Source organism: Schistocerca serialis, chromosome 1 (genome assembly GCF_023864345.2).
Source record: "Schistocerca serialis cubense isolate TAMUIC-IGC-003099 chromosome 1, iqSchSeri2.2, whole genome shotgun sequence".
Classification (NCBI taxonomy): Eukaryota; Metazoa; Arthropoda; class Insecta; order Orthoptera; family Acrididae; genus Schistocerca; species Schistocerca serialis.
Genome location: NC_064638.1, coordinates 1,219,588,746 through 1,219,660,834, shown reverse-complemented (window position 1 = coordinate 1,219,660,834; position 72,089 = coordinate 1,219,588,746). Strand labels below are relative to the sequence as shown.

The 72,089-nt window shown below is 41.5% G+C and overlaps 1 non-coding gene across 1 annotated transcript; it reads left to right on the top strand.

Annotated features, from left to right (window-relative positions):
- Positions 1-34,827: 34,827 nt before the first annotated feature.
- On the top strand, positions 34,828-34,900 carry Trnaa-cgc (transfer RNA alanine (anticodon CGC)). Its single transcript has one exon. It is a non-coding gene; the product is annotated as a tRNA-Ala (tRNA).
- Positions 34,901-72,089: the final 37,189 nt, after the last annotated feature.

Below are 72,089 nucleotides of genomic sequence, written 5' to 3'. Positions count from 1 at the left end.
ACTCATATTCTGACAGCCCCTCATAGCTCATAGACTGCCGTGCTAAGAGGCCCGGTTTCGATTCCCGGCTGGGTTCGGGATTTTCTCCGCTCAAGGACTGGGTGTTGTGTTGCATTTATCATCATTTCATTCCCATCCGGTGCTCAGGTCGCCCACTGTGGCGTCGAATGGAATAAGACCTGCACCAAAGTGGCTGGATCTGTCCCGTAAGGGGACTCCTGGCCAATGACGCCAAATGCCCATTTCCACTCTCACTCTGAATCTATACTAGTCTCACTAGGTCTCAGCGTTTTTTTATGTATGTAAAGAAGCTACCACCACAAGCGTTCACCTTATCTTTCACAGATTTGAGAAGGCTAATGAGCACTCTCCTAAACAGCTCGGTAAGACGGCAGTGAAAATCGCACGCTAATATTGGAAAAGATATGGTGTTTGGAAATTATCGCTACAGAGTTCTAGAAATTGTAGAGGGGAGTGAGAACGTTACGGCCTTGTGGTTCTAGGCTCTTTAGCCTGGAACCGAGTGACCGCTACGGTCGCACGTTGGAATCCTGCCTCGGGCATGGATGTATGTGATGTCCTTAGGTTACTTAGGTTTAAGTAGTTCTAAGTTCTAGGGGACCGATGACCACAGAAGTTAAGTTCCATAGTGCTCAGAGCCATTTCTGAGAACATAACACTTTGCCTAGCTACCGATGTCTGGAAATGTAGCATTTCCTTGCTCCAGCCCCTTTAAGACATATTGGTAGGTAGGTCTGCAAACAAGGTAGTCATGGTACGGGGGTGATTACGTCGGATCGGCTGATCTCATCTGGAGTCTGTCCTACATCTCTCACCTAGTTAGAGCTTTAATCATGTGTCTTTAAGTGTTATTGGTGGTATGGAGACTTGGAGGTGGTGTGGGTGAAGTTGTAGGTCATCGAAAACATACCAGACGGTGCTGGGAGCAACATCCATTGCACGTGCAACTGCACGTGTACTCGTTGACGGTTTTCTTGAACATGATGCAGTACGGCCACTGCCACTTAGGGCGTGTGGCGTGTTTTTGCGGCAACACCGTCACGTCTGCTGCTGGCCGTGAACGTAGCCCTTTCTCAAAGCCGTCACGCAATTGTGATGAAGTGGATATGCGATGGAGTCGGATCTTGATAAAGGGGACGAGCATTTCTTCCATTACCGTGAGCTTCGCCATACAGAGGGATGATGACGGTGTATTCTGCAAACAAGTACTCAACCATACGCACAGATACGTGAATGATGCTCGAACCTAGTCGAGAGATAGGATAGAAGCCAAATGACACCGACGTAAGCCCCATATACCAGCCCCCCCCCCCCCCCCCACCGGTCACCGAATGACCGCCATATTGAAAACCACACGTTTTCAAACGTCTGTAGCACAGAAACGCTACGTTTCCGGAAATTGTTTCCTATTCAAAGTATTATGTACGCACTGCCCTCTACAGGTCCCTGAAATGTGTAGCATGAATGTTTCGAACACCTTGTATAACAGATTATCTAAACTATCTCAAGTTAATTCCGCACGAGCTTCAGTATAATTGAGCCTTGAAGAAAATATTCTCGATTTCGAAACCACACAATTTAGAATAAATTACTCTAGCTTCCGTTTGATAACATTGGGGGAGACTGCTTCCAAAAGCTCGGAAATTTGATTCGAAATGCGGTGGATTGAAAACTGAGTTTTGTTCAGATATGCAGCTGCAAAAAACTCCAAGCAGTGAAAGGTAAAGCAGCAAACATCCCGACGTGTGTTACTAGACACTGACCAATTGGAGGTGGTATGAAATTGCTTTACTCTTACGTTTATGCTGATTTATCCAGCCACACATAGGATTACCTACAGTTAATGATGAGGGCTCCTGACCACGGTGCACTCAGTATCCTTTATACTGACAAACAATATCAGAGGCAAAAGGAGTAATAAGTCATCATCATCATTTAAGACTGGTTATGCCTTTCAGCGTTCAGTCTGGAGCATAGCCCCCCTTGTAAAATTCCTCCATGACCCCCTATTCACTGCTAACATTGGTGCCTCTTCTGATGTTAAGCCTATTACTTCAAAATCATTCTTAACCGAATCCAGGTACCTTCTCCTTGGTCTGCCCCGACTCCTCCTACCCTCTACTGGTGAAACCATGAGTCTCTTGGGTAACCTTGCTTCTCCCATGCGTGTAACATGACCCTACCATCTAAGCCTGTTCGCCCTGACTGCTACATCTATAGAGTTCATTCCCAGTTTTTCTTTGATTTCCTCATTGTGGACACCCTCCTGCCATAGCTCCCATCTACTAGTACCTGCAATCATCCTAGCTACTTTCATATCCGCAACCTTAACCTTGTTGATAAGATAACCTGAATCCACCCAGCTTTCGCTCCCATACAACAAAGTTGGTCGAAAGATTGAACGGTGCACAGATAACTTAGTCTTGGAACTGACTTCCTTCTTGCAGAAGAGAGTAGATCGTAGCTGAGCGCTCACTGCATTAGCTTTGCTACACCTCGCTTCCAGTTCTTTCACTATGTTGCCATCCTGTGAGGATATGCATCCTAAGAACTTGAAACCGTCCACCTGTTCTAACTTTGTTCCTCCTATTTGACACTCAACCGGTTTATATTTCTTTCCCACTGACATTACTTTCGTTTTGGAGATGCTAATCTTCATACCATAGTCCTTACATTTCTGATCTAGCTCTGAAATATTACTTTGCAAGCTTTCAATCGAATCTGCCATCACAAATAAGTCATCCGCATATGCAAGACTGCTTATTTTGTGTTCCAATATCTTAATCTCACCCAGCAAGTCTATTGTTTTCAACATATGACCCACAAATAATATGAACAACAGTGGAGACAGGTTGCAGCCTTGTCTTACCATGAACTCAATTTACCGTCAACTCTAACTGCTGCCTGACTATCCATGTAAAGACCTTTAATTGCTTGCAAAAGTTTGCCTCCTATTCCATAATCTCTTAGAACAGACAATAACTTCCTCCTAGGAACCCGGTCATATGCCCTTTCTAGATCTATAAAGCATAGATACAATTCCCTGTTCCGAAGGTTCAATCCTGCGTCCGGCCATCCTGATATAGGTTTTCCGTGATTTCCCTAAATCACTCCAGGCAAATGCCGGGATGGTTCCTCTGAAAGGGCACGGCCGACTTCCTTCCCCATCCTTCCCTAATCCGATGCGACCGATGACCTCGCTGTCAGGTCTCCTTCCCCAAAAACCACCACCACCACCAATTCCCTGTTCCACTCATAACACTTCTCCATTATTTGCCGTAAGCTAAAGATCTGGTCCTGACAACCTCTAAGAGGCCTAAACCCACACTGACTTTCATCCAATTGGTCCTCAACTAATACTCACTCTTTCTTTTCAACAATACCTGAGAAGATTATACCCACAACGCTGATTAAAGAGATACCTCTGTAGTTGTTACAATCTTTTCTGTTTTCATGTTTAAAGACTGATGTGTTTACTGCTTTTGACCCAACTCCCAGGCCATTTCAGTTATCCTGTGTAGCCATTTAAGACCTGACGTTCCACTGTATTTGATGAGTTCCGACTTAATTTCATCCACCCCAGCTGCTTTATTGCACTGCAATCTATTGACCATTTTATCCACTTCCTCAAATGTGATCCTATTTCCATCATCATTCCTATCCCATTCCACCTCGAAATCTGGAACATTACTGATTGCATTTTCACCTACATTGAGCAACTCTTCAAAATATTCCCTCCATCTGCCCAAGGCTTCCACAGGATTCACCAGCAGTTTTCCTGACCTGTCCAAAATACTTGTCATTTCCTTCTTACCTCCCTTTCGAAGACTGCTAATTACACTCCAGAATGGTTTTCCAGCAGCTTGACCCATAGTCTCCAACCTGTTTCCAAAGTCTTCCCAAGATTTCTTCTTGGACGCTGCAATTATCTGTTAGGATTTGTTTCTTTCTTCAACATAACTTTCTCTGTCTACCTGTGTTCTAGTACGTAGCCAATTTTGATACGCCTTCTTTTTCCTTTTACAGGCTGCCTTGATTGTGTCATTCCACCAAGCTGTTTGCTTCATCCTACTTTTACACACTACTGTTCCAAGACATTATTTAGCCACTTCTAGTACTGTGCCCCTGTACCTTGTCCATTCCTTTTCCAATGACTGTAATTGGCTACATTCAACTAACTGGTACCTTTCTGAGATCGTTGTTATGTACTTGTGCCTGATTTCCTTATCCTGAAGTTTCTCCACTCTTGTCCTCCTACAGATGGACCTGACCTCCTGCACTTTCGTCCTCACAATCCCAATTTCACTGCGGATTAAATAATGATCAGTGTCATCAAAGAATCCCCTGAATACACGTGTGTCCCTCACAGCCTTCCTGAATTCCTGATCTGTTATTATATAGTCAATTACAGATCTGGTTCCCCTGCCTTCCCAAGTATACCGGTGAATGTTCTTATGTTTAAAAAAGGAGTTTGTGATTACTAAGCCCACACTGGCACAGAAATCCAAGAGTTGTTTCCCGTTCCTATTGGCCTCCATATCCTCTCCAAATTTACCCATAACCTTTTCATACCCTTCTGTTCGATTTCCAATCCTGGCGTTAAAATCACCCATGAGCAGAACACTGTCCTTGTCCTTTACTCTAACAACTACATCACTGAGTGCCTCATAAAAACTATCCATCTTATATTGATCTGTCCCTTCACAATGAGAATATACTGTCACAATCCTAATTTTCTTGCTAGACACTGTCAAATCTATCCACATCAGTCGTTCGTTTACATACCTTATTGCAACTACGCTGGGTTCCATTTCTTTCCTGATGTAAGTAGACCTTGTATTCTCCCACTTCCTCTTCTTTCTCACCCCTTACCCAAATGTCACTAACAGCTAAAACGTCCAGTCCCATCTTACTTCCAGCCTCTGCCAGCTCTACCTTCTTCCCAGAGTAGCCCCCATTGATATTAATAGCTCCCCATCTCATTACCATTTGTTTGCCAAGTCGTATCTTAGGAGTCCCTGGTTTGTCAGTTAGAGATGGGACTCCGTCACCTCCAAAGGTCCAAGGCATTTTGCTCTGATTGTTGCCAGCATCATATTTGAAGTACCAGGGAAGCAGGTAGCTAGCCTTACTTGCCCCGAGTCCCATTGGGTTTTACCCCTAACGGCTGAGGGACTAACCGGTGGATTTGGTAGTCTTTGCCGTATGAGCACAAAGGTGACCATGACTCAGAATATGTCCGAGATGCCTTATTCCAAAGTAACTGGTATCCCAACTGTCGGGACCACTTACTTGGCCAGGAAGTGGTAAGTAATACATAAAAATCATATGACTGAAAGAGGGTCCAACCCAAGACAGATGGCTCCATTAGCTCACCAATCAGCACAGAGAGACCCAAACGCAGCCCAGGTCATTGGTTATTACAATTTTCTTTTCTCAATTTAGAGCCAGTCTGCATAATTACTCTGCAATTCACATTCATGTGGGGATCCATAGTTCAATTTTAGATTTCTCTATCGTTCTCGAAAGCACATGGGAAAAATGAAGACCTAAATCTTTTTGAGTGAGCCCTGATTTTTTTTTCAACAAGATGGTTATTTCTTCCACTAGAGGTAGGAGCCTTTTGGGATTCAGAGGACCAAGTTTGAGTTTGTTAAATATATCTCACCATAACTAAAAGTACTTTTGGTGTAATGATTGAGACAGAACACGCTTAGAATATCCGTGTTGCTTTATCCCTTATTTCGTGATAAATAGGACATCAACGGCTCTTCTCTGCACATTTTCGATGTCCTCCGTCAGTTGTACCAGGTAAATATCCGTATGACACCGGAGTACTGCAGAGGAAACAGCTAATGTGAGCATTCTTTATAGTCAAAATGGTTCAAATGGCTCTGAGCACTATGGGACGTAACATCTGAGGTCATCAGTCCCCAAGAACTTAGAACTACTTAAACCTAACTAAACTAAGGACATCACACACATCCATACCGGAGGCAGGATTCGAACCTGCGACCATAGTGGTCGCGCGGTTCCAAGCAAGCGCCTAGAACCGCTCGGCCTCACTGCCGGCTCTTTATAGTCGATTCATCGGATCTTCTAAGTGTTCTGCCAATAAAACGCAGCCTTTTGTTCGGCTTCTTCACAATACTTTCTATGGAATGGCTCCAATTTAAGTTTTTCGTAGTTGTAATCCCTATAAGTAAAGTCTAGATCAGCTGCTATGTAGGGGGTCAGTAAATAATGATTAATTCGAAATAAAGGCCTGAGAAGTGTGGACCGAAACGAACGCATGTAATCCACAAAGGATTTGAAATTAAATTTCCTTGCGGTTCGCCAGTGCAAACGTGAGCAACGAGCAGCGAACATCTAATGAAAACCATTCATCAGGGCCTTGGGGAACTATGACAAGTGATACTGCCGTTTGGCCGTCGCCGGTGATATAAGTCGCGCGCTACAGGACAGAACGAATTCCAGCCCGTGCGGTGTCCAGGGGGCCGAGGAACGCGGCGCACTGACAAACGACCATCCAGCGGGCCGGCGTGACGGATGCGCGGCCGCCGCCCAGACGCCGCTGCTGACGACGGCGCGCCAGGTGACGGTCGAAACGCGCGGACGGGACGCGCCCATTTGTAACGCTGCATTCCTGCCGCCACGCGGCGCCAGAGTTGGCGCGAATTGCGGCAAACTCTCACGGTGCGCCTGCACATTAATCAGGGCGTTGCCCCGTTGCTCGACTGCTGTTTCTGCCACTGAGCTAAACTATTCGTGAAGAGCCGGTTGTGGTAGCGGTGCGACATAGTTTAGTCGCCGTGTTGATGCGAGGGTGTTACCTGCATGTCCATCAAGGATGTGCTCAATCCGTATGACAATATATTAGTACACTACTCTTCAGGTTTTCTGATACGACACTCTGTGATAAGGATGTCAAATCAAGCATCATTCAGGCGTCAAATTTTCAGAACTTATTTTATTAGGCTACCAGTTTCAGCGATGTACTATGCCATCTTCAGGCCCTTACGAGTCGGCAGTTGATAAATGAAGTGATCGCTATAGCAAGCAGAAATCTACGGATACCAGTATTTGAATGCTGTCCCCTGTTTTGATCAGAACTGAGGTGGCATCTTCCTACACGTCAATCAGGAGCTGAAGATGGCGTAGTTAATTGCCGAAAGTAGTAGCCAAATAAAATAAGTTTGGGAAATTAGACGGCTGAAAGGTGTTTGATTTGACATCCTGCAGCAAATAGCCGAGTCCCGCAACCATCTCTGAATAGATGGACATACAGAGACGCCGAGATAAGTACACTCAACAAGGGAACATTTAGAAGTGTAATAATCCGGTCCACAACCTACTTCTGTCCAAGTGAGAGTATTCTTCATTGGACCTGAAACTACTTCTGTCAGTGTAACATCATCGTTCATCGTCAACATTCATGGATTAGATTCCAGGAACCTGATTCGGCTTCATCTGGTTAACTTCACTGCGTTGAGGGCCGATTTACGTCCCTTACTTATATGGGTATTTGTACTGCAAAACCATTTTAGGAAATCTGCGTAAGTACGTTCTGTTTATGTATTCCTTTCATTTGCGCTTAAATGTGCAAATTATTTTTGCTACGGGAAATATTCGGCTTCACTTCAAAAATCTGTGCTTCTTAATTGACTTTCTGGCTCACAGTCTTCAACTGGTTTCAGCAGTTTATTTCTGACTTATTATTTAGTATTGTTCAAACTTATTTGCTATCCTTGCGGCAACTCCGTAAAGTAGCAAAGTAACAGCTAGCGTTTTATAGAATTTAAGCTGAGTTTCTTAACCTGTCTTTTTGTTGATTGTTCTTTTGATAGTTCCAGGGTTATTCCGAAATTTTTCCGCTTTACTCTTTATTCCTTTACCATGATCAAAACGTACGTGCATTCCTTTGATACTTATTTCGTTCCCTGTTTTATTACAAATTTATTTTCATTGTATACGCCTTTCTGTGGCCCAGGTAAAGGGTCGCGGAATTCCTTTTTCTCGTAATACAAACCAGAGTCGTATCCTGTTCATAGTATCAAACACCTTGACGTAGTCTTACTACTGAATTCTGTTCTTCCGTTTACCAGAGTCTTCAAAGTGAAAATATTAACTTATCATGTTCGTCCACATCGAAATTGCATTTTACATCCAGCTATTAAAAAACCTGTTCACCCACCCATATATATTAATGTCTTCTCGATCTGAGTACACAATAGATCTTACCCATTTTTTCGTTTTTCTTGCTTTCTGCCAGCATCATATATTTGGGGAATGTATAAGTCTTAAGTAAAACAGAATTCTGTCATGTTTTAGTAACTCACTGTTAATACCATCTATAATAAGCGCCTTTCAATTTTGATTGTCTTTAAATCTTCTTCAATTTCCGCTAATATGTAGTACACTTTTACCTTTTCCGACATTCATACGTTAATGCTTTTTCCATTACGTTTTGTTTGTACAGAACTTGGTCAGCGTACCAGCAACTGTTAAATGGGTCGACTCTCCTTCCTGTTACATACTGAGTGACTCTTATTAACGTATAGAAATACCAGAAGCGACGTAGATGACAGTGAGATAAGTAAGTTAATATTAGATACTACTGCCGCAGATGGCCCGATATACCCCAAATGTGGATGAAAAAGTTTAACCTGTGACGTCACTACATGACGTACCTGGCAGCATGTGCGGCTGTTGATCCTGTCGATCTGTCGTACGTGTTCCTCCCAAACCAAGTCAAATATTAACGACAGAGTGGCTGTGGGCCTACGTGCGAGGCTTCAGCGCGTGGGGCTCAGGGTTCGAGTTTTGCGTCTGGCAGGCCCATTTTTTCTTAGAGTTAGAACATTATTAGTTTGCATCGAGGTAAGATTTATTATTTTATTTAACGGTCTCGTGCTCTCCGCTCGTTTATTGCAAAGTGTAGTACGACAAGAACCTGCAGTATTGCGTCACAGGCCGGCCGGAGTGGCCGAGCGGTTGTAGGCGCTTCACTCTGGAACCGCGGGACCGCTACGGTCGTAGGTTCGAATCCTGCCTCTTGCATGGGTGTGTGTGATGTCCTTAGGTTAGTTACGTTTAAGTAGTTCTGAGTTCTAGGGGACTGATGACCTCAGATGTTAAGTCCCATAGTGCTCAGAGCCATTTGAACCACTGCGTCACACGTAAATGAGTATAAGCTTCCGAATTGCGTCTTTATCAGTATATGACCTATGTTTTCTTTACTAAATCAAGTCAGTGAACAAAGAAAGAAAGACGAAAGGAAATAAAGTCAAAATAAGCAGCGTTTTTGATTGATTACATCTGGTGACGTCATACGTTCAAAATTAATTGTCTTCCTCTTTTGGATTATTTCCCGAAATTTGCTGCACCTTCTGTCTTACATTAAATTACTTGTCTCAGCGTCATCAACGGATGACCATTCCATTACAAATAAAGAATGATAGGAAATCAGTAAACGAAAGTTTGCCCCCGGTAGCTGAGTGGTTAGCGCGACAGATTGTCTATTTTAAGGGCTCGGGTTCGATGCCCCCCTGGGTCGGAGATTTTCGCAGCTCAAGAACTGGGTGTTGTGTTGTCATAATCATTATCATTTCATCCCCATCGACGCGCAAGTCGCCGAAGTGGCGTTAAATCGAAAGACTAGCACCATGCGAACGGTCTACCCGACGGGAGTCCCTAGTCACACGACATTATTATTATAGTAAACGAAATAAAATATTCTAAATCCTTAAGTGACTACAATGAGGTGAGAAAAGTCATGAGATGTCGACTAATATCGTGCTGAGCCTCCTTTTGCCCGGTGTAGTGAGGTAACTCGTCGTAGCACGGGCTCAGCAAGTCGTTGGAAGTTCCCTGCAGAAATATTGAGCCATGCTGCCTCTAAAGCCGTCCATAACTGTGAAATTGTTGCGGTGCAGGATTTTGGGCACCAACTGCCTCTTGATAATGCCCCATAAATGTTAGAAGAGAATCATGTCGGGTGATATAAGTGGGCAAACCATTTCTTCAAACTGCCCAGAAAGTTATTAGACCATTCGCGGACAACGGTAACCCGCTGACATGGCGCATTGTCGTCCATAAGAATTTCATCGTTATGTGGGAACACGAAATCAATGAATGGCTGCAGTTGGTCTCCAAGTGACGGAACGAAATCCTATCCAGTCAGTAACTGGATGTTGCACCTTCTACATTTCCCCTTGTGCCCTACTATTCGCGTTTCGACCATTCTTTTTGTAGCACCCACGGATACCTAGCGACAACCACATGAAAACCTACAAATTCCTGCTTTTCCAGCGGTTTGCGAGCACCCTTCGACAATCGTAGATGTTCCTATGTCTTCCGGGTACGTTCCGCTTTTCCAAGATTTTTTCTATGTGGTCAGTAACGTCCTAAATGAAAGACAGGAAAACTTTAGAGTTCACAGTCGATTGTCCACCGCTGTGATTTTTGCGCGTTGGTCTTAACGCTCTATTTACGTCTGCGTGCGAGTAAGCATTCTTGGTCAATTTATTGGTGAGCTGTTTTAATTCCGCATCAACCACCTCTGGTTTGCAGATGTTCCTTGCTCTATCCTCCAACGTTTTTATGATGTGTGGCTTTTGTTGTGGGTGGTGGTTCGAATCCCGGTGTCAGTAACGGTCTGTGTGTGTAGTTTTCTCGAAAACTACCACATCAAACCTGCCTCCTCCTCCTTGGTTAACTGAATCATCAGCTTAAAATCACTGAGATGTTTATGAAAATAACGTCATTTCACTCTGCATACTTCCACAAAACAAATGTATTATCCACGTAGCGCAATCAAATATTCTGTTTAATGTTGACATTTCCCAATGTCCGCTCCTGGAACTTTTCCACAATCAGACTTAATGCGCTCTCCATAGCCATATCATTGATCTGTTCATAGAACTCAGCGTTCCATTTGTAATACATGGGAGCGGTGCAATATTTAAACAATTCTGTAATATCGGGAGGAAAAATTGAGTGGAACCATAGTAAATAGCGATACCAAATAAAAACAAACTAATATGTCCTCTGGATGGACCATTAGGTCAATTAATTTACTGATAAGAAGTGCCGAATTCCTGATATAGGAGCCCGATCGGCCGAAGTAGGCAGCAGGGAGTCGAATGTGAATCGGCCACTCAAAGAAACTACGAGCACCATTGAAAATGGCCTCAGATGGGGGCGAAACGTTTGGTTTTAATGTGAGATCCATTAGACCACAGCATAATAGCCCGGAATATTATATTAATTGTTACATTTCCGGCAGTGAAAGTTTACATTTTGTATACATTTTTTTATCTATTTGCAATTCTTGCAGTGTAGTGCATTTTAATTGAAGGAGTTATGCAGGTAGCTGACACAAGAGGAATGTTTGACCTCTGATATTGGGAGGTGTACACACCAGGCAAAAGCTGGAATCGATGCAGATTTGGGAGCTATTTGTTGCGATAAGCGGGTGGAGGTCTTAGAGTGTTCACTGGCTGTGGCCTACGCCTGCCACATGGGCCCTACCGTGTTCGCAGCTGACCGAACCGGTGTCTGCTTTGCTACACTCGTCGATAAACATTACCATGATTTACAAGTACAGCGCAAGTGCATTTGCAAATTACTACGCACACGCCTGCACAGGTAGCGACGCGGTGTTTTAACGTTGATTAAACTTAAATATTTAGGTTAACTACCGTTGAGCTGTTCAATCTAGCTTTAGAACGAGGCGGTAACAGGTAGCCGTAAATTTTCTCGACACGAAACAGTAAAACGTTTCTGCGAGTTGAAATGTGAAGCCTCCTACATTGCTCACTTGAGTAATTGTTCGGCTAAAACCGCTACATTTTAATAAATTGACTTTCATGTTCATTATGCAGTCAAAATTAGTCGTTTCCACGCTTTACACAGCAGTTTTATTTGGTTTCAGAAGGACTTTCACCATCAGTGGTATAATTTTGATAACTCATAGATCAATGCATTAAATAATCGATTAACATTGTATTAACAGTAATTGACGGTAACAGACATACTATAAAAGTACATCCAAGTTAAACGCAGATTTGTAGAAAAAGTATTTTAGTCCTCCTTGTTAAATGAGTACCAAATATCACGAGAATGGTTGTCCCAATCTAAGATGTACCTGTGTGATAACCGAATACTGCAGAGAGATCCGGTTTACGGAGCGAATATAGACACGACTTGTGAGCACTTTGTTACAGACACATGTGAAGTGAATATGACAGTGCGTCGTGAGGTAATCCAATTTGTACATTTCATTTTTCTCGATACCACAATGTGTCTTTATCGTGCCGAGAATAACGTCCTGAAGTAGACTGTGAAACGACTGAGAAATTAATTGTAACAACAAAAATAAAGACAGGATCGAATGCACTCCTGAAACTGCACACATGGAAAAGAAACGCTAGTGGGCCTGGGTTTCGTGGCATGCGGCAACGTCCTCTCCAGGCCAGCCAAGGACAAAGACGAGCAGCGTAGCCGGATGTGGGAAAATCCCAAATGAGGGGAGGTGGACAACAGCCGCTCGTTTAGCAGAGTGTAGAATAACCAGCTATGGCAGACTCTGAAGCAAGCTGAAAGAAGGCTTCTTACAGCTCTATGCAAGTCTACAATAATTTACAGTCAAATATTAATGCAAATCTGAATACATCTGCGATCTCAGAAAAATGAGGTGCATCCAGTGACGCAACGGTACTTCAAAAACTTTAAAACTTAGTAATTGACAGTGACAAAATATTTTCATATTGAACCTCTGAATTAACGACTTTTAAGGGGATACGGAATCGGATTTTGGGTTTAAAAAATCGAATTTTTTTTTATTGGCGTATTATATTCTGCCATGTTTCCTCTTTAAAATGACGTATCATACATAGCTCTACTACAATTATAACTATTTTATTTTTATATATTTGTGAGATCGGGTATTGCGCTTTAGTTATACACCTCTCTCGTGGCTGACCATGACCTTTTTGGCAGTACCTTTAAAGTGACATGAATTCAAATATCCCGGTTTCCAGCGACTATTTATACACTAGTTGCCCGAAAATGTTTCTCTCTGGTTTCCTCAAGTTACTCTTTGACTTTGTGGCGGGACTGTTTTGTAAACAGTGTGATATAAGAAAGTAGTTGTTGTTGAGTTATTTCGTATTTAGTGCTTCATTTTTCGCAGTGAAAATGCGTAGAGCTAAAGCAAAAGTATTTAAAAAGCGTGTGAACTGGCAAAAGAAAAGAAATAATGATTCATTAGCAAAGCAAAGCAGTTCATCATCATCACTGTTGGAAAATGTGAATCCACTTATTACTGATTTGCCGAACGAACTTACACCAAATGAAAACAGTGCTTCTCATAAAAAACTAAGAGATTTGGAAGAGAAATATAATTTACTTGATAGAGGGAATGAAGTTTTTGAACTCATTGATACGAATATATTGTGTGAAGCTCTTGAAAACAGTTTGTGCTGCAAAAAATGTCATGGAAACGTTTCTCTGAAAGTAGAATCCCATGTTGGCCTGGCTGCCCAGTTTAATTTAATATGCAGTGTTTGTAAATACAGCTGTAAGTTTCCAAGTTCGGTTTCAGTAACTGTAAATAATGGATACACGAAAACTGAACTTTATAGTGTAAATATTAGGTTAGTTTATGGATTGCGAGCAATTGGTAAGGGCAAAGCAGCTGGTGATATGCTATGTGGTGTTCTAAATCTTCCAAGTGCACCTTCAAAGTTTGAAGCTTACAATTATGTACTAGGATCTGCAGTTGAAGATGTAGCACAGAAGTCAATGCAGGTTGCTGTGGAAGAAGCAGTGGAAGAAAATGACGGCAGTCGTGACCTCACAGTGGCGTTTGATGGCACATGGCAGAAAAGGGGCCACACCTCCAACAATGGTGTTGTAACAGCAACTAGTGTTGATACTGGCAAGGTTATTGATGTTGCAATAATGTCTAAATACTGTAGGTGCACAGGCAGGCTGAAAAATGAACACAGTGATGACTGTATTGCTAATTATTATGGTAGTAGTGGTGGCATGGAGGTTGCTGGGGTGAAGAAAATTTTTCATCGCTCTTCACAGTGGTATAATGTTCGCTATGTCAAATATCTGGGAGATGGTGACTCTAAAGCATTCAAAGAAGTTTTGGAAAGCAAACCATATGGGAACAGTGTAAATATAAGCAAACTTGAATGTATAGGACATGTGCAGAAGAGAATGGGTGCCAGGCTGAGAAGGTTAAAATCAGTTATGAAAGGGAAAAACTAGATGATGGGAAAACCTTGGATGGCAGAGGAAGATTGACTGATTCCATAATAGACCACATTCAGAACTGCTATGGCCTTGCAATCAGGCAAAATACAGGCAATCTTGAAGAAATGAGGAGAGCTATATGGGCTTTATATTTCCACACCGCATCCACGGATGAGCATCCACAACATGGTTTGTGCCCCAAAGGTGAAAACAGCTGGTGTAAATACAGTAGGGGACTAACAACAGGAGAGAAATACATTCACCACCACAGTCTACCATCAGCCATCATGGCAGAAATAAAGCCCATTTTCAGAGATCTGGCTGACAGAAGTCTTCTGATGAAATGTCTTCACGGAAAAACGCAGAACCCCAACGAGTGCTTGAATAGTGTGATATGGCATCGTCTCCCAAAAACAGTGTTTGTCGGAATTAATACACTACATTTTGGTGTGTATGATGCTGTGGCAACCTTCAATCTTGGAAATATAACTAAATGCCAGGTCCTTCAAAAGTTGGGTATGTGTTTTGGTTCCCGTACGGTACGTGCTATGTTCTTTTTAGATCAGCACAGACTAAGGCATGCTGATAATATAATCAAGACATTAGTGAAAAAAGCAAGACAGGTGCAGAGGGGTGCCAAAAGAAGACTTGAAGATGATTATGAAGACTGTGAAGGGGGTATTAGCTACGGATCAGGAATGTTTTAATCTTCTTTCTCCGTTTCCCGTAAGTTTACTTTTTACTTCATCTAGGAACATTATCTCAGGTACTGGTCAACCTAGAAGTCTGAAATTTTTATGACGTAGTGACATAGGTCCCTATTACATACTGAAACAACGATTTTTTAATTACTTGATTTACAAAAGACTTAGGGGTGATAGTCTAGTAAAAAGCGATGGAAAAAATTTACTTAAAAATAAATGTACAATATCTCTGTAAGAAAATACTTTGACAATAAACTGTTGTTTCAGTATTGTTGTAACATATGAAAGCACATACAGTAAAATTTTTACCTCTCTGTCTCCAGTAGTTTGTGAGAAAATGTTCCCTATAGTAGGCATATATTAACATTGCGGGGATAGGTGATTCCGTATCCCCTTAAAAGCTTCAAGTGATTTCAGCAAACGATATCTCAGATGGGAGCACTGCATGATAGCTATTACGCCTGAAATCCACTCATCTGTATCTATTTTATACGTTGACTTATAGTGTATTTTACATCGGTTTTTGCTACACAAATGTATGTCACAACATCGTAATTCCCACATTCACACACCAAATGACCACAGCATCAATACCTTATATTTTGTCATACTTGGTTTTATTTAATGAACAGTTTACTATTTTCCCAATTACTTCATTTAAATGCTGACTGCAAGTATTAGAAGAAAACTACGCTAATTTAAAAGTGGTCAATCGCAAGTGTTCGCAGACACCGCAATTTAAAAGAGAACCAAATGACACTTCTGTCAAGAAGGCATAAATAATAGTTAAGTAATATTTAAGGAGAATTCATTGACATTTAAAATGAGCCACTTGCAGAAGAACACTACCTTATTTATTTATGAACACTCCTTTTTTTGTAATTATTGCGAATGATCTGAGTGCGATCAAATATTTACGGGTATGACATTTTTTAACTAAAATAGTTTTGCAACATATTAGTTTAGTCTCGGAAGTGGTCATGGTGATTCAAATCATGTGTGCAGACCATAAGAATGATTTAATTTTGGCGGGGCTGTCTTCAGCCAACGAAAAAGCAGACAGTAATGGTTCAAATGGCTCTAAGCACTATGGGACTCAGCATCTGAGGTCATCAGTCCCCTAGAACTTAGAAAAACTTAAACCTTACAAACCTAAGGACATCACACACATCCATGCCCGAGGCAGGATTCGAAACAGCAGCGCGGTTCCGGACTGAAGTGCCTAGAACCGCTCGGCCACAACGGCCGGCAGCAGACAGTAGCGGGACACTGCTGGAGTCAACTGGAGACTTGGAATTTTTGAGTGAAGAGCTCAAGGGAGCGATTTGAGACACTTTGTGTCGACTGCTGGAACGAAGCAGACCTGCCAGCAGCAACATGCGTGATTCAGTCATCTAGCTTATTGCTACTGGGTTCAAATGGCTCTGAGCACTATGGGACTTAATTTCTCAGGTGATCAGTCTCCTAGAACTTAGAACTACTAAAACCTAACTAACCTAAGGACATCACACACATCCATGCCCGAGGCAGGATTCGAACCTGCGACCGTAGCGGTCGCGCTGTTCCAGACTGTAGCGCCTTTAACCGCTTGGCCACACCGGCCGGCTGCTACTGGGTGGTGAACGACTACCACACTTTAACTTCTGACAGGATATTATAGTTTGAGAGGTCTGAATGGCTTTCAGAGTAGTTACTGTTCTTTGAATTGTGTGTGATAAATTGTAAATCATCATACTGAACTCTGAAGTGTTTAGAGCTGGTGAACGTTTAGCATATTCTGTTTAAGAAATGGAATTAGTTTTCGCACACTCTTGATGACTACTTAGTTTAGGGATTCTGCTACCATTCTCATAACGCTCTAAACGCTACTTCACTGCATTTAACACAGATATTTTCTGTTTTTATTTTAACAGAACATCATAGGACCATTTCCCGTTTATTTGAGATGTCCTTTCTTGAATAAACATTATTCAGCGTACTTCTCTACCGCCTACATCAATTACAGACGTTAGAATGGAACCCTTGTTATTAAAATATTCATTTAACTTTTATGTACGAGGGCTATACGGAAAGTAGGGAACATTTCCGTCTGACGCCGGTAGGCACGCGCTGATTGCGTATATTCTGGTATGTGTGTGCTCGGCAGCTCAGTCGGCATCCATCCGTGACAGCGGGAATGTCTCTGCGCGTCTGGTTTTTTCGATATTCCAATTTGAAATGTGCACTGCAATCGAAAATCCCGCCAGTTATCAGGTGCGGTCTGTGAGACGGTTTTTGTTGGCAAAAAACCTAAAACCCATAGAAATTTTTCGTGAACTGTGCGAAGTGTACGGAAACAACGTAATGAGTGACTGTTCAGTCCGGAAATGGTGCATTCGATTGAAAAATGGCTGAACAAACGATCGTGATGAAGAGATGAGTGGGCGCCCGAGCATTGTGACTGACGATGTTGTCGCCAAAGTTAATGAAACGATTCATGAAAACCATCGCTTCACAGTAACGGAGATTTCGCTTCCTTTTCGTCATATTTCATAGACTTTGTTGTTTGAAAGTCTCACTCAGAAGCTAGGCCACCACAAATTTTTGTTTTTGCACGACAATTCCCGACGTCACAGGGCAAACCGCACTAAAGAACTCCTTAATTCATTCAAATGGGAAACATATCCTCATCCGCCCTACAGCCTCGATCTTGCACCAAGCGACTTCCACTTGTTTCCCAAGATGAAGAACTTTCTTACAATGCAACACTTTGATGACGCCGTGCAACTCCAGGCGGATGTGACTCACTGACTGACGCGGCAGAATTTTACAACTAAGGTCTTTCAAAGCTTGTCCACCGCTATGAGAAGTGCCTCAATGCCTTTGGTGACTATGTAGAAAAGTAGCTCGTCACCTGCTCTTTCACATGATATAATAAAATATATTTGTTGCACTTGTTTTTTCTTTTAATGAAAAAACGTTCCCTACTCCCTCGTATATATGTGTGTATTTTATTACTTCACAGTTCCAGCCAATACACAGACAATTTGACTGCAGGATCACATTAACAGGTTGCTATTTTCAGCGAATCAGCTGCGGGGAATGAAAGTAGACGTGCGCGGTTCCACCCTGTGACTACATCGTTTTTAAACGGAGCCATGCATAGGTCAAGTACCTAAAGTAGGAGCAACTGCAGGTAAAGACGCTACTGGTTTTCTCGTATGTGATGCTTTAGGACAAGCAACTACACTCAGCAGTAACTGTTAGGTATCGTCGCAGCGTCTATGCAGCATTAGGGCTCTGCCCACATTACCTCCACCACCAAAACGATCATATTCGAGAATGTTCCTGGGTGTGTTGGCATTTCCACCTCTCACCCTATGAGGGTACTTTCAGAATCACTACGCAGACTGAATGTGCGCTCTCCGACAAGAGCCCGCGACCGGACTCCTCATTGGTCCAGTCCCTATGCTATTGGCACCACCGCAAACGGTGCAGCCGTTGTGCGAGTGTGAACAGAACACAACCCACTGGTCTTAGGACAGACACAACACCCGTGCCGTCGCCGTGCCACTGTGGAGCTTAAGATGTCGTGCCTTGAAGTCCTGTTAAACGTTGTTGCAGCTGGACCCACTGCTGGACGATCTGACGTAGGTTCCAACTGAAATAATGCTGTGAGTAACACCGGATAGCTGGGGTACACTCGTCACACTTTGTCCTTCCTCCAGTTTTGGAATGATTAGTCCCGATGTGAAGGCTCCCCATTGGTCTCTGCGCGTCGTGCTGTAATGAAGATCACAACCACAGCTCGCCGTAGCTGCTTGCTGACTGACACACCCTGCCTCTTTCCGCCCCTTCAGCTGTCTCGTGCTAGAACCAGCCCCATTTGGCACTACAATCATGTCGACATCACATCATTTGACGTCTAGCTTTCTGTGCATGGCTGGAAGACCTCTGGCAACATGGTCCATTTCCACGAAGTTGTTAACACGTTGTGTTACTTTATCTGTCTCGTCCATAAGTTTTGCAGAGCAGTACATTTGTAACAAAATATAAAAGATTCGGTGGATAGCTGACAGTGGCCAGCACAGACGAAACTATTGCAAAAGAGGAAAAAAGGTAACGGAAAGCGTAACGATATTTACAAATAAAAACGTTGCTCCATCTCGCTATGTAGAATAGACATATTGCGACCAATACTGACAACTCTTCAATTAGAGAAGACAAACAGCTATTTTTTGAAGGTATAAACTGTGCCATAACAAAACAAACTGAATGATCTTTCGGTGCGATGTGGTTTCAATTCTGCATCTTTGCAGCCAGGCTGTTTACGGTATGCGCATACATTTTCTTTCTCTTGGATCGTATTGCAAAGTTACGAATGGCAATGTGTAAAATCCATCGTATCGTATTTAAAACACGTTTCTCCATTTGGTCCTATACCTCACTATCTTTTCTTCGATGTCAAAGCTGCCTATATGTGCACTATTTCTAACCATTTTCATTAGTGGCATCTGAAGACGTCATATGGTACTTAAAATATTATATCGGCTACATGATCCGTGTTTATGTCCTCAAATTTTCGTGTTTCTCTCTTCTTAACATTCGATCAACTAATTCCAGTGCTTGCTTTCTACAAATCAATTATGCTTCGCGTTGTGAATAACAGATGGAACATAAGAGAATATATCTTCTTTTCGTCTAAGGTACTTAAATATTCTGCGAAGGAAACACTACTACACTAAGACCAATCTTAGTCCCACGACTTGTCTGTCTCATCAAGAGGTCGGTGCTGTCTCATGACGGAGAAAAAACATTAAAGGGAATCAAATTGAAATAAATGTAATATGTCGTGATCCAGATGTGTCCGATACGTAGGGCAGAGAAAAACAACTTGAAAATAAAGTCAGAGCAGGATATAGGACGACTAATCGAATACAATTAACCGAAGATCGGAAATGTACTGATATAGATCTACGGACATAAATACGTATCTAATTAGCGAAGAGTGAGTGAAAGTGTGTACGTATAAGCTAACTTTCTGTCACCTGTTAATCGAGAGAGTACTAAAAGTACTTCAATAAGATGAGGTAGTGATTTCAGCTGGACAATGACAGGCAAAACGCAAATTCCCATCGATGGCTAGGCACGTTACAGGGAATTCTTCGGAACACTCACTGCGTAAAGCTTGACTGTTAACTCAACAACGCTAAAAAGTACCGTAAAACCACAACCAAAGCAGAACACAGCAGTAGTTTAGTTGGACAAAAGCGCACTAGAAGACACGCCCAAACATACTCGCTTTGCGGACAGATTTGTCACGATTATCACTAATTGGCTGTCGTTTTATGACCACTGCACCACAACAGTGTGTTTTTGATACCTGCAAAAACGTGTTTGATTTGACGTCCTCTAACTGGTCTGACAGGTAATATCGCGTTGCTTCTCTCCTACCTGTGTATTAGAGCGGAAGCTTTCGTAAGACATTTGTAATTCGCAATCTATAGGCGATTGGAGAGTTTGTATAGATAACCTACCCTTAGGGAAACATATTGCCTCATTTAGCTATAACTAAAAGAAGTCCTTTCTTGTGTGATCCGCATACATCGGAAACGAGCATGACGTCTGCATGCCATGCATAGCCTGACGATGATACTGTGTAACGAAACTGGTAGGGAGTAGGTAAAGTAAAAAATTGCGACTATACAGTTACACAAGTATAGGTAGACTGAAAAAGAAAGAAACGATTTCGGTTGTTTATTACGGACAAACTATGAAAGATACGAACACACGGCGCGTGTCACTGGGCAGAGAAAGTTTCATAGTTGAAACGATCTACATCCCCCCCCCCTCCCCCCCCCCCCCCCCCCCCATGAACCATGGACCTTGCCGTTGGTGGGGAGGATTGCGTGCCTCAATGATACAGATAGCCGTACCGTAGGTGCAACCACAACGAAGGGGTACCTGTTGAGAGGCCAGACAAACGTGTGGTTCCTGAAGAGGATCAGCAGCCTTTTCAGTAGTTGCAGGGGCAACAGTCTGGATGATTGACTGATCTGGCCTTGTAACATTAACCAAAATGGCCTTGCTGTTCTGGTACTGCGAACGGAAGAAAGCAAGGGGAAACTACAGCCGTAATTTTTCCCGAGGGCATGCAGCTTTACTGTATGATTAATTGATGAAAAAATGGTTCAAATGGCTCTGACCACAATGGGACTTAACAGCTGTGGTCATCAGTCCCCTAGAACTTAGAACTACTTAAACCTAACTAACCTAAGGAAATCACACACATCCATGCGCGAGGCAGGATTCGAACCTGCGACCGTAGCAGTCGCGCGGTTCCGGACTGCGCGCCTAGAACCGCGAGACCACCGCGGCCGGCGATTAGTTGATGATGGCGTCCTCTTGGGTAAAATATTCCGGAGGTAAAATAGTCTCCCATTCGGATCTCCGGGCGGCGACTACTCAAGAGGACGCCGTTATCAGGAGAAACAAAACGCGTTCTACGGATCGGAGCGTGGAATGTCAGATCCCTTAATCGGGCAGGTAGATTAGAAACTTTAAAAAGGGAATTGGATAGGTTAAAGTTAGATACAGTGGGAATTAGTGAAGTTCGGTGGCAGGAGGAACAAGACTTTTGGTCAGGTGAATGCAGGGTTATAAATACGAAATCAAATAGGGGTAATGCAGGAGTAGGTTTAATAATGAATAAAAATATAGGAGTGCGGGCAAGCTACTAAAACAGTATAGTGAACGCATTATTGTGGCCAAGATAGACACGAAGCCCACGCCTACTACAGTAGTACAAGTTTATATGCCAACTAGCTCTGCAGATGACGAAGAAATTGATGAAATGTATGATGAGATAAAAGAAATTATTCAGGCAGTGAAGGGAGACGAAAATTTAATAGTCATGGGTGACTGGAAGTCGAGAGCAGGAAAAGGGGAAGAAGGAAACATAGTATGAGAATATCGATTGGGGCTAAGAAATGAAAGAGGAAGCCGCCTGGTAGAATTTTGCGCAGAGCATAACTTAATCATAGCTAACACATGGTTCAAGAACCATGAAAGAAGGCTGTAGTCATGGAAGAACCCTGGAGATACTAAAAGGTATCAGATAGATTATATAATGGTTAGACAGAGACTTAGAAACCAGGTTTTAAATTGTAAGACATTTCCAGGGGGAGATGTGGACTCTGATCACAACGTATTGGTTATGAACTGCAGATTAAAACTGAAGAAACTGCAAAAAGGTGGGAATTTAAGGAGATGGGATCTGGATAAAATGACTAAACCAGAGGCTGTACAGAGTTTGAGGGAGAGCATAAGGGAACAATTGACAGGAATGGGGGAAAGAAATACAGTAGAAGAAGAATGGGTAGCTTTGAGGGATGAATTAGTGAAGACAGCAGAGGATCAAACAGGTAAAAAGACGAGGACTAGTAAAAACCCTTGGGTAAAAGAACAAATATTTAATTTAATTGATGAAAGGAGAAAATATAAAAACGCAGTAAATGAACTACGCAAAAAGGAATACCAACGCCTCAAAAATGACATCGACAGGAAGTGGAAAATGGCTAAGCAGGGATGGCTAGAGGACAAATGTAAGGATGTAGAGGCTTATCTCACTAAGGGTAAGATAGATACTGCCTACAGGAAAATTAAAGAGACCTTTGGAGAAAGGAGAACCACTTGCATGAATATCAAGAGCCCAGATGGAAACCCAGTTCTAAGCAAAGAAGGGAAAGCAGAAAGGTGGAACGAGTATATAGAGTGTCTATACAAGGGCGATATACTTGAGGACGATATTATGGAAATGGAAGAGGATACTGCGTGAAGCGTTTGACAGAGCACTGAAAGACCTGAGTCGAAACAAGGCCCCCGGACCAGACAATATTCCATTTGAAGTACCGACAGCCTTGGGAGAGCCAGTCCTGACAAAAATCTACCGTCTGGTGAGCAACATGTATGAGACAGGCGAAATACCCTCAGACTTCAAGAAGAATTCCAATCCCAGAGAAAGCAGGTGTTGACAGATATTAAAATTACCGAACTATCAGTTTAATAAGTCACAGCTGCAAAATCGTAAGGCGAATTCTTTACAGACGAATGGAAAAACTGACAGAAGCCGACCTCGGGGAAGATCAGTTTGGATTCCGTACAAATGTTGGAACACGTGAGGCAATACTGACCCTACGACTTATCTTAGAAGAAAGATTAAGGAAAGGCAAACCTACGTTTCTAGTGTTTGTAGACTTAGAGAAAGCTTTTGACAATGTTGACTGTAATACTCTCTTTCAAACTCTGAAGGTGGCAGGGGTGAAATACAGGGAGCGAAAGGCTTTTTACAATTTGCACAGAAAGCAGATGGCAGTTGTAAGAGTCGAGGGACATGAAAGGGAAGCAGTGGTTGGGAAGGGAGTGAGACAGTGTTGTTGCCTGTCCCCGATGTTATTCAATCTGTATATTGAGCAAGCAATAAAAGAAACAAAAGAAAAGTTCGGGGTAGGTATTAAAATCCATGGAGAAGAAATAAAAACTTTAAGGTTCACCGATGACATTGTAATTCTGTCAGAGACAGCAAAGGAATTGGAAGAGCAGCTGAACGGAATGGACAGTGTCTTGAAATGAGGGTATAAGGTGAATATCAACAAAACCGAAACGAGGATAATGGAATGTAGTCGAATTAAGTCGGCTGATGCTGAGGAAATTAGATTAGGAAATGGGACACTTAAAGCAGTAAAGGAGTTTCGCTATTTGGGGAGCAAAGTAACTGATGGTGGTCGAAGTAGAGAGGATATAAAATGTAGACTGGCAATGGCAAGGAAAGCGTTCCTAAAGAAGAAAAATTTGTTAACATCGAGTATAGATTTAAATGTCAGGAAGTCGTTTCTGAAAGTATTTGTATGGAGTATAGCCATGTACGGAAGTTAAACGTGGACGATAAATAGTTTACACAAGAAGATAATAGAAGCTTGCGAAATGTGGTGCTACAGAAGAATGCCGAAGATTAGATGGGTAGATCACATAACTAATGAGGAGGTATTGAATAGAACTGGGGAGAAGAGGAACTTGGGGCACAACTTGACTAGAAGAAGGGATCGATTGGTAGGACATGTTCTGAGACATCGAGGGATCACCAATTTAGTATTGGAGGGCAGCGTGGTGGGTAAAAATCGTAAAGGGAGACCTAGAGATGAATACACTAAGCAGATTCAGAAGGATGTAGGCTGCAGTAGGCAGTGGGAGATGAAGAAACTTGCACAGGATAGAGTAGCATGGAGAGCTGCATCAAACCAGTCTCAGGACTGAAGACCACAACAACAACAACAACATGATGTACATACGGTATACATTAGAGCCAACATGAGAACCACGCGTTGCTTGAGAAACATCGAAACGGTAGCCATTTTACTCCACACACGAATTAACAAGTCCCTTTTTATTGATTCGATTACTTCAACAATTCGATTTCTCTGCTTTTCGAGAGTAGCTGCCATAGGTGGTACAAAGGCTTTTGTCTTTTCTGTGCCCCACAGAAATATACTGCAAGGTGTGTCGTCTGGTGACCTGTGAGCCCAAAAGCAATGAACAGGATCTTGTTATCCACCTCTTACTATCCAACATTTTGGGGTGGTGTTGCCAAAATAAAGCGGCACCTCAAGGTGAGGCTAGATGTCGTCATACATAAAAATAAAATCATAGGAATATTCGTCAAGTTAAGGAAACAACGAATTTTTCAGCAGGTCCGAGTATGACATAATTGTCACATTGAGTTTCGTTGAGTCTCTTTCATCTTCGACGACAGCGGCAGGATATTGTGACCCCCAAATTCTTATATTACAACGGTTTACTTTACCAGCTATATAAACGTCGATTCATCCGACAAGACGAATCATTCGGAGAAAGTTTCTTCTGACGTATCCAGGATAACTGAAATACCTAATTTGTACTTTCTGCTATGGTCGCCGGGGCGCAGCTGCTGGAGTATCTGCAACTTAGAAAGCTTCATATGCAGGCGTCGTTCCAGAACACGCCACAACTTTGTTTGTGGGAGTTGATGTTCCTGGCCTGCCGGTCTTGTGGACTTCCGAAGGCTCCGTGAGAACGCTTGTCGGATACGCTCGACATTTTCATCAGATGTGCGTGGCTGACCAGAGCTCTTCCCCTTGAATATGCAACCAACTTCCAAGAATTTTGTGTCCCAGTCATTAATCTGCTTGTGCAGTGGCGTTTTCTTGTTGAATCGACGGTGGAATACACGTTGCACTTGAACAACGGGTTGACTACGCGCAAAATGGTTTCTCTTGTAGTTAAAAAAAAAAAAAAAAAAGTGGCGCAGTTGACTCAAAACTTTGAACCCTCCTCTGTCAGCGACACGTGCAATGCGTTTCTATCTTTTACAGTTTGTCTGTAACAAACATTTGGAATCTCTCCTTTCTTTTTGAATCACCCGGTACTTTTTTTGTTACCGTTCCAACTTGAAGCCACTCTTTCGTAATACAGTAACTGAAATATTTATTTTTTTATTTAATTTGAGTTATCTATAAGAGTTTTATGTCAATTTTTGTTTGAAAATTATGAGTTTATTAATATAATACAATAATTTAGAGTTTCCAGAGAAGCTAAAGGCTTCAGTATAACTGGTAGGTGTTACATTGTTCAACGTTTTGTTTTTAGTAGTATAAGTATGTATTTTACACTGTAGCCATTCCTTCTGTTAACTATCTCTCAGTTACAATCTCGGCTACATTTATGCTTGTTTTGAAAACTGTTATCTGTGAAAGTTTCGTTTCGTACGAGTTATGAATGAAACAGAATCAAAAGTTATCTCTGGTTAAGCTTCGTAATTTATGGATTTTAATAATTGCAGTTATTGAAGTGCTACGATTTTATATCTGAGGCTGATTGATTCAAAAATACTAGACTGCACTTAATACAATTTTGAACTCAGTCTCAATACAACAGTAGTTAAACAATATTCTTGAAGAAGTTAACTTCCGATCGCAGAACAGAGCGATCGGCTGATCGTAATTTATTTGAAGAATTTCACCGACTGTATCCTACATCTACCTGGGTACCGTGTAAATCATATTTAAGTGCCTGACAGAGGATTCATTGAACCACCTTCAAATTCTCTATTATTCCAATCTCGTATAGTGCGCGGAAAGAATGAACACCTATATTTTTCCGTACGAGCTCTGATTTCCCTTATTATATCGTGGTGATCGTTCATCCCTATGTAGGTCGGTGTCAGCAAAATGTTTTCACATTCGGAGGAGAAAGTTGGTGACTGGAATTTCGTGAGAAGATTCCGTCGCAACGAAAAACGCTGCTCTTTTAATGATTTCCAGCCCAAATCCTGTATAATTTCTGTGACACTCTCTCCCATATTTCGCCATAATACAAAACGTGCTAGCTTTCTTTGAACTATTTCGATGTACTCCGTCAGTCCTACCTGGTAAGGATCCCACACCGTGCAGCAGCATTCTAAAAGAGGACCGACAAGCGTAGAATAGGCAGTCTCCGTAGCAGATCTGTTACATTTTCTAAGTGTCCAGCCAATAAAGCGCAGTCTTTGGTTAGCCTTCCCCACAACATTTTACATGTGATCCTTCCAATTTAAGTATTGTATTAATCGTAATACCTAGGTATTTAGTTGAATTTACGCCTTTTAGATTAGACTGATTTATCGCGTAACCGAAATTTAACTAGTTCTATTTAGCATTCATGTTGATGACCTCACACTTTTCATTATGTAGGGTCAACTGCCACTTTTCGAACCATTCAGATATCTTTCTAAATCGTTTTGCTGTTTGTTTTGATCTTGACTTTATTAGTCGATAAACGACAGCGTCATCAGCAAACAACCGAAGACAGCTGCTGAGATTGTCTCCCAAATCATTTATACAGATAATGAACAGCAAAGGGCCTATATTACTACCTTGGCGAACGCCAGAAATCACTTCTGTTTTACTCGATGACTTTCCGTCAATTACCACGAACTGTGACCTCTCTGACAGGAAATCACAAAACCAGTCACATAACTGAGACGATATTCCATAAGCACGCAATTTCACTACGAGCCGCTTGTGTGGTAACGTGTCAGAAGCCTTCCGGAAATCCTGAAATACGGAATCGATCTGAAATCCCTTATCAATAGCACTCAACACTTCTTGTGAATATTGCAGCAACCTCTCTGACTTTCAGCGTGTAATCTGACGTGAAAACTTGATTACGACGAATATAAGGTGTCAAGACTTTTATCTTCAGTTCTGAGTGCTTAAAATTAATTCTAATTGAAAACAAACAGTGTTTGTTCGCCGAATTAGACTGAGCTTACTTAATAACAGAGCCTGCGAATAGACAATTTACGATTACGTTACGTCCGCTATTACTGTTCCAGAGATTTTAATGAAGTTTGTGACTCCTCCCAACTTAAAAATAAAAATAAAAATAAACACGACACTAGAGGTCGAAGACATCGTAACTATGGAAAATAATAAACTAAAATTTAGCATCCACGAAAGACTACAGAAAGGAGAAGAAGCCACAAACTGACAGCATGTCGGGAATACGTAATCCTGGCGCCAAGTCCAATTCTTGGTTGATTGTGTCTTTTTTTCCGAATACTTTTTCTCGAATTACCCAACACTGCTGTGCCTCCGATGTTCTGTAGGTGATTTTCACACGCAAGACGAATTTATCATCGAACTGAGGAAAAACGTCTATAACAGCAACTTCCAAGCACAAGTTTGATCAGGAAGAGTGTTGCACTTTAGGGATTACGTTCCTAGTAGGAAAAATATCTTTCACATGTAACGTTCGTAGACAGAAGACTGCCTAGTGAGAGTGTAATCCCCAGGCGCCACATCTGGACTCAGTTTCAGCGAAAGCAGGCGCTAACGTGCAATGTACGCATCTGGCGGCGGGAGAACTGGTGTAATTCACGGCCCGCGGGCAATCAATACGGCACCCCTCTTCCTGATGGCTATGCAGGTCATTCCATTACCGCCAAAAAATAATGCTCGCCTGCATTGGGAAAATTCTCGTTAAAATCATCCCTCTCGCGCCAAGTCGGAGAGCTAAAATTTTTGCCAGCAGACCGGCAAACTGTAAATTGCTTCCTCCGTGTTCCCCGTTTCTCCATGTGTAATAAATGTGATGTAGCACAAAAGCGGTTACCGTCCGTTAACGTGTGACGGTGCACGTACAGCATTCGGGAACTGCCTTGAACTTAGACGCGTGAAATTGAGCAGCCTTCGTATTCTACATCAGCCTAAAATACATTGCTAGATTTCGTAGTTTTGTTAAGGTGTAGGCTATCTACTGTAAAGTTGTTAGTTATCAGGTGAAAAATTGTACAAAGAGCTGGCGAAGGAAGAAATGGAGGAAGATTGGGGTTTAATGTTCCTTTGAGGACGAGATCATTAGGATGGGCAAAGTCTCAGACAGGGGAAGAAAACTTAGGGTAAACTTGCACTGCTTCTTCGAAGGAATCACGTAGCAGTATTACGAAAATCCTGAATCTGATGGTCGGATGGGGATGCAAGTCGCAGTTCCCTCGGATACGAGTTCACTATCTTAACAACTGTTCTACGACGATCCACAACACGTGAAAGAAGCAAGTTATGGAAGCACTTTGCATAAGTCTGAAATTAACGATACGTCGGGTAAATCTCCACTGAATACTTACCTTGTTACTGATGAAAGGACTAGAGAGGACATAGCGTAGCCACAAATAATGGTTAATTGTTAAATAACCGGTATTTATTCTTTTGGACACTGCTTTGTGGAAGACTTTATAGCTGATGTCGATTCGGAAGCTTGTAAATCTAGTTGTTGATGATGAAGATGATAATGATGATGACAATAATGATGGTGAAAAAGAAGAGAAAGGATGAAACTTTGTTCCCAGCTCTTCTAGAGTATCATCGAGGGGGCCATACAACTTTGCGTCTAAATCCGAAGAACGAATTACGATCAACACAGCCACGTCGACCCACTTCTTGAGCGCTGTAGTGAGGTTTGGAATTTAAATTAGAACACTCGCTGAAATTCTGTGGTCAGAGACATTTTTCTTTTATGCTTTCTCCATCCGATGGCCATGGATTTCTGAGACGCTATCTCAGAGACGAACGCTACCGAGTACTCGTGCCTGACGGAAGCTGACGGATTTGAACACGAAATAGAGCTTATCGAAAGCTTATGGTAAATGTACGTTTCTACAGTTCAGAAAATTCACAGTAAATTGTGAACAATAGAAGTTTACGTCAAACAGGTCTAAATAGGCGCAAGACATAGTCATCATTTTGTAAATGACTCAGTTTCACACACGATGGGTGTGGCGAAAGCCTGCATTTATGTCAGCTAGAGACCGCATGATACATGTTTGGAAACTGGATAAGAAGTTATTGCTACGTACTGGTCGACCCCCACTGCATCTTTCTCGTAGAACATTTTAATAATACATGGAAAAACTTTAAGGATGCTAACTGGCTCGCAAGTGATAATGATTTCGTCGTTTTAGAGGTTACTTTGTCTGTCAGTAAGTAACAACTTTTTTTAAAAAAAAAACTATTAGTTTATCCTCTTACACATACAGCTTATCGACCTGATAGCAGAAACAGGCCATACAGTTCCCTGTATTAATGGCACTGGCGCAATAACTACAGGGTTATTACAAATGATTGAAGCGATTTCACAGCTCTACAATAACTTTATTATTTGAGATATTTTCACAATGCTTTGCACACACATACAAAAACTCAAAAAGTTTTTTTAGGCATTCACAAATGTTCGATATGTGCCCCTTTAGTGATTCGGCAGACATCAAGCCGATAATCAGGTTCCTCCCACACTCGGCGCAGCATGTCCCCATCAATGAGTTCGAAAGCATCGTTGATGCGAGCTCGCAGTTCTGGCACGTTTCATGGTAGAGGAGGTTTGAACACTAAATCTTTCACATAACCCCACAGAAAGAAATCGCATGGGGTTAGGTCGGGAGAGCGTGGAGGCCATGACATGAATTGCTGATCATGATTTCCACCACTACCGATCCATCGGTTTTCCAATCTCCTGTTTACGAAATGCCGAACATCATGATGGAAGTGCGGTGGAGCACCATCCTGTTGAAAGATGAAGTCGGCGCTGTCGGTCTCCAGTTGTGGCATGAGCCAATTTTCCAGCATGTCCAGATACACGTGTCCTGTAACGTTTTTATCGCAGAAGAAAAAGGGGCCGTAAACTTTAAACTGTGAGATTGCAGAGGCATCCAGAAGCTTTAAACTGCACATACCATCGCCGAATGGAGTTAGCAGTTGGTAGATCTTTGTTGAACTTCGTCCTGAAGTGTCGTTGCACTGTTATGACTGACTGATGTGAATGCATTTCAAGCACGACATACGCTCTCTCGGCTCCTGTCGCCATTTTGTCTCACTGCGCTCTCGAGCGCTCTGGCGGCAGAAACCTGAAGTGCGGCTTCAGCCGAACAAAACTTTATGAGTTTTCTACGTATCTGTAGTGTGTCGTGACCATACGTCAATGAATGGAGCTACAGTGAATTTATGAAATCGCTTCAATCATTTGTAATAGCGCTGTAGATATTTCCATTGATGGTCAAAAATAAGATTTTACCGCCATTGTACAGTCAGAAAATTGCTCGATCGTATGGAGCAATAATGAGACCGGTCCATGGATCCAATTCAGAATAACATAGGAAGTGGGCTTGGCGACGCTAGTTGTTTAGGAAAAGCAGCAGACATATCCCTGGCTTGCTTTGTCATTGCACCAAAAAGTAGTCATATTCTGGCATGTGAAATACATCCATGGAATTCACTGAGGTTTGTGTGATACAAGATCTATTTTTAGGCTTCTTGTCCCTCCCAAAAACGCTGTTTCGTAGCAACATTTAGATTCCTGAAAATGAGAAGTTAACTATTTCAAAGAGCAGGTTCTTTGAGAACTCCACTGCACACAAGCATTTAGTTCGCCATATTGCATCACTGTTACAGCTTATCTCTCACGATTTTGACATTCAGAAAGTCTCAACTATATGGATTGTCTCTGAGAGTTAAATTTGAACAGTGCAAAGGTGTCATGAAGCTTGCCAAGAATTATGTAGCAGCCTCAGACAAGAGTTCTGTAAGGTGGTTTTGCAACAGGGTTGTCACAGATGCTAAGTTCAGATCACCAGCACGAGAAGCGCAATGAACTGATTATTAGCCTTCTACCCCGATGACTTTTATAACGGGACCTATTTTTTTCATTTTTTCTTAAATCCTCCGACACCTCATAACATTTAGTAAGCTGTCAGGTGATAACAGATGTTGTTCTTTATTACCTGTTTATTTTTTGACATCAGATTCAAAAAATAAAGCTTTCGGTGCAAGAGTACGAGAAGTTCAAATTTTTCAGTATTCAATAAATATCATAACAAACTTGGCTTGTGTAATAAGCTATTATGGTATGAGTTGCTTTCTGTCCATTCGTATGGATCGGTGAGTGTCATGTAAGGTAGCCTACCTCGGTCCGTTTGAATTTCTGGTGGCCTTCTCGTGGTTCTACTGAGGTGTGCCACCTTAGTAAGTCCATGAAATATGTTGTCAAATCGTTCCTCAGCGCTCGATGACTTCGATCTGTTCCATCTCCGTAGTGTGCATAGTTCGACTACGTATCAACTGGAGCATTCTTACTGCCAGACGCGCAAGTAACATGTGTTCAACCACGCGGGGTAACCGCGTGGTGTATGCGTCCTGTACCGGTTCAAGCGGCTACCCCCGTCGGAGGTTCGAGTCCTCCCTCGAGCATTGGCGCGTCCTTAGCGTAAGTTAGTTTAAGATAGATTAAGTGGTGTGTAAGCTAAGGGACTGATGACCTCAGCAGTTTGGTCCCATAAGATCTTATCACAAATTTCCAAACATATGCTCATGTAACGTTGTAAAAATTACCATAACAAAACATACAGACTTGCGACAGCAACGGTGAGTGTCGTCAACCACCAAATGCGACCTACACACAACACAAACGTTGAGACTGTACTAATACTGACAGAATATCTGACTCAGTTAAAAAATCCTGTTGTTTGCACTCAATTGCGCAAACGAAATGTGATAACAGGTTTCAGTGCTGCTCGGTAATAGCAACCTATATGAGCACTACTTCGATAATCAGTCAGTCAAGTAAATGATGTAACCATTATCTAGTGGACCTTATCTAATTTCTTATGTTTTCCTCAACTCGAATAACTGCGTGTAATTTAATGAGCATTGTATTCTGAACTTCTTGTCTGCACTATTTTATTTGGATATTGAGCACGCATTGTAATGTCACTTTTAAGCGGTTCACCTCATGACCCACAACGCTCTTTGCAGAGGTAATAATTCCTGATTCGTAGTAGGAGACAATGAACACATAATTTTATAATTATTAATTTCATGAAAGTGGCTGAACCATTACGCTTGTCGTTACATGGCGGGCTGTTCATATATAGGGTTGTCGGCAAGAACATGGTAACCAGCAAGTGATTACTTGTGAGAAACGTGAGGAGAACCTGTTATAAAATCTGTATGCTACTTGCAAATACCATTTAATCATGTTTTAATGATGAGAATGATTAATGATAGTTGGCAAAATTGTATGTTAGGTTATACTGAAGAGCGTTATCATGTTTAGTTTGATTTTCCAACAGGGTTACGAATGAATCACAATTCAAAAATTTACTTGCATTTTCTGGAACAAGTAAAGTAAACAAAAAAAACGGAGTACACTTTGAATATTATACGAATTTTCTTACTTATACGTTTAAACATTTAATTACGTTTCACACATCTGCATATCTCTATTAGTATCTTCGTCCCAGTCTCCTGTTTTTCGTTTTTTTATTTGCCTTTTTTGTACTTTCATGAAATAATTATTGTGCTCGCTGGCTGAAATATATCGTTGTAAAACTGCTATAGCTTTCAATTTAGTTTCAGCAGTTTCTCTCAGACCTTTGTATTTCCCTGAGAACTGAGATTGTAATGAGTATCTTTTTTGTTCCCTACGACAAAGATTTCCTGTAACCCCTCCCCCGTTTTAATTATGCCTTATCTTAAGTTTCATTAGTGGTGATAAAGGCAGCAACGTCTTTAAATTGAACAGAATTCCCTTCTTCATTTTTGGTTCGAAATGTGAACGTTTATTATGGTCGACTTTTCTTAAAATTTCTACCCACTGCTGAGGAGAGAACACAAACTGTACACGTATTCTAACATAACTTTCATCTTGTTCAAAATCTTGGTCAGATGATAGTATCGTGTGGCGTGAGATGAGAAAGTATTGTTCTGTTGTCTTTAGCGCCCACTTGCAACCACGCAACTATAGAATGCATGGGTCTCCTCCAGCAGTAAATTCATCCCAGAGACAAAAGTAGCCTGTCTCACTTTGGCAGTCGTGTGTACTTTGTTTATACAACCAAATTTTTCTCGAATAGAAGGCTCGTTCGGCACTCAATTTTGGAATAGGAAGAGATTGTTGCATGTCAAATGTGTACAAGTATACCGTACCACTCTTGGCAAGTTACCTGAATTTCTTAATAGTTTTTACTCCTCCTTATGAGTTCCACGAGGGATATTCTTGCACACAGAGATCCTTCGTCATCTCATCAGTATTCTTGTTGGGTCTAGATTCCTTAATATGCAGATGAATTGAATGGCATCTAAAGTCACTTTACGAATGCTTGAAACAGATATTTAGTGTACGAAATAATTTTCTATACCTGTCCGTTCAGACCGAATCAATGTTGCTTTCTTTGTAAACATTGTTTCGGTAATCATCAATAATACCAATCAGTGGAAATTTATGGCTAATATACAGTGAAGAGCCAAAGAAACTGGTACACCTGTCAAATATCGTGTAGGGTTGCTGCGAGCACGCAGAATGCTGCAAAACGACGTGGCATGGACTCGACTAATATCTGAAGTAGCGCTGGAGGCAGTTGACACCATGAATTCCGCAGGGCTGTCTATAAATCCATAAAAGTTAGAGGGGGTGGATGTCTCTTCTGAAGAGCAGGTTTCAAGGCATCCCAGATATGCTGAATAATGTTCATGTCTGTGGAGTCTGATGGCCAGCGGAAGTGTTTAAACTCAGACGAATGTTCCTGGAGCCACTCGGTAGCAACCCAAGTGCGTTGGTATGCACAATGAATGTGAATGGATGCAGGTGATCAGACAGGATGCTTAAGGATGTGTGACCTGTCACAGTCGTATCTATACGTATGAGGGCTACCACATCACTCCAACTGCACACGCCCCACACTATTACAGAGCCTACACCAGCCTCTACAGCGCCATGCTGACATGCAGGTTCCATGGATTCATGAGGTTGTCTCCATACCCGTACACGTCAATCTGCTCGATACAATTTGACACGAGTCTCGTCCAACCAGGCCACATGTTTCCAGTCATCAACAGTCTAATGTCGGTGCTGCTGGGCCCAGGTGAGCCGTAAAGCTTTGTATCGGGCAGTCATCGACGGTACACGAGTTGGCCCTCTGCTCTGAAAGCCCAAATGTATGATGTTTCATTGAACGGTTCGCACGCTGACACTTGTTGATGGCTCAGCATTGAAATCCGCAGCAATTCGCGGAAGGGTTGCACGTCTGTCACATTGAACGATTGTCTTCAGTCGTCGTTGGTCCCATTCTTGCAGGATCTTTTTCCGACCGCAGCGACGTGGGAGATCTGATGTTTTCCCGCATTGCTGATTAATCACAGTGCATTCGTGAAATGGTCGTACGGGAAAATCTCCACTTTATTGCTACCTCGGAGATGCTGTGTCCCATCGCTATTGCGCCGACTATAACACAACACCGAGCGAGGTGGCGCAGTGGTTAGCGCACTGGACTCGCATTCGGGAGGACGACGGTTCAATCCCGTCTCCGGCCATCCTGATTTAGGTTTTCCGTGATTTCCCTAAATCGTTTCAGGTAAATGCCGGGATGTTTCCTTTAAAAGGGCACGGCCGATTTCCTTCCGCATCCTTCCCTACTCCGAGCTTGTGCTCCGTCTCTAATGACCCCGTTGTCGACGGGACTTTAAGAAACACTAACCTAACCTATAACACAACGTTCAAACTCACTTAAATATCGATAACCTGAAATTGTAGCAGCAGTGACCGATCCAACAACTGCGCCAGACACTTGTTGTCTTATGTAGGCATTGCATACCGCAGCGCCGTATCCTGCTTGTTTACGTATCTCTGTATTTGAATACGCATGTCTATACCAGTTTCTTTGTCACTTAGTGTACACCCTGTCCATATTTTGATGCGTGCTGTAGTGGGTTTGATAATTCGGAATTTTGTTAATGTGTTGAAGCATAAAATTTTTCTGCTACTTTGTGAAAATATTCTTTCTCCTGTTGTGAGAACGTCTTTTATCTAGTGGCCGGATGCTCATGCCTTTCGGTATATTTCTAGCCAAACTCTGCACCCTTCCTTGCCTTTTCTGAAGCCCATGCATATCTAGAACCTTTCACAACGATATATTGAGTGCTATCCCTTCGCCTGCCGGTTTCAACCTTCTGCAATTATGTACGTTTAGCAGGAGTGACTGGAAACTGGCCGTGGAGGTAAGCATTTTGGACATAAAACTGCCAAGTTCCCAGAATTCTGAAAATAATTTCTCTACGATGTTCTTGAACATCGCTGCGGAACGTTTAAGTTTTCAACCAAAACTTTCTCCCATACGTCTCATCTCGCGAAGGAGCAATCCATGGCATTATTACTCCCTTCCTGTAATTAAACAAAATTCCAAATATTTTTTGAAAGCATAGATGTATGTAAAATATATTTCACCTCGGTTGTGTAAGCTCTTGTTTATTTTCCTCAGATTCAGTTTTATTCTCTTGGTGAGTACACTTCTTGAGGAGGCATTTTCTACTGCTTAGTTACCGCTGGTTTGTTGACTTGCCTGTAGATCATCAATTTGTGTTCCTGTATTATGTTCAGTAATGATAGATTTCATTTTTAGTACATCAAATACCTGGAAAACCATGTCATTCGGAGATAAATAGGGTAGTAATTTGTAAAATACCTAACATGCAAACATTCCTAACCCCCTGAAGTGCCATGTACTACTATCCAAAAGGTGATAACTCACACAAGCGTTGTGTATTTACTTACTGAGTAAATAAGTATAAGTTCTATTAATTCCAGAAGTAAAGTTCATGACAAATTATTTATTAAGATACACTTTTTTGTGATAAACACCTATCTCTGGAAAGAAAAAAGATTTTCTACCTCAAAACCTGGTGTACTGCGTTATCTGCGATAGTTCATGGATTTTATTGGCTTCCTCAGTCGTCAGATAACGCCTCACTAGTATTTAAATCTTCCTGATCAAAGTAAAACCTCTTTTTATTCCTTTGTTTCCTCCCAGAAGCAACACGTATTTCACCTGTAGCAAGCATCTTCACTTGTGCGCTACCGGCTTCTGTCCTCTAAATTACACGGATGTGGCATAACAAAACTGGAATAGAATGACATATGTTGAGGGGTAACTGCTTAGAGGGCAGATGGGTCAAGGAACGAACCGTATGGGCGGCATTTTAACTCAAGAAATCATCGAATGTGTGTTACCATGTTGTCGTCCATATTACTGCATATCGTGTAGGCAATTTGTTTTAGTAATTTGCCTCTGATTGTAACAGTGCATAAGCAGGCGCTTTTTAGTATGAAAGGTCAAAAACACTTTACGAATCAAGCAGTCATTCTTAAGGATTCGTAAAAAGTGAGATTGATAGTCACGTATAAAACAGCTTACAAAATCCAGAAATTCAAATAGGAATTCAGACCAACATACAGTAGATAATACTGCTACACGTTACAGAGGGCTCGGCTTGCTCATGCTGCTTAACGCGCATTGCGCCAGGTTGCGTTGCAGTGAAGTGAACTTGACCCGGTGGCCTAGTGCATCGAAATGCCTGACAGGATTTTAGGCAATTTTTGAAGCCCGTTTTCGCAAATTTTGGCTTGTTTTCCAGTCTTCCCGTCAGAAAATAGAATAAAGAAACCGTTAAAATGTATTACAAAAAGATGAAAGTTTATACGATTCACAAACCTATAACCCACACCATTTCACTCCATCCGCTCCCATTATGACGATCCACAGCTATTATCACGTTATTGTGACAGCAGTAGAAGTGCGCTATCTTGTACCAAGTATACGGACATCTATTCGAGGATATTATGTTGGGTGTGTACACCCTTCGCCTGATGTCTGTTCGACACACTTTCAGTGAAGTGTTTCAACGTCTGTGGGGGAATGACAGCATATTCTTTCTCAAGAGCCGAAATCAGAGAAGGTAGGGGATGTAGGAGGTTGGTGTCTGGAGCGAAGTCGACGTTCTAATTCGCCTCAACGGTTTCCCATTGTGTACAGATCATGGCAGTGCAGCGGCATGGTTTCTTTCATCCTTTACCTGTGAAGTCGCTGCAGCAGATCACCTGAAGTAAAGCCGAGCAGAAACCTACCACACTGAAACTCGCACAGGGTTGCATACAACGTAACTCTTCCAGGAATCGGGAAACGGTCTTAATTTTGAATGAAAGGTGGAAATACTGGAAAAACTTTGGTATAATCTGAACCTTGATAGTGTATACGGTCGCTGCAAAGCCCGTGCTAATCCTAACACAATCACGCACAAACCCATTCATTCACGTTAGCACGTTTATGGTAACGTATATTCCGAAATCTGAACAGCAACAAAGCACGATTTGTCCTTAAATGAAAATGCTCGCCACACTGTTAATTTTATCGGTGTCTAAAGCAGTCAAGTTTTTAGCCACCGGTCTGGTCAATATGCCACGCTTCGTTACTGTCTTTCTTCGTACGCAAAATTACTTAAAAACTCTGTACTTTCTACAAAAAAATGATGATAATAAAAAAACACGAATAAATATGCTTTCACACTAAGGCAGTTTTGAAATATGTAGCACAACTAAAACCGCCAGATTATAACTTGCTTCGGAGCTCATACAACACACGACCGTATCATTTAAAGGCTGGGCTCCAAATCTTTAGACTGCTGTAAGCATTCTCTATGTCTAGCAGAAACGACGCGTTCTGATTGATCAGTTTTCCTTAAGGCCAATAGAAAAACATTCATCTCCCGCATTAGTCCGCGCTTTTTATGACAAAGCAATCAACAAATCAGACCTTTTTGAACTGTACTTTTTCAGGAAGTAAATATTTAGCTTTCTGATATTTTGTTTATTCCTTATACTAGTAACAATTTCCATTTGCACTCGTATTAGCTTTCCTTTTACCATAAACTTGCTTATCGTATTACGATACAAAACTCGCCGTCGTCTGCATCCACACTGTCTTAAAAATTTCTCACGCTACTAGAAGTAAATGCCCTGGGAGTAGTGAATCAACTTAAATCACTTAACAAATGCAAGTTTTCCGGTCCAGACTGTATACCAATTAGGTTCCTATCGGAATATGCTGGTACATTAGCTCCATACTTAACAATCATATACAACCGTTCGCTCTACGAAAGATCCGTACCCAAAGACTGGAAAGTAGCACAGTCACACCAATATTCAAGAAGGGTAGTAGGAGTAATCCACTAAATTGCAGGCCCATATCTTTAACGTCGATATGCAGCAGGATTTTAGAAAGTAATAAGTTACCTCGAAGAAAACGGTCTATTGACACGCAATCAATATGGGTTTAGAAAATATCGTTCTTGTGAAACACAACTGGCTCTTTATGCACATGAAGTGCTGAGTGCTATTGACAAGGGATTTCAGATCGATTCTGTATTTCTGGATATCCGGAAGGCTTTTGACACTGTACCACACAAGCGGCTCGTAGTGAAATTGCGTCCTTATGGAATATCGTCTCAGTTACGTGATTGGATTTGTGACTTCCTGTTCTAACATTCTGCGTGGTGTCTGTTTGTTCTATATCGTGTCTCCCTACCACTTTCGCGCAACGATGCTCTGAGCGTGTTTTTTAGGGAATTGACTAGTTTGAACCTGGGACCTGTTGCTGGTAAGGAGACGCCAGACCACACATGACATGTAGAGTTCAGAAGAGTTCAGTGAGACTAGCGATGATATAACCAAATACTTAATGATTTCAGCGTCAGCTCAACTGCACTCCCTGTAAAAGAATCCTAATACTAACTAAATTTAGTGGAAGGGGTTTAAGGCTTTCCTATTTTTAGTTAGCTGGTAAAATAACGTCGAAAAAGCAGTTAAGTTTACCATTGAAAATTTTATTCTACTCACAAAACATTGTTTGTAAATTGCACTATTGATAAAAGGAAATGTTTTAGTACAGGATGGTAAAAACCAACTGCGTTCAACAAAAATGTGAACGAATATTCCCTGAAAGGGTATCCAAATTCTACAATGGATCGAAGGATGACCTATGCCATATCACATCTACAATCTAGGTTTAAATTAAGTTTCACAAGAGAGAAAACTATCAAAATGGTCTAGAGTGACGCTCAATTATCTTTAGTTACTTATCTAACTTGTCGTAAATTACAGTGGCTGATGTGGTTTCTCAATAACTATAAAACAGAAAAATCATCGCGTTTCAGATTTTAACTTCAAGTGGCAAATATGAACACCATGAGCTTTAATTGACGATCGACACTAGTATTACGCAAAAAGGGGGTGTAACAGATGAGACTTCTGCAGTTCTTAGTGAAGCTTTATGCGCTGTTATGCAGCATCGCGTGTGTTCATTACCTTGTCGGTGTTCGTCAGGGGGCGGCAGACAGCAGAGCTCCGCTCACCTCGCCCTCTCGGAAGCAACTCTCTCTTAACTTCTCCTTACTACAATTTACGGAAGTTGGTTTAAAAAAACTATCTGGCTGTGTTTTCATGTGACCAATCAGGGCCTCAATGTTAACCTTAAGCTCCGCCTACAAAAATTCTGTCAATCCGATGAGAAACGTTATAATTTTCGTGGTGGGGCAATGTTTTTAAAGTTTGCAACGTAACAGAGACGCGAAAAAGTCTCACGCTAAAACCTGCAGCTGGTGTGGTCCTTTTAGTGTTATGGTAAGATATATACTGTTCTTCTGGAGGCCTCTATCTTTTAACATGGGCTGGGGGGTGGTCCTGACGTAACAGAGACGCGAAAAAGTCTCACGGTAAAACTTGCGGCTTGGGTAGCCCTTTTTGTGTTATCGTAAGATCTATACTGTTCTTCTGGAGGGTTCTAGCTTTTAACATGGGCTGGGAGGTGGTCCTAGCGGTTAGCTGGCGACTTGGGTGTCCGTCCCTTATCGTAGGGCCTTCTCGCTTAACACGGCTCTGCTCTCGGCTTCTGTTCTCATTTCTCCTCTCAGAACTGCGTCTGTCTCACGGTGGGAAGGTATGACATGCATTTAGGCATTCTTGTGTTAGTCTGTGGTATTCCATCTGCTCACCCGTTACTCTTGTTACTTTGGTTAATTTAATGTCACGATATATTTGGAGCTATGTGACATACTACTGGATTTGCTTATCATGTCAGGGTTTTCATGGAAGGTGTTGGATTTGCCCGACACCTTACAAGCCCAGTGTGCTACTAATTTTCACGGAAAGTCATCGAGTAAAACAGAAGTGATTTCTGGCGTTCCCCAAGGTAGTGTTATAGGCCCTATGCTGTTCCTTTTCCATATAAACGATTTGGGAGACAATCAGAGCAGCCGTCTTAAGTTGTTTGCAGATGGCGCTGTCGTTTATCGACCAATAAAATAATCAGAAGATCAAAACAAACTGCAAAACGATTTAGAACAGATATATGAATGGAGTGAAACGTGGCACATAACCCTAAATAACGAAGAGTGTGAGGTCATCCACATGAGTGCTAAAAGGAACTCGTTAGACTTCGGCTACACGAAAAATCAGTCTAATCTAAGAGCCGTAAATTCATACCTAGGTATTACAACTACGAACAACTTAAATTGGAAGGACCATATAGAAAATGTTGCGGGGAAGGCTAACCAAAGACTGCGTTTTATTGTCAGGATACTCAGAAAATGGAACAGACCTTCTAAGGAGACAGCCTACACTATACTTGTCCATCCTCTTTTAGAATACTGCTGAGCGGTGTGGGATCCTTACCAGGTAGGACTGACGGAGTTTATCGGAAAAGTTCAATGAAAGGCAGCACGTTTTGTATTATCGCGAAATATGGGACAGAGTGTCACAGAAGTGATACAGGATTTGGGGTGAACATCATTAAAAGAAAGGCGTTTTTCGTTGCGACGGAATCTTCCAACGAAATTCCAACCACCAACTCTCTTCTCCGAATGGAAAAATATTTAGTTGACATCGACCTACATAGGGGTTAACGATCATCACGATAAAATAAGGGAAATGAGAGCTCATACGGAAAAATATAGGTGTTCATTCTTTCCGCGCGCTGTACGAGATTGGAATCATAGAGAATTGTGAAGGTGGTTCGATGAACCCTTTGCCAGGCACTTAAATGTTATTTGTAGAGTATCCATGTAGATTTACTTCGTACAGCATTCATCAATAGAACAGTGATCACAGATTTACTTTAGACCACATTCACGCATCATTCACAGGACGAAAAGCATATAAAAAGACTGTACAAACATAAATAAACAAAAAAGCCTTCAAGAAATGAACAGAACAATTAAAAAAAAGACATTCTCTTGACCTGTTTCTTGAATGCCTCTGTGCACTACTGCCCTCTAGCAGGTGAAAATTAGAGCTACGCACTCGACTGAACCCGCTTCAGACCGTCTGTCACTGTGCATCCATGAGTCATTCTCCTGACACACAGGCTCTAGACAGGAGCGGTATAAGGCACCACGCATCAGCAGGTCAGTCTATTTTATAAATGTTATTGTCCTCAAACCGACGCTTTACAAGTGCTAATTCATGACAACCTGTTTCGTCATGCTTATAAAAACGGCCATTGTTTCCGAACGGCTCTACTGCCGTACCCAGTACACGATGCTGTAAAATGTTTTCATAAGTTTCGCATGTACAGTTTTCTTAATCGCTATAAGGGGGTCATACCACTAATCACGAAAAATATCGCCGTATCGTAACACGACGTACTCCGTTCGTGATTCTTCACTCCAGCCATCCACTGTCCAATGGCGTAGTTCACCATCTCAAGCACAGCTTGTCATCGACTACTACAGAAATGTGGGGCTTGTGTGTAGGTGATTGACCGTTGTATTCCATAATTTTGATATCCCTAATCGTAGACTTTGTGGTAGCGAGACAACTGATAGTACTCGGGAACTCAAGAGTGATTCCTTCCGCTAATTCTGTTTGATTTTTACAACCACCCTCCACAGTGCTCTCGACACTCGCTGTCCACTAGTGCACCAGGTCTACCTGGTCCTGGTTTATCTGTGGTTCTTTCGTAGCATTTTCACTTCACAATGACGTTACCAGCAGTGGACGTCGACGGTTTTAGAGTGGTTGAAATGTCCCAGGTGCCCACGCCACACAGGCGACATTCCACGATTAATGCGTGTTCCAAGTTCTGTTGGCCGACTCATTTTGCTATTACTCCTTCTCTGCTGACAGTACACACCGCCGCCTTTTCGACAGGTGCGTCTGCTTCTTGTGACAGCGTGCCGTCAATACTTTCGATAGAGTTGTGTATATACTAACATCTAAACATACTGGAAACTCGTGTAACGTAATTCCTATTGATACACTGCTCAAGATGGTGGTAGGATCCTACTTCTTCGACTGCTTTATTGCAGTTTTCACATCTTGCTCCGTAACATCTGTAGCAACAGGAAGAGGAGCTTCTACGTGGCGTGTTTTTTAAGTCAGCACCGTTTTGCCACACCGCGGCCGCAGCGCTGCGGTCGGCGTTCTGCGCATGCGCACTGGGTACCTTCATCTGTTGTCTACCCACTGACGCCATTGCAGTCTGATTCTTCCTTGTTTACGTTGTGTACTGAGTGTTTAAGATGCCTCTGATAATCATGAGTCCCGCCGACTGTGATGTACGGGCTGTTATAAGATTTCTTGAATGAAATTTTCACTCTACAGTGGAGTGTACGCTGATACGAAGGTTCCTGGCAAATTAAAACTGTGTGCCGAACCGAGACTCGAACTCGGGACCTTTGCCTTTCGCGGGCAAGTGCTCTACCAAGGTAAGAATTTGGAAGTTTGGAAGGTAGGAGACGAGGTACTGGCGGAATTAAAGCTCTGAGGACGGGGCGTGAGTTGTGCTTTGGTAGCTCCATTGGTAGGGCACTTGCCCGCAAAAGGCAAAGGTCCTGAGTTCGAGTCTCGCTCCAGCACACAGTTTTAATCTGCCAGGAAGTTTTATAAGATTTCTTAGTGCTAAAGGCCTAAAGGCGATCGATATTCATCGTGAGATCTGTGCAGTTTACGGAGAAAACACTATGAGTGATGGAATGGTAAGAAAGGGGGTGAGAGCAATTAAAAGTTGTTGCACAGATTTTCGTGATGAACAATGAAGTGGGCGTTCTTCGGTCGTTAATGAAAGTTTGGTGCAGGAAGTGGACAATAAGGTGAGAGTTTTCACTGTTTCCAGTAATAGTGTAATCGAGGAGAAATGGACGGGTCTGTCGTCTTATGCCCAACACATTACAATTTTTAACGTTAAGTTTGAACTGGCAGTTCCCGCACCAATCCATTCCCGGACCAGATTTCGTTATGTCAAACTGAAATATTGGCTCATTTCCGTTAGCTCTGAAAATTCTTTCCCGAAGCATGGAACTACATTGTAAAAATCGAACTGCCCGCCACCTTTTATGAAATTCTTAGACCTCGACTGGTGATGAGATTAACAACAGATGGCTGTTGTACTTACTGATTAAGATTGGGTTGATATGGGGGGAAGAGGTCAAACAGCGGGGTCATCTGTCTCACTGGATTAAGGAAGGATGGGGAAGGATGTTGGCCGTGCCCTGTCAAGGGAACAATCCCGGCATTGGCCTGAAGCGATTCAGGGAAATCACGGGAAACCTAAATCAGGATGGCCGAACGCGGGATTGAACTGTCGTCCTCCTGCATGCGAGTCCAGTGTGCTAAACACTGCACCACCTCGCTTGGTACTGATTAAGATTTATAGCCGGCGGCTGCGGCCGAGCAGTTCTTCGGAACAGCACTGCTGCTCCGATCGCAGGTTCGAATCCTGCTTTGGGCATGGATGTGTGTGATGTCCTTAGGTTAGTTAGGTTTAAGTAGTTCTAAGTCTAGGGGACTGATGACGTCTGATGTTAAGTCCCATAGTGCTTAGAGCCATTTGAACCATTTTTGGATTAAGATTTTTGTACAAAGTTTTCTTTCGTTCTGTTCAAGACGCCACTTTCTGACTTGTTTTAATTTTCATATGCCAATAATTTCATCGCCTTCGTGAAATTAGAAAATTAGATTTACAATACTGGCCATTAAAATTGCTACACCACGGAAATGACGTGCTACAGACGCGAAATTTAACCGACAGGTAGAAGATGCTGTGATATGCAAATGATTAGCTTTTAAGATCATTCACACAAGGTTGGTGCCGGTGGCGACACCTGCAAAGTTCTGCATGAGGACAGTTTCCTACCGATTTCGGTGTGGCCGAGCGGTTCTAGGCGCTGCAGTCTGTAACCGCGCGACCGCTACGGTCGCAGGTTCGAATCCTGCCTATGCCATGGATGTGTGTGATGTCCTTAGGTTAGTTAAGTTTAACTAGTTCTAAGTTCTAGGGGACTGATGACCTCAGAAGATAAGTCCCATAGTGCTCAGAAGCATTTGAACCATCCAACCGATTTCCCATACACAAACAGCAGTTGACCGGCGTTGCCTGGTGAAACGTTGTTGTGATGCCTCTTGTAAGGAGGAGAAATGCGTACCATCACTTTTTCGACTTTAATAAACGGAGGATTGTAGCCTACCATGATTGCGGTTTATCGTATCGCGACATTTTTGCTCGCGTTGGCCGAAATCCAGTGGCTGATAGCAGAATATGGAATCGGTGAGTTCAGGAGGGTAATACGGAACTCCGTGCTAGATTCCAACGGCCTTGTATCACTAGCAGTCGAGATGACAGGCATCTTATGCGCATGGATGCGCTTACCCTTGACGCTGCATCACAGACAAGATCGCCTGCGCCTGCGATGGTGTACTCAACGACGAACCTGGGTGCACGAATGGCAAAACGTAGTTTTTTCGGATGAATCCAGGTTCTGATGGTCGCATCGGTGTTTGGCGACATCGCGGTGAACGCACATTGGTAGCGTGTATTCGTCAGCGCCATACTGGCGTATCACCTGGCGTGATGGTACGAAGTGGCATTCGTTACACGTCTCGTTCACCTCTTGTTCGTGTTGACGGCTCTTAGGACAGTGGAAGTTACATTTCAGATGTGTTACAACCCGTAGCTCTACCCTTCATTCTGTCCCTGCGAAACATTACATTTCAGCAGGATAATGCACGACCGCATATTGAAGGTCTTGAACGAGCCTTTCTGGATACAGAAAATGTTCGACTGCTGCCCTGGACAGCACATTCTCCAGATCTCTCACCAACTGAAAACGTCTGGTCAATGGTGACCGAGCAACAGGCTCGTCACAACACGCGTCACTACTCTTGATGAACTGTGGTATCGTGTTGAAGCTGCATGGGCAGCTGTACCTTTACACGCCATCCAAGCTCTGTTTGACTCAATGCCCAAGCGTTCAAGGCCGTTATTACGGCCAGAGGTGGTTGTTCTGGGTACTGATTTCACACGATCTATGCAATCAAATCGCATGAAAATATAATCACATGTCAGTTCTAGTACAATATATTTGTCCAATGAATAGCCCGTTTATCATCTGCATTTCTTCTTGGTTTAGCAATTTTAATTGCCAGTAGTGTAGGTAACAACTTCTTAAGACACAGTTACTGTTGCCTATACCTGTACTATTCTGGAATCCCCATTGTCGCCCGAGCGACTCTTCCGACCTAAGTCAATGATACGAGTTTTGTTTACACTTTGACCTAGTGAAAGGTGACCGTTTCTTGACGAGCGCCTTTCGTACATAGCAGAATTGCGCTCTGCGTAAGTCACTTGATTAACAGACAGTCGGAGTGGCTTATATCCGCGACACATTTTTGCCAAAGCAATGAAATAAGAACCACTAAGATAAAATAAGAGAAATTGGGGCTCTATTTGCTATTGGAACAGGAAAGGAAATGACTAGTAGTGTTACGTGGCTTCTGACAAGTACCGCACGGGGCTTGCAGATTAGGGACGAGTGTGTAGATGTAAAGGTGCAGGTATCTCTTACCGCGAGGCCAGAGCTTTTACTGCTGCTGGCCAATGAGAATACTGGGCGCGCAGCTTCTGTTTAGTTCCACTTTAACTTTTGAAACACAAGGACATACTCGTCTCGTGATTAACAGCCAATATACAGAAAGTAGTCTTGTGATTGATATGGACCAGCAACCTTCGGCGTAATGACTGAACAAGCAACGAGCACTTCAGTTGCTTCATGTTATTGACATCCATAATAACATTCAAGTTAGGTGACATTTTTTTCGCGTTGTCTTCGGTATGAATGTTTGCTGTGCACCGCATATGTGGTCTCATTTTCAGTTGCTACGGAATGAGTGATGATTGAAATTCCCCTATGTGCTGAGTACCTGCAAATTCAAGTGAATTAGGAACAGATTCTCTCACTCTCAACAATGTTTCTGAGCTATTTGTGCCGTCATTCTTTGATGATTCTGCGATATAATATTCCAAAGGATACTTCGATGTTTTCAATTGATGTTTTTTTCGCACCCACCACGGCTAACTTGCATATCTAATTCGCTTATATATAATATATTCGATTACACATGCATTTCGGCTTCGCCAATTCATTATCTTACAACTCCTTTTCTCTTGATCTATCAAGTCAAGTACGTGTAACATGATTCAGTCTTTAAGCCATAGTTTATGGGAAAGGTGTACGATACACTTACTATGGAGTTTGTTCAGGGGCTACACTACTTATGAGTCACACTTCCAAATTTTCAGCAATCCAGGTATCCTGACTCTGGTACATTTCTCCGGGATATGCCGCAGCTGAGACGAAGATATAATTGCAAATTATCGCATTCACGACAAAAACTTCACATTTTCAGAATACTGGGCCGTTCTGGTAACGGGCGGAAAAAACAATTTGTGCCTGCACAAATCAAATCTATAAGGCACGATTTGTTATAATTTGACGCTGTGTGGGACGTGATTTGTAGTTCATGCTCATGTTCAGTACTATAAGAGACGATCCGGAGGCTGTAAGATGAAAACTACAGAGAGGTTCGTAGGATCCGATGCCACGTTTTATCTTTTACTATCTTTTGGTTCGAAAAGTAGTGGTTTTGAAAATTGCATTTTTGGATCCATAAATGTGTTTAGAATCCACCCCTGAAACGGTTTTTCCAAAAACGGAACGGAAATGTTTGTTATTCGCGGTTGAACAAAAAATGCACCTGCCTGAAATCGGCCCTTTTCACTCACCAGTTTTTTTTCTTTCGGTGGACGAGTTATTGTACCTGTGCTTGGGAGGAAACACACAAAAATCAAATGAAAGATTGAACGCGTGTGTTTGGAAGTTAGCCCCCAAGCATTAGAATTCTGGTGTATAGACTGCAGAGATTGCGACTTTACTGGCAGTGAGCAGCTTCAACGAAGGGTATTCAGCAATTCTGAAGACCATGAAAACGATGGACGTCACCCTGGGACTCTATTCGACGCAGTTCGCCAAGCATTCGGACGACCACCGGAAGCAGCGGGCGAAAACCGGTTGTCACCGGCTCTGGAGCAGCGCAGGATGGCCAGATCCAGCAGAACGCCCTCTGCGAGGAAGAGGAAAGACTAGTTTATGGACTCGGAATAGCAGATTAAACGTACGTTGCATAATATTGCAAAATTTCAAAAGCGTTTTTCTCGAAATGACTTTTTTATCGCGTGGTATGGTAACTTCAAGTCTACTGAACCGATTATATATGGTTCTTTGTTTCTGACGAAGTTAACTAAATTATCTTGGAGTTGTACCACTTTAATTCCGATTCATCAACTATAAATATTTTTACTTGGCCGACGAAGTCGAAAAATCGATGAAAAAACCCTATTTTTTTCAAGTGGCGCCATTTTGTTTCCTATGGTCCACATAATTTAAACGAGGTACAAGCCTTAAAGAATATTATATAGTTTGCTAGCGTCAACTCAATTTTGATTTCAGACGAGGCGGCTGGCCTGTGACGTACCGTGCGTGAGGTCTACATCGAAATTTAGTTTCGTTCCGACGGCACTTCCGCTTTTGCTCTTCAACATTTCCAGTCGAAAAAATTCCAGTTTGTAGAGGAAATATCACTAAACATTTTGACCAAATTTGACATTGATATCTATAACATATCCCGATAAAAAAAATTCTCAGAAAACAAGATTTTTCGGGCCAAAGATAGTAAACCTCCCTTTAAATATCGTATGTATACGTATCTTCCAAGTGGCGCACAATTTGTTGTTGGATCCATTGTCAAATGTGTCGTAATTTAAAAAGTTTAAAGAAAAAGCCGCATAATACGGAGTTACTACATTTAAATCATGTATTATAAACGGTGCGTAAGTACATGACACGCTCATGTACTAGACACAGTCAAGGACTCCCACATCGGATACAGATACTATGTAATTCTATGTCAGTATGCGTTACTAAAGTTATTTGAAAGCATTTCCTGATACCACACATGGTGTCGAAAGCTTATTGACATGATACCACCTCTGTTCGACAAGGACTGAGGTAATATTTGTTAATAGCTACAGTATCTTCTGAAAAAGACTGGTTTAAAACGGTTGAACCATGATCAAGGTTTAATAGACATGTATTTTGCAACTGATTAGTAGTTATTTCCAACCCATTGAAACCTTTGCGTGCACTGTAGCTGAAGCGTAGCCGTGCTTAAAATTTTAAAAATTGCCTCGTTTTATGTTTAGCTTTGCTCAAGCCCCACAGTTTTCTGTTGCTAACCCAAAGTCAGATCGAAATATCGACGAGTTATATACACTGTCTGAGGGGTGAATTTAAGGCCACTAACCGTGTTTACAGTCTTGTCTGCATACAATAGTACAGTTGTGAAAGGAGTAGCTTCGTACAACCTTACCCATTAGTTGATTACTTGATATGCATTAATAGGAGATGCAAAACACAAAATTCACCGTAAGACGAGAGGCCAGTAAATGCGGTCGACATATCTGTGAGTTTCCTACCTCCTGCCTGCTGCCCCGCCGCTGACCGCTGGTGCAGTATTTCGGCCACCTCCGCCGGCCCCCTATCGCGAAACAGCGGCCACCAGAACGATTCTTCCGCTGAATTGACGGAGAAATGGCTCGGAAAATTCCCGCAGCGGGTGGACAGTATCAATCATTCTGGACCCGAAGCGCAGTGCTTTGCTTTTCTCCTCTCCTCTTGGAGCTACCGTATAAAAGTCGACATCAACCATGTGTTTTGTGAGCATGCACGCTATTTCAGCCATTGACCCTAGGACCGATTTCCCCTCCCGTTGTTGGAAAAAAACATTCATCTCATTGCCCACTAACAAGCAAGAAGGTTACCCGTTTTATGCTACGATATTTATCACACTTCATTTTATTCATTTTGTCTGTTTTCGAAGGGTCGTCTGACGGGAGCTGTTTGGGACAAGAATGAGTCACTATACACATTTTTGACAAAATGTTGGTTGAAGAAAACATACAATTAACGCAATGTGTAGAGAGACTTTGACTGCCGTCGGCAAGTGCACTTAGGAATAGAAGTGGACTCTTCAAGTTTCAACTTCTGAATCATATAGTTAAAAATGCGGTTCTATTAACGGCAACTGGAGGCGGTAATGTCTCATTAGCGAACGTTTTTTTGCGCAGCACTTAATAAAGGACGTCTTCCTTGTAAGGATATTGTATTGTGCCAATTTTAGGATACACAGGATGTTCGGAAATTTTCGTTACAAACTTCTGGGACTAGTAGAGTGGAGTGAATAAACAACATACTGAATATGAACCCACGTCAGGAAACTACTATTTCCGTTCTACAGCTGTTTGAAAACGTGTTTGCTAGTAGGTACGCAACAGGGTAGTCATGGCGCGGGGAGGTTACGTAGGATTGGCTGGTATTTCTGACATCTATCCTACCTCTCTGACCGGGTTCGAGCCTCATTCATATCTCTATTAGTGTTACAACATGCTGAGTACACGTTTGCAGAATACATCGACAAGACTCTTCTGATTGGATTGGCAAAGCTCAGGTAATGGAAAAGTAGCTCGTCGCCTTTATCAAGGTCCTTCTCCACAACATGCGACTCCATGGCATAAGCTTTTCGCGACAATTACGCAACAGGATACCTTCACCCTCAACATGCGTGAGGTCGTACTGCATCACGTTGAAGACAATCCGTCAACGACTACAAGAACAATTTCTTTGGCTAACGAGTGGAATTGTAAGACATGTGATGTACTGGGTCACGCCTAATCAGTTACTTATTAAAGCGGTCGCGTTACTATCGTGTTTTCAACTGTTGCAGCATGGAAACGGAACGTTTCCTGACTTGGGTACCAATTCAATATATTATCCACTTACTCCTCACTAGAAGTCCCAGAAGTCTGTAACTGGAATTTGCGAGCTTTCTGTACAGATCACTTGGTAATCACGTAAGCATCATTGTACTCAAACATCGTGTAGTTACGTCTGAGTAGCTTCTTACCCTGGCCTTATTAATAATTCACTATGAACACCTGCTGTCCTTTGTTTCAACCGTCATAGTATTAGTGAATTAACAAGTAATCACGAACACGATAAACTACTACGCTAGGTACGTCGTATTCTAGTATATTATTAAACTGTCGCCGGCCGCTGTGGCCGAGCTGTTCTATGAGCTTCAGTCCGGAACCGCGCTGCTGCTACTGTTGTGTGTTCGTTGGAAGAACTTCGTCAGTCTGGAGCTCTGACTTTTCAGTTTTTTCACAGTTTGTGACTGCATTTGGAGCCGGCCGTGGTGGCCGAGTGGTTCTAGGTGGTACAGTCTGGAACCTCGCAACCGATACGGTCGCAGGTTCGAATCCTGCCTCGGGTATGGATGTGTGTGATGTCCTTATGTTAGTTAGGTTTAAGTAGTTCTACGTCTAGGGGACTGATGACCTCAGATGTTAAGTCCCATAGTGCTTAGAGCGATTTGAACCATTCAACTGTTGACAGTCGTCGAAGAACACTTTTACCAATCGTATTACGAGTAATGTTCACTACTCGTATCGCAAACACCACATTAAGGAAGAATCTGGTGAACCCCAGATGTAGCATTTGTACTTAGCTCTTGTTGTACCTTGCTTAACTAACGTCACTTCCTTTTACCCACGCGTGTAAATCAACTTAAGTAACGGCAGATAAAACTCTGCAAGATGTCTTTTGATGTGAGATTTATTGAATTCCAGGACCGTGTTAATTGATGCAGTGGCATACACAGAATGTACTCATACCTACGTGCAAGTTGGGCCGACTTCAAATGTAGCGCGAGTTTGTGCTATCACTCCAAGAACGCCATGATAATCCTGTCATGACTGCTTCTCTGCTAGAGGAGTTCAGGACCTCGCGATCCGATAGTCTATAGTCCACATATATGAGTAAGTATGGTTATTTCAATTTTAGTTATGCTTAACCTTGTAGATTTTATTTAGATGTTTTTAGTACTCTGACGAACACCCAGTTCATCTACAAATTTGGAACAAACAGTATTCGATAATAATAGTTTACGAGTGTAAGTTCTATCAGCTCGTAACACTTTATTTCCTCTTTAATCAAAATTCGCCTTGAAACGGCAGTTGAGTAACCACTTCTGTCAAACAAATGACGTAAAGTCTTAAAAAGATAGCAATTTGTTTTAGCTTCTCTCCATCATCACTATATAAGACTTATTAGGTGGAAGTAAGGTTGGATTTTATTGAAAACAACTGTATTGGAACTATATCTCAAAACAATTATTAGACGTTTGCTCTTCAGAATGGAGTTCCACCGCATACTGTTTTAGCGTTGAAGAATCATGTCGCAGGATATTCACTTCTTGAAACTTACCGAAGCACGAAATATATGCATACAAAATCCAGTCCCTTTACAGCAGTGCTTTTTTAATAACCGAGGATTATATTTGTGTTCAAATATTCACAAGACGATTCATTGTTAATTGTAGTAGTTTAAAGGGTTGAAATCTTTCCTCTACCGTCGGCTATGAAAGTAACCACTCGTCAGCCATATGACCCTTCACCTCCTGACGTTCAATAATCTCTTTCTTTGCTACCAAAGTAAATGTTTCGTAATATTAATTATTCGAAATATGATTCTCTTATCGCATAACTCAAGATATTTCTGAACTTTTCCTTCACAAAATATTTAATATCAACTTTTAAACTCTCACGAGCACTTTAATTACTTCTTTGTAGTTAAAAAGTATTTTAAATACTTTTAATTACTACCTAAACGTGGAGGGTTATAACTATGTAGTGAATTTCTCTAGATCCCTTTACGTAATTCTTTTTTCTTAAAATCATTTATTTTTGTCTAAATATTTTTCCTTTTCTTTTCTTTCTGCTGTCAGTAGGTGGAGTTGTATTTATTGGTACGTCCGAACACTTTCTTTTTCACTTCGAGCAAATAATGCTTTGTTTCTCTTTTATAGTACACTTAATCGTCGTTATGTAAAGAGAGTAGGAAGTTCTTACTAAGCGGAGTGGGTATTAACAAAAATAAATCAACCATAAAGCTCTAAAGGGCACCGCCAATTAATCCGTGACATTTAAACAATGTTGGCTACAGAGTTGCTTTAGGCGTTGGACCGAAATACCTCGCGAAATAAGGACACTAATTAGCCACTCGTAACTTTCCTTTTCCCCTAGATAAGACCGCTTTATCCGCTTCATCAAATGAGTCCGTGCTTAAATGATTCACTCCAGTGAGGACCAAAATTAAACTTGGGGATCTGAATCGTAACAGCAAATTAATTGTTTACTGCTGCTGCCGTATAAACTTCAACCCACACCTAAATAGTGTCTGTCAAAAATAGTACAAACACGCAGAGGAGATACTTTCTCCCACACTGACCACAAATTCACAGCAATACACAAAATTTACGATTCAGCGAGTGTTGAGCGAGAATGACAGGAAAACTACTGTAATAAATTGCCATGCGGTGGGATCTCCGCTCCAAACCAAATATCACCAAACCTTGCAAATGAACCTGTTCTCACATTAGGTCAAGAGCAGTCGCAATACTCCAGTATCACCATATAAAAATCTCATGAAACTACTTTCATATTAATTTTCAATGTGTTCAGATTCAAAACGCTTTTGTTTTAATGATGTCCACCACAAATAGTGTATCATTTCAGTGACACTATCCCGGATATTTCACGATAATACAAAACGTGCAGCCTTTATTTGAACTTTCACGGTGTACTCTGTCAATTGTATCTGGTACGGGTACAACACCTCCCAGCAGCATTCTCAAAGAAAACGGACAAGTGTAGTGTAAGCAGTCTCTTTAATAGATCTGTTAAATTTCCTGTGTCCTGCTAGTGAAACTCAGTCTTTGTTTGAGCTTCCCCACAACGCTAGTGTGGTACAGTGTCAAAAGCCTTCCGAAAATCCAGAAATACGCTATCGATCTGAAATTATTTGTCAATAGCACTCAACATTTCGTGTGGGTAAAGAGCTAGTTGTGTCTCACAAGAACGTATTTTTATAAATCTGTGTTGACAGTGTATCAATAGACCGTTCTCTTCGAAGTAATGCATAATGTTCGAATACAATATGTGTTCCAAAATCCCGCTGCATATCGACGTTACGGATGTGAGCCCGTAATTTAGTGGATTACTCCTAACAACGTTTTCGAATATTCGTGTGACCTGTGCTACTTTCAAGTTGCTGAGTACTGATCTTTTGTCGAGCAAACGGTTGTATATTATTGTTAACTATGGAGCCCTTTTATCGACATACTCTGAAACTAACCTAACTTGTCTACAATCGGGACCGCATGTGATTTAAGTTGCTTCACCACTCCGAGGATATCTGCTTCAAAGTTACTCATATTGGTTGCTCTTCTTGATTCGAATTCTGGAATTTTTACTAAGTCTTCTTTGGTGAAAGAATTTCGGAAGACCGTGTTTAGTAACTCTGCTTTCTCAGCACTGTCTTCGATAGTATTTCATATGCTATCGGCAGGGAAGGCAATGACAGTGTCTTGCCGCTAGCATACTTTACATACGACCAGAATCTCTTTGGATTTTTTGCCAGGTTTCGATATAAAGTTTCGTTGTGGAAACTATCATAAGCATCTCGCATGACGTCTGCGCTAAATTTCGAGCTCTGTAAATGATCACCAATCTTGATCTTGCGTCCTTTTGAATTTGGCATGCTTTTTCCTTTGTTTCTGAAAAAGTGTTCTGACCCGTTTTCTGTACCAAAGAGGATCATCTCCGTCGTTTGTTAATTTATTTGGAATAAATCAGTAAGTTGTTTCCGATACTATTTCTTAGAATTCAAGCTACATCTGGTTGCACTTACATTGTTAATTTGGAAGGAATGGGGAATGTCTCTCAGGTAGGCGTCAAGTGAATTTGTTTCTGCTTTTTCGAATGGGTATATTTTTTGTTCATTTTTGGAGGGTTTGAAGGGCACAATATTCTGATTTATCTTCTCCTGATGAATGTGCAGTATTACTCCAACAGTGTTACATTATTCCGAAAGACAGTGGCAGTCATCTTTAAGTGCGAGTCACTGTGGGGATTATAGTGAAAGTAAAACCAGGTACTTTGTAACATCAACGAGATATATTTTTGGCTACGGTGCGACGAGAGGAAATTATGCCTGTAACATTTATAAACATTATCTATTCGACGTATGAAAAACCGTGAAAACTTATGAATATTAATTATTTATATAATATTCTATGATATAGTTGGACATTTCGATGTGTATCATACAAAGACAATGACAATTGTAACTTCCTTTTATGATCTGCGTTTGTCTTCCTTTGTTTTTAGCTTTTGTTGGTTGGCTTATGTAGATTGCGGACGCATATCAAACTGAGGTCTGTTAAGAAATTGTAATTATTTGTTAATTATTACATGAAAATAGAGTTCATTATCATTATAAATATGAGTGAACAATTATTTGTAACTTTAATTCTTCTCCCAGTAAGCATTATCTCTGTTATGTATTTCTTTCCACTACAACGAGCGCAGCCATTGATAATAGCAATTTGTATCGCGTTTTTGTCTGTGTTTTCCTTAGAAACAAATCAAATGTTTGCTTGATGAAGTCTAAATAGTGCACAATATAAAATTATAGTTTCTAGAGTTTAATAATCATTTCAAATACTTACTTATTTGGTCTAACAATAGAAAGTCTCTATCAATTGTCTGCCGCCATCTTAACAATTATCTCAGCGGCAAATTCAAATTACGCAACTCTGCAGACATAAATGCCGAACGTAATGCAAATGTGTAAAAATAAATGTGCACCGGTGGTTCCGAACTCATTTTAATGAAAATAATTCGGATCAGATTGATTCTTTAAAAACAGTGCTCATAGCACGATCCTTATAAGAAACTGTTCTAGCTGATGTATGGAGCCGAAATTAATTACGCACGAGTTGCGAAGAACATTGTTTCAGGTAACATACGTCAGTGATGTGCGCGGCTGATATTCGGTGGTTTTAATGATCATTTTGCTGAAGATATCTTTTTCCATCGTAATCCATAGTTGTATAGAATCTGTTGTATGAACTGTGATTTAGTCACACTTACACAACTTACAGACAACACTTTAACACGACGTTAACTCAGAGTTCTTTAGCAACTTGATCAAATCTTTAGCCGGAAGAAAAATTATTTAGTAATTACTCAATGTAATAAAATAATATCATCATTTTCATTTACAAATTAGTTAAATACCAAACCACTGAATAACACAGCGAACGCCACACTGGCGGCCAACGTGGGGCCACCAATGCAAATGGTTCAAATTGCTCTTAGCACTATGGGACTTAACATTCATGGTCATCAGTCACCTAGAACTTAGAACTACTTAAACCTAACTAACCTAAGGACAGCACACAACACCCAGCCGTCACGAGGCATCCCTGACCCACCAACAATGCACATTTATTCATTTTAGAAATTGAAATTGTGATCTATTACAGGTACGGAGTACCAAAACAAACTATTAATCATTGTTTATTTACTTGTTCCATGAGCATTGACATCTTCCTACCGAACTGCTGTACGAGCCTGTGTCTGCGCCGGTGCGACAGTAACTTCACATAAGCAGTGCAGTGCACCACCCGCACACAGGTAGTAGCAGATGTTCATGTTCAGTTATCACATAACAGCACACACACCACATTCGCTACGTGTGCTAATCATTGTTTATTTACTTGTTCCATGAGCATTGACATCTTCCTACCGAACTGCTGTACGAGCCTGTGTCTGCGCCGGTGCGACAGTAACATCACATAAGCAGTGCAGTGCACCACCCACACACGCGTAGTAGCAAATGTTCACATAATGTGAAAGTATATCCGCACAAGACCTATTGCAGAGCATCTCACTCGGTCCCCTGGACTAAGAAAAACGAAGTGAATATACAAAGGACCAATCAGAAGTGCAAGTGCAATATCCCATAACTGTAAATATAACGTTTATGGTGAAATAATTAGCTGTAATAATGTGAGAATATTATGTATGTATTAGTTTACAAGCTTTTATGTCAAGTATTACACTGTAATGTTGTTGAATTATTTGAATAAGGAGCCGAGAATCCCCATAATAAATGTATTTTTACTCTAAAAGGGATAAATATCTTGATAAACACTTGAGTGTTATTGCATTAAATGTGAGGAATTTTACCTTCCTATACGTAGGACAGAAATGATTAAAATACTTAAGTAATATATTTGTTCGTGTGTAAGATTGGATATAACAAAAATATTTTCATAAGATCGAGTCATGTAGTTCCACACACGTAGTCAGTGTAACTGGTGTGTGAGCTGTGTGACTGAGAAAAAATAAAAATAAAATAACCTGCTTTCACCATTAGTGGAGCGAAATCTGAATGTGTACTGATTTACGAACACAGTTTCATTACGAAGCCATTTAAAATGCTCTAATGAGCAACATTCCGGTTAGATAAACCGAACATGGACATCTGTCCTAAAAGCGTGGTAAATAACAACCCAAAAAACAATAAAAAATAAAAAATAGAAATATATATAAATATATGTATCTGTAATAAAAATGGAAATGTACTGTTATCTGGACAGTTCAGTAATGATCTCATGGTCAAGATAATGTAGCAGATTCTGAAAGTTTATATTGTCTCATGTTCATGTGACAGTGTAAAGATTAAAATTTTGTTATTTAGCCATGGTAATATGAACATATGTGCAAGTGTACCAGACCTCATTACTTGAAAAGTGTCATTTGCATATAGATTGTCTGTTAAGTACTGTGGAAAACAACTGACAGCAAGAGAACAGTGAGACGTGTTTTGCAGGAACTAGTGGACGCGTGAAGAACTGTGATTTACATTGTGAATAATGATGAACAGTGACAAAAACTGTGATCACGTAACCTTATGAACGCTCTTGGAGTGTCAAAGTTAGCAGCAATGCTATTAACGTTGAGTACTGTTGACTATATTAATAATTAATTTGAACGGATGACCTTTAGTAGTTTGATATGAAGCGTCCCGCGTGCCAAATTTAATGTGGCAGACTGTACAGCCAGCCGCGCAGCAAAACAATAATGCAACGTTGGCTACGCAGAGCGTCGGGAAAATATTTACATTCCGCTTAAGTGAACGAAGCACACTACGGACACTTGTATGATTAACGGTGCAGTGTTCAAAATGTGCATATTGTGATAAACTTACATGTGAACCACTACGTTGTGTTGAACAGTGTCAAAATACAGAACATACTCCAAAAACAGTCTAATTCCATCCGTGTGAATGCGTGTGAAATGGACACTAATAAACTTTTCCACAGGATGAGAATAGTAATTATCTTGTCACTGATGCTTATATTTTGACATTTCATGTACCCGTCTTAAACTGAGCGACGTGGGAAAGGAGAAACAAGACCTGCTGCAGCGCGACTTCTAGCCAGCAGCAGATCCAAACCACGATGCAGCCGACGGCAGCCGACGCCCCACCGACTCGGCCGGGGGCGGTCCAGCAGCAGCCACAACCTGTCTGCGGTCCAACGGCTCGACACGAGGGCGGTCTTACGACGTCAGCAGCAAATTGTTATGACATTCGATAAATGAGTGACTCTGGAAATTATGATATACCACCATGAAAAAACATTTATTATCTCAGATGCTTACAACAGCGTCATAAATTTGCATTTTCCAGCATATATTATTACAATCATGTCAAGCCTGACTGTTATAAGTAGGTGTCTGTATTTTCTAGAAGCCCCTTGGACGGTTTTATTCCCGGTTTTCCGAGTCCAGTGACCCCAAATGGGGGAAGGGGGGGGGTAACTTAATCCGGGAAGTATCCGAAGTCATTTAAACCACTCGATTCAACTATATTTTTGTCATGTCTAAAAAAACATTGAAACTAAACATTTGCATCTTGAAGAGTAGCATATTTACGTGGATTACGTGGACTGATAAAAAAAAATACAATAGATAAACTAATTTTTTTTCTCAGCCCAAGGGGCATTGTAACATCCACGTGATAAATTTTTGGCTACAGTGCGACCAGAGGAAATTATGCCTCTAACAGTTATAAACATTATCTATTCGACGTATGAAAAAACAGTGAAAATTTATAAATATGAATTATTTATATAATATTCTGTGATATAATTGGACATATCGATGTGTATCATACAAACACAATGATAATTGCAATTTCCTTTTATGATCTGCGTTTGTCTTCCTTTGTTTTTAGCTTTTGTTGGTTGGCTTATGTAGATTGCGGACGCATATCAAACTGAGGTCTGTTAAGAAATTGTAATTATTTGTTAATTATTACTTGAAAGTAGAGTTCATTACTATTATAAATATGAGTGAACAATTATTTGTAACTTTAATTCCTCTCTCAGTAAGCATTATCTGTGTTAAGTATTTCTTTCCACCACAACGAGCGCAGCCATTGATGATAGCAATTTGTATCGCGTTTTTGTCTGTGTTTTCCTTAGAAACAAATCAAATGTTTGCTTGATGAAGTCTAAATAGTGCACAATATGAAAGTATAGTTTCTAGAGTTTAATAATCATTTCAAATACTTACTTATTTGGTCTAACAATAGAAAGTCTCTATCAATTGTCTGCCGCCATCTTAAGAATTATCTCAGCGGCAAATTCAAATTACGCAACTCTGCAGACATAAATGCCGAACGTAATGCAAATGTGTAAAAATAAATGTGCACCGGTGGTCCCGAACTCACTTTAATGAAAATAATTCGGATCAGATTGATTCTTTAAAAACAGTGATCATAGCACGATCCTTATATAGCTGATGTATGGAGCAGAAATTAATTACGCACGAGTTGCGAAGAACATTGTTTCAGGTAACATACGTCAGTGTTGTGCGCGGCTGATATTCGGTGGTTTTAATGATCATTTTGCTGAAGATAACTGTTTCCATTGTAATCCATAGTTGTATAGAATCTGTTGTGTGAACTGTGATTTAGTCACACTTACACAACTTACAGACAACACTTTAACACGACGTTAACTTAGAGTTCTTTAGCAACTTGATCAAATCTTTAGCCGGGAGAAAAATTATTTAGTAATTACTCAATGTAATAAAATAAGATAATCATTTTCATTTACAAATGAGTTAAATACCAAACCACTGAATAACACAGCGAACGCCACAACTTGCAGTACAGTAGAATGAAAAGTATATCAATGCCTTATCTGTATCAACGAAGAAACTGCGACACTTTCGTGTCGATGTAAGAACAGGGGCCATACGTTTATCCTATTATTGTAAAGTTGAGTTATCCTTGTTTATCATTTCCCTTCCGAATGTTTCCAAACGAACTTTGTTTTTCACTCTCTGACAGAAGAGTACAATTTTGAAAATTTGCGGTAAACAATAAATATTTATTCCTGTAAACGTAACTCTGGTCGCATGTAAAGCACACAAGCGGCAAGACGCAGTCAATACCTTCGCTGCGCAGTGCCGATGGTACTGTTACCGACGACTGTGCCGCTAAAGCGGAGTTGTTGAACGCAGTTCTCCGAAATTCCTTCACCAGGGAAGATGAATGGAATATTCCAGAATTTGAAACACGAACAGCTGCTAGCATGAGTTTCTTAGAAGTAGATACCTTAGGGGTTGCGAAGCAACTCAAATCGCTTGATACGGGCACGTCTTCAGGTCCAGATTGTATACCGATTAGGTTCCTTTCAGATTACGCTGATACAGTAGCTCCCTACTTAGCACTCATATACAACCGCTCGCTCACCGATAGATCTGTACCTACAGATTGGAAAATTGCGCAGGTCGCACCAGTGTTTAAGAAGGGTGGTAGGAGTAATCTATCTAACTACAGACCTATATCATTGACGTCGGTTTGCGGTAGGGTTTTGGAGCATATACTGTAGTCAAACATTATGAATCACCTCGAAGGTAACGATCTATTGATACGTAATCAGCATTGTTTCAGAAAACATCGTTCTTGTGCAACGCAGCTAGCTCTTTATTCGCACGAAGTAATGGCCGTTATCGACACGGGATCTCAAATTGATTCCGTATTTCTAGATTTCCGGAAAGCTTTTGACACCTTTCCTTACAAGCGACTTCTAATCAAGCTGCGGGCCTATGGGGTATCGTCTCAGTTGTGGGACTGGATTCGTGATTTCCTGTCAGGAAGGTCGCAGTTCGTAGTAATAGACGGCAAATCATCGAGTAAAACTGAAGTGATATCTGGTGTTCCCCAGGGAAGCGTCCTGGGACCTCTGCTGTTCCTGATCTATATAAATGATCTGGGTGACAATCTGAGCAGTTCTCTTAGGTTGTTCGCAGATGATGCTATAATTTACCGTCTAGTAAGGTCATCCGAAGACCAGTATCAGTTGCAAAGCGATTTAGAAAAGATTGCTGTATGGTGTGGCCGGTGGCAGTTGACGCTAAATAACGAAAAGTGTGAGGTGATCCACATTAGTTCCAAAAGAAATCCGTTGGAATTCGATTACGAACAGCTTCAGATGGAAAGACCACATAGATAATATTGTGGGGAAGGAGAGCCAAAGGTTGCGTTTCATTGGCAGGACACTTAGAAGATGCAACAAGTCCACTAAAGAGACAGCTTACACTACATTCGTTCGTCCTCTGTTAGAATATTGCTGCGCGATGTGGGATCCTTACCAGGTGGAATTGACAGAGGACATCGAAAGGGTGCAAAAAAGGGCAGCTCGTTTTGTATTATCACGTAGTAGGGGAGAGAGTGTGGCAGATATGATACGCGAATTGGGATGGAAGTCATTAAAGCAAAGACGTTTTTCGTCGCGGCGAGATCTACTTAAGAAATTTCAGTCACCAACTTTCTCTTCCGAATGCGATATTTTGTTTATCCCAACCTACATAGGAAGGAATGATCACCAAAATAAAATAAGAGAAATCAGAGCTCGAACAGAAAGGTTTAGGTGTTCGTTTCTCCCGTGCGCTGTTCGGGAGTGGAATGGTAGAGAGATAGTATGATTGTGGTTCGACGAACCCTCTGCCAACCACTTATATGTGAATTGCAGAGTAGTCATGAAGATGTAGATGTAATGCAGACAGTCAAATATTTATAAAAGAAATTGTTCGAAACTAATAGTAGCAAAAAGCAATAAAATGCTCTAAGACTAAGTGATCTATTTAATTGCTGATATCTGTTTTTCAAATATTATTTGTCGTACAACCACGAAACCCTCAAAGTGTCACCTACAGAGACAGTATCTCTAAAACATGACAGCTCATGTTCTTAGAAGTTGGAATAATAAAACATGATACTCGTAAAAAGGTTAGTACAAGTTAGAAAATTTCGATCTGTGCAAGAGTTTTCAAGCAGTCATCGGAAGTGCATTTTTTATGTAATATTCCTACTTCTTAGACCTGTAGGTAAAAAAACAGCCAATTAACAATGATAGTATAGGAGTTTGAGCATTTAAACAGATTTCCGTAATCAACATTTGTTATACTGAAGAGTTCAGTTAATAACTCAATTTGCTCAAGATAATGGTTTCAGCTGAATCAACAATGCTATACAAACGTTGCTTAGTTTAGCTATGAACTTTCCGTGTTGTTTACTAGATAAAGCTTGACTATTAAATTAGCTGCTCTAAATGCATCTAACTGCAATTTATTTATGAAGATAATATGCTGTACTGAAGAAACTGCTCTCCAGTAGTACTGTAGGCAGGTGGTACTTTTAAGGTAAAATGTTGTTGATGTTGTTGTAGTGGACGTCAGTCCAAAGACTGGTTTTTTGCAGCTCTTCATGCTACTCTAACCTGTGCAAACCTTTTAATCTCCAAATAACTACTGCCACCTACATCCCTCTGAATCTGCTTACTGTACTCATCGGCTGGTCTCCCTCCACGATTTTGACCCCACACGCTTCCCTCCATCTCTAATTTGGTGATCACTTGATGCCTCAGAATGTGTCCCACCAACCAACCCCCTCTTTTGATCAGGTTGTACCACAAATTTCTCTTCTCCCCAATTCTATTCAGTACATCCTCATTAGTTACATCTAATCTTCAACATTCTTTTGCAGCACCACATTTGAAAAGCTTCTTATCTTTTCTAGTATAAACTGTTTATTGTCCATGTTTCACTTCCATACATGGCTACATTCCATAAAAATACTTTCAGGAAGGACGTCCTGAGACTTATATCTATACTTGATGTTAACAAATTTCTCTTCTTGAGAATCTCTTTTTTTTCCATTGCCAATCTACAATTTATATCCTCCTACTTCGACCATCATCAGTTATTTTGCTTCCCGAGTAACAAAACTCGTTTACCATTTCAAGGGTCTCATTTCCTAATCCAATTTCCTCAGTATCACCTGATTTAATCCGACTACATTGAATCATCCTTATTTTGCTTTTGTTGACTTTCACGTTATATCATCCTTTGAAGATACTGTCCATATCGATCGAATGTTCTTAGAAACCCTTTGCTGCTTCTACAAATTTACAGTGTCATCGTCTCTCCTCAAGGTTTTTATTTCTTCTCCCTCTATTATAATTCCTACTCCAAACTGTTTTTTTTTTCTTTTCCTTCACTGTTTGTTCGACATACAGGTTGCATAACATTGGCGATACGCTACAACAGTGTCTCACTCCCTTCCCAAACACTGCTTCCCTTTCATGCCCCTCGACTCTTATAATTGCCATCTGGTTTTTCTACAAATTGCAAATAGCCTTTCGCTACTTGTATTTTTCCCCTGCCACCATTAGATTTTGGAGGAGAGTATTCCAGTTAACACTGTCTAAAGCTTTCCTTCAGACTTCAGATTTCAAGTTGTTAATAGTGCAGTCTAAATATATTTGTGTTTAATTTTGCAAACATGCAGTGAGAATGAGTGAATTATTGCCTTTTTACAGGTAGAGTAGATCAATAAGTGTGAACTAAAACTTTGGTGCCATAGGAAAAAGAAATAAAGTTTGAAACACTCCGTATCTTCTGAAATCATACTTTTCTGCCTCCATCAAGTCAACAAAATTGCACCGTCAAAGAAACGACTGGCGCACCATCTCGAAAATTCCTGGCGTTCTATAAATGATAGAAGGGGTTGTTCCGCTCTCTCTGCACCATGGCTTCAACTCCCGGCCCTTAATGCTCTGCATTTTCTATTTTTCATTTCTTAATATTTAAAACAAGTTTACAATCTTTGTATTACCTTCAAACCTCACCTATACCGAACTGGACATTTGTGCAGTTGTTTTGAAATAGTAGCCTACCATACATTTACTAGGTAATGCTCCACATCTGCATTAGGTTTCATGAAAGAGAGTTGTATACAGATACACTACCATCAGCTGTCGAAATCCGTTTTCGGTTTACACACAGACAATCTTGTTTTGCTTATTGATGTTTCCTGATGCACACAGGCTGACAAAAAATGTGAAGCATTCAGTAGAGGAGGAGGAAACAAAATGAAACCTCAGGAGTTGACAAGCTATTGATGCTATTTTAATGATTACAGTACCGAGTCAAATTTACGACGATCTTGCCAGGACGGGCTCACATTTAAGTACGACTTTGCACCCCTCTGTTTGGTGCATGCACTGATTCTGTTGGGTAATGTGTCATAAGGCCATTGCATCCATTAGTGAGGCAAAACCTATTGTAACTGGTGATTCATATTCTGTACGCTGGCACAGGGACGGATTTGACGTCCTGTTTGGTCCCGTAGTGTTACATGTAAAACAGATCTGCAGATCTTACCGGTCATAGAGATATGTGTCAGTTGAAAATTTATGCAGTTGTTATTTTCTTTTAGTCTGTTAACTACGTACATGGACAGACTAAGTGTGAAAGGAGTACACTGGTTGGGGGGAGTGGGGGGGGGGGGCGCTTGAATGTGGTGCCACAATAAGAATATTAATAAATTAAAATGAATCTTGTATACTATAAACGATGAATGTCTCTGATAGGCTCTATAAAGCGGATCGCTGACTGTGCACGACTGCAGAGCCAATGACACTGTTTTGTTGAAGTAACAGAGCCCTGGGCGCTCAGTTGTAAGTAGATGTCTATAAGGGAAAGACTATGGAATAGCCAGTTTTGATAATGTGCTGAGTGAAGCCCCCAAGAGTTAGATTAATTAAGGTATGTCAGTATTGTTGAACATGGAAGCAGAAGTTTTCATGTAACCAATGTAAAGATGTTAAATAATTATGATTTCTGTTTTTGCCGGCTCGTTGGTATATATGAATTGACTGATAGCTTGTAATTGTTGAGTAACACCAGAGTATACTGATTTGATAAAAAGGCTAGTAATATATTTCACTTTCTTATTGCTTCAAAGATTTTTTAACAGAGCTATATTTAATTTGATGTTGTTCATTTATGTTGTTAGATTAATGAGGGTACGTAATACTTGCTGTTTAAATCTCATTGTTTGTGAATCAACTGCGAGTAATGTAACTTCAGTTGTCAAATGTTTTGCTAATAAACTGAGTGTTAGTAATTCGCCATAATCATTACTGCCTCCCTGTCCAGGTCATATTTTTTAAAGAAGTTGGATCCTGTTAAATGTTCTAGTTTAGCAGCAAAATAAATTTCAAGTGCATTTCAAGTATACTGGAGAACATTGCTTACTGCTGAGCCTCTAATTAGCATATTTTTTTGTGAGAGGCCAGAATATATCGCGTTACTCCTTTCCTGCTTTAGTGGTAAAACAATTAATTTATTTGCTATGTGCACAGGGCCCAAAGTTATTAGTTTTCAACGGGGCCAGATGGTTCAGTGCCTAAGAGGCTGAATGTATTTTGCAGTTTTTGCAGTAACTGTAATTCTTTATTGGTATTGGGAGTTACATTACCCAATCGATTTGTGTAAAGTTTTGCTAACAATAACACAGAGTAGGCACACCGCTTGCAGTTACAACATCCCACACAACAATTCGAGTTCTGTATACATTTCACAGCTCAGTCATCCATTAAACTTAATCATAAAGTTTTCTCATTACTTATTAAAAGAACTTTCCAAGTCATGCATATTAATTTGCAATAAAATAGCATATAACATTTTAGCATAATGTAAAATGCCTTGTTATAACTAAGTATCAATGGGCCTGTCGCAGTGGTAACACCGGGTCTTATCACATCAGCGGAATTAAGCACTGTCGGGCAGGACTAGCACTTGGTTGGGTCACCGTTCGGTCTACCGAGCGCTGTTGGCAAATGGGGTGGACTGAGCCCCTGTGAGGCCAACTAAGGAGTTATTGAATCGGAAGTAGAGGCTCCGGTCACGAAAACTGACAACGGCCGGGAGCGGTTTGCTGACCATATGTCCCTTTACATTCACATCCCGTGACGCGTGTGCGCTGACGATGACATGGCGGTCTGTCGGCACCGTTGGACCCTCATAGCCTGTTCGGACAGAGATTAGTTTAGTTTATTTTAGTACAACTAAGCAAAGAGTGTGGGGCAGCCCACAATCGTGACACGATTCATTAGTAGTCCATGCTTCCCAGATACAACACCACTCTACTCGCAGCCGTTTGTGTTGGTATATTACCAACAGCTTAGGCGTACGAAGGCAATGCTGAAGTGCGTTTGCTGATAGTCTCTGACCAATGGTGTGGATGGAGTCCACTGCATGTTCTCGGAAGGCATGGTGGCATATGAGTAGGTCACGATGGCCTTGGTGCACAGTGCAGATATCGTCCCTTCTGGTGGTCAGACGTGGACGAGCGGAACCTTAACGAGGAGTAGTACGGCTCCCACAGTCAAACTGAGACAAGTAATGAGACACCTAGCAGGTGCTGATAAATATATCTCGCACAGGTGCGCGGCGTTGCTGTCTTCTTCATAGTGATCAGTCAATATTTGATGGTGTTCATGACACTTGTCTATCCTACCAGGTCTGGTTACGAAGGCAAACCCGAACAACACAAATGCAACTTTGTGCCGGCCAGAGTGGCCGAGCGGTTGTAGGCGCTACAGTCTGAAACCGCGCGACAGCTATGGTGCAGGTTCGAATCCTGCCTCGGGCATGGATGTGTGTGATGTCCTTAGATTAGTTAGGTTTAATTAGTTCTACGTTCTAGGGGGCTGATGACCTCAGAAGTTAAGTTCCATAGTACTCAGAGCCTTTTGAACAATTCTGCAACTTAGTGGCCATTCTACCCGTCACAGAGAACTACAGTTCTACTCATTTACATACCAACTGGTAGTGTGTACGTGTGCCAAGTTAAAGTGAAATCTAATCGTGTCTTGTGGGCGGTTCACTTTTTTTTTGTCATGCATTATAGTGATTTCAACATAAAGTTAAATTGGCAGGCATGAGTTAAGTCAGTTTATGTCACTAATATGATGTTTCCGTCAGTTTATTTTGCAAAAGACGGTAAATACGCTTATGATAAGATTTGTAAGGTGACTACATGGAATGCATCCGAAAGTAAAAACACTTTAAAGAATTATTTACCAGTGCCATCAGACAGTTCATGCATAGACTGAAATCAGTATCAACTAAGCAACTGCTTGTATAGTAGTACGAAAATGATCCTGCGTTACAGATAACTCCATCGTCTACAAGAGATTACTACTAATTTGTCTGCCAAGCAAATAGTATACAACGTCAGCGACAAGGGTCTCGATAAACTTTCCTGAGGCGTAGCTGAGTTATATCTACTTCCGTTCATGATTCTTCAAGATAGCATGGTGCGTTCTGCATCTTAAGAAATCTTCAATGGCGTCACAAATTTTGCTAGATATTCCGCATAATGGTAATTTTCTTAATATACTTTGGTACATTACTGAGTCAAATTTTTACTCTATTCGCGTAGCCAGTTGATGTAAGGGAGCATAAAAGATTTGTCTGTTGTCGGTATCGATACTGGCAAGATATCAGTCATGGGAATTCAAAGACCTTACGAAAATCTGTAAGGTAGTTCCTGAGACTAGATCGGACATACAAAAGAAAGCGAGCAAGAAATTTCAGACTATATATGTAGATAGAGAAGATTTAATGAAATATTTTCATTTGCTTACTAAAATATAACAACAACTTACATTTCATGTTTGTCTGCAGTAATATTTTTCTATAGTGTGAAACGTCCCCTTTTTGAAGAATTATACATAAGACTGTGCTTAACCTGACACACAATATTTTTAGGGCAACGCAATCTGACTTTCAGAAATCCCTACAAAAGAATGGCCCTGACTAACATTAACCTATGCGTTTCACAAATCACTTACCTCACAAAAATCTTGGTTACTCGAACTACTGCAGTACAGCGAGCACCACTACTGCCAGCTAAATAAAAGATTCAAACTACGGAAGGCACTAACTACTGATAGGCATAGTTAGCAAATGAAAGATTTTAATAGAGAACAAACAATGTATTTACCTTAATAGTCATAATATATATAGCAGTTCATGACAAATTGCAAAACTCCGCCATCTCTCTCCCCACATCCACCACTGCTGGCGGCTCACCTCCAACTGCGCAACGCTACGCGCTGTTCACATCCAGCTGCCGCTGCCCAACACTACAATGGCAGACAACAATGCAAACTAGCCACAGACTGCACACAGCACAGCCAGTGATTTTTATACAGAGGTGGCGTTACCAATAAAAAAACCTAAACAGCCTACTTACAAGTGCTTATGATGGATGTTGAAGACAATGTAAGTTCTGATGGTAAAAAATATTTTTATATCATATAATTACAATTTAAGAATTTTCGGATTTTTCCTTAACGTGTACCGTGATACCTGGCTTCTTGCCAAATTTCTTGATCCTAGGTCAACGAGAACTACCCTAGACGCTTTGTTGAGTGAGTTTGCGAGTATCAAAATACGTTACATAGCCTAAATGGTTGTGTTGTTTTTAAAGCATTGCCTTATAAGTTTAAATTTCACCGCCGAGGGACCATAGACGTTAGTATGTGGCTCAAAGTTCAGTTTGATACGAACCCATTCCTCAGGAAAAGGGATTTTAACAGACAAACAGATAGAGAGATAAAAAATGACAAAAAATGTTTTATTTCGATTCATATATTTAGAGATTTACAATTTTCGGATTTTTCGCTTTACGTGCACTTTGAAACGTTATTTCTTGTCAAATTTCATGATTATAGGTCAACGAGAATCAGGTTTTTATGAGTTTGCGAGTATCAAAATGTGTGACATAAATACCCGTGTTTTTTTCACTGCATTGACTTGAAAGCTTAGGTCTTTTACACCCGCAAGGGTATCATAGACCTTAGTCTGTGACGCAAATACGTCTACCTGTTCCTCAAAAGAAGGGTTATTAACTTTTGAACAGGCAGACAGACTGACAAACGGGGCAACAAATCCGATCTTATAAGGATTCGTTTCTACCGATTGATGCACAGACCTGTAAAGACAAAGTAAAAAACTAAGCATGTATTTTCTGTTTTTACAGTAAGTAGACACGTACTGTACACAGTTACTGAATTAAGCTGTGTAGTTGTATAAGTCGCGTCTATCCAGGAACTAAACATCAGAATGTGCAACTGAATCTGCTGGAGTGTGATAGAAACGAGCCATAAAAAGTGTGGAAATGAGACGGAAAAACAAACGGTACAAGTTTTTCAAGAAATAAATTGTGTTGTGGCATAATAAAAAGAAGTTTTTTTCCTTGGTGGGAACGAGGGGTGTTGGTGGCCTATATATCAAAAGTGATGGTCTCCTTTGCACGACGTTCCTTACTAGAGTGATTGCCGGCAGGTGGCTGCTGGGAAATAAAGGGGAGAGACAAAAGAGGGCTTTTTCTCGTGGTGGTGCGGGGAATTAGCGGGGAGGCCCGGCGCCGTGTTTACACAGCACAGTGTTTTTGCGGCGCACCGTGAGTAAGAGGCGGCCGCGGCAGGTGTCCCGGGGATCCCTTGAGCCAGCCGTCGCTCCTGGAGTGACAGCGGCGTCGTCCGAGGCTCCGGCGCTCAGCATCTCCCCCACAGCCACCTGAGCCCTGCGTGCGCCCTGCGCTGCCGCTGACCAGCGGGCGACGCTGTCCGTCGCTGGACCTGAGCTCCTCCACAACTGCGACGGACACTTGTTATTATGTCTGTGGGATACTATGCGGCCGTTAAGGACTCTTGTGTGAAAAATGCAACCAGGCTAAAGTACTTTTAGAACGCGCTATTTTGATGCCATACCAGGCTTCAGGCAATTGTACTCATCTGCAGATCACTAACTTTTCTGACTACGAGGGGAGTTCAATAAGTAGTGCAACGTATTTGTTTTCTCGGTCAGTTTCGGTTTAATAGCTGGCGAATTTGTTGTGGAGCTTCGTGGAATTTTCCCGCTTTAGCGATAGTGTAAAGAAGTTCTGTCAGGTGACAGCGCTTTAAGTAGCCTTCAAAATGGCATCTGTAACAGAGGTGCATTCCAAGCTGAGAGCCCGGATTTTTAGTGGATCTCAGATGTTCGCAGACACTTGTAGAATATGTACGGAGACCTGGCAGTGAACAAAAGCACGGTGAATCGTTGGGCGAGGCCTCTTCATCATCACAACAACGTCGCTCAAACCTCTCCGATCTCGCTCGTCCTGTCCGGCCGCACACAGCTCTGACACTTGGAGTGTCGGAACGTGTGGACACTCTCATTCGAGGTGATCGAAGGAGCGCAGTCAAAACCCGTCGCTGCTTAACTAGACGTCCATGTTGGCAATGATGACGTACTCGTCCACCTGTTGCGGTACTCGAAGCTGTGTGCACGCTCGGTTCCGTGGCGCCTAACGAAAGGCCCTCAGTGCGGAATTTCTTGAGCGTTACGAGGCTGATTGTGAAAATCTTTTCTAGAACATCGTCACAGGCTATGAAACAGGGATTCATCACTTCTAACCGGAAAGAAAACTGCGATCCATCGAGTGGCGACAAGCCACCTCTACACTGAAGAAACAGTTCAGAACTGCTGCTTCAGCCGGTAAAGCTACGGCGAAGTTCTTCTGCCATTCTGACGGTATTATTCTGTTTGACGTCGTCCCTCGTGGTACTACGATCAACTCCGAAGTGTATTGCAGAACTGAAGAAACTATTGTAGTGTGTTCTTCTTCACAAAAATGCAAACAAGCATCATCTCCATGACAACGCAAGTCTGCCCACCAATGAGGAGCTCACAGAACTTCATTGACCTGTTCTTCCTCATATACCTTAGCACCTTCCGACTTTCGTCTTCCCAATGAAAGACGCTCTCTTAGGGAAGCAGTACGTGAATCTACATCAACATTTACATCTACATGGATACTCTGCAAATCACATTTGTGTGCCTGGCAGAGAGTTAATCGAATCACCTTCACAATTGTCTATTATTCCAATCTCGCATTACGCGCGGAAAGAATGAGCACCTATATCTTCCCGCACGAGCTCTGATTTTCCTTTTTTTATCGTGGTGATCGTTCCTCCCTATGTAGGTCGGTGTCAACAAAATATTTTCGTATTCGTTGGAGAAAGCTGGTGATTGGCATTTCGTGAGAAGATTACGTCGCAACGAAAAAGCCTTTCTTTTAACGATTTCCAGCCCAAATCCTGTATCATTTCAGTGACACTCTCCTCCATATTTCGCGATAATACAAAACGTGCTGCCTTTCTTTGAACTTTTTTGATGTACTCCGTCAGTCCTATCTGGTAAGGATCCCACACCGCGCAGCAGGATTCTAAAAGAGGACGGACAAGCGTAGTGTATGCAGTCTCCTTAATAGGTCTGTTACTTTCTAAGTGTCCTGCCCATAAAACGCAGCCTTTGGGTAACCTTCCCCACAACATTTTCTATGTGTTCCTTCCTATTTAAGTTGTTCGTAATTGTAATACCTAGGTATTTAGTATAATTTACGGCTTTTAGATTAGACTGATCTGCCGTGTAACCGAAGTTTAACGAGTTCCTTTTAGTACTCACATGGATGACCTCACACGTTTCGTTGTTTAGGGTCAACTGCCACTTTTCACACCATTCAGAATTTTTTTCTAAATCGTTTTGCAGTTTGTTTTGATCTTCCGATGGCTATTAGTTTACAAACGACAGCGTCATCTGCAGACAACTGCCGGCCGCGGTTGTCTACCGGTTCTAGGCGCTCAGTCCGGAACCGCGCAACTGCTACGGTCGCAGGTTCAAATGCTGCCTCGGGCATGGATGTGTGTGATGTCCTTAGGTTAATTAGATTTAAGTAGTTCTAAGTTCTAGGGGACTGATGACCAAAGATGTTAAGTCCCATAGTGCTCAGAGCCATTTGAACCATTTTTTTGCAAACAACTGAAGACGGTTGCTCAGATTGTCTCCCAAATAGTTTATATAGATAAGGAACAGCAAAGGGCCTATAACACTACCTTGGGGGAACGCCTGAAATCACTTCTGTTTTACTCGATGACTTCCTATCAGTTACTACGAACTGT